The 72,089-nt window shown below is 36.1% G+C and overlaps 1 protein-coding gene across 19 annotated transcripts; it reads left to right on the top strand.

The window, feature by feature from the left end:
- Nucleotides 1–16,272: 16,272 nt before the first annotated feature.
- On the top strand, nucleotides 16,273–68,339 carry LOC136840052 (zinc finger protein OZF-like). Of its 19 annotated transcripts, XR_010853516.1 has the most exons (4): nucleotides 18,297–18,419; nucleotides 53,398–53,463; nucleotides 61,981–62,246; nucleotides 62,720–68,339. XR_010853516.1 is itself a non-coding variant. In XM_067106371.1 (3 exons), the coding sequence occupies exon 3, from the start codon at nucleotides 62,021–62,023 to the stop codon at nucleotides 63,350–63,352; it is 1,332 nt and encodes a 443-aa protein (XP_066962472.1). In that variant the 5' UTR covers nucleotides 16,299–16,423; nucleotides 53,398–53,463; nucleotides 61,981–62,020; the 3' UTR covers nucleotides 63,353–68,339. The 19 variants fall into 19 exon arrangements, 15 of the variants coding, with proteins under 15 accessions (XP_066962475.1, XP_066962477.1, XP_066962472.1 ...); XR_010853518.1 differs by lacking the exons at nucleotides 18,297–18,419; nucleotides 61,981–62,246; nucleotides 62,720–68,339 and adding exons at nucleotides 16,299–16,423; nucleotides 59,822–59,959; XR_010853519.1 differs by lacking the exons at nucleotides 18,297–18,419; nucleotides 61,981–62,246; nucleotides 62,720–68,339 and adding exons at nucleotides 16,299–16,423; nucleotides 56,210–59,278.
- The last annotated feature ends 3,750 nt before the right edge of the window (nucleotides 68,340–72,089 follow it).

Below are 72,089 nucleotides of genomic sequence, written 5' to 3'. Positions count from 1 at the left end.
GACAGTCATTGTAACGAAGGCAATGAGGCGAATAACAATTAAAAACAGAATCTTTTTCACCTCACTTTGACACTTCACCACTTTCTTCTCACGTTGACACTCTAGCACTTTCTTCCTCTCACGGTGACACTTTACCACTTTCTTCTCCCTCAACGTGACCCTCGCTCCCACGGCACCTTCCCAAGAAGAAGCAATAGAGCGTTGCAAATCGCGGGGTCAATAAGTCTCGTAATTCCTTAAGCTTTCTTGGCCGAAATGACCCTTACGAACTTCTGCATTCTCTCTCTCTCTCTCTCCTTCGCTCTCTCGCTGGCTCTAATGAACCTAATTTGGAGTGATGGAATTTTTGTGGCCTGGGTTCCATTGCTGCCGATTTTAAATCGTAATGACGGTGAGGACAATGAAGTTCACATTACGGTGTCGGAGTTCCGAATTTTTGCTTAATATTCGTAACGTTTGACTAATGGCGACTTTATTAAAAAAATAAAAAAAGTTTAAAGGTCTGGTTGCATATATAATGAGCAGTGATGATGATAAAGATAATGATTATTCTGTTGCCTTTATCACTGGAACTTTTATGAAGACTGTAGAGAGAGACGACCGTTGTTAAGAATATGTAAGTGCAGTCTTGAGTCTTCCATTAGTTTGTTTAGTTTAGTTACCCCCTACCAATTACGTAATCGTTTTCTCTTATTCGTATTTTCTTTACATTTTATTAATATTTCTCTACCTGTATTTGTGTTGGAAACCTTTATGAAAAGAGATTTGAAGTAAATTTCTTTACTTGTTTGTGCCATTATGAAGTTTGTGTAATGTATAAGCAAAGAAGTACTTATTTTCCAACTGCATTTTGAATCCACGATCTTCACGAAAATAATAAAGAGAACTTTGATTCAAGATGGCTACCTCTAATTTATGTTCCTGATCATCTCCATTTTAGCCCTGAGATTACCTCAGAATTTACAACCAAAATGACGAATACGGACTGTTTTGAAGTATAAGCTTCTTTTCTTCATGCCTGGGCTATAAAGGCACCAGGCTGCCCGTCCCACTTCAATTAAACACTTCGAAGAAAATGCTACGCAACAGATGGTAACCAAAGAATATTCTTTCCCTCCTAATAGATTCTAAATCGTGCAGAGAGACAGACATTATCAAAAACATGAAACATTGATATTTTTCACTTCTCAACCAATTTACTTTCATTACTTTGTGGGGCTCAAACCTTATGTATATATTTCTCGATTCCTTAACAATTAGTTTGGATACGCTTGTCACTACAAAGCCTAAGATCCAAATGAAGAAATAAATGAAGAAATTCTAATGCCCGTGGCTGGATTCGAACCCACACCCAACATGTCAGAATGAGGTTAACATTAAAACCCTTAAATACTGAAAAATGTATATGTGTTAAGTGAAGTCATAAAAACATCAGCCTACTGAAAAGATGGATTATCGTTTTAAAGTGATATGAAGACGTCAAGGGATTTACACATTACAGGTAATATATATATATATATATATATATATATATATATATATATATATATATACAGGCAGTCCCAGGTTTACACCGTTCTCACACCGCCGTAAGCCGAAAATCGTCGTAACCCGGAAAATCGTCAAGAATCATAAGAAAACCTTACTTTTAATCCTTTGGGTGTCTTAAAAAGGATGTAACAAGTATTTTTATTGTGCTTTTCATCAAAAAACCTCCAAATTTTTACCATTCTGCCACTTTGGAGTCATATTTCTTCTGTTGGATCAGCGTCATAAACCCGGAACATGGGTTGTAACCCGGGAAATGATTTTTGATGAATATATTTGAAGAGCGTTGTAAACTTGGATGTTGTGAGCCAAGACCAGCGTAAACTGGGACTGCCTGTATATGTATATATATATATATATATATATATATATATATATATATATATATATATATATATATATATATTTATATATATATATATATATATATATATATATATATATATATATATATATATATATATATATATATATATATATATATATATATATATATGCTCTCTATCTAAAAGCTATACCCCCATCCTGTACCTCTCTTGAATGTGCGCAAGTTGTACTTACAAAGATCTTGTGCAGTTTTACATGAAAAGTATGAAGTCCTGACAATTAATAATTTCTTATCAAAGCACAATAATTACCATTACTTAAATTGAAATGTACTGACCGAAACCCCACTTATAAAACATCGTTTGCTTTCGCTTATTGGATTTAAAATATGTGTATAGTTTTTGCTTCATAAGTATTTATACTTTCTACGAGCTTATCTCTATGATATATACAGTATAGCATGCATGTTAATATTTATATAACAACATCTCTAACTTCCTCCGAATCTCAACCCTTTGTACAAGCTGGACAATTGTCTGTGTCAACGAAACAAACCATCAACAAAAGAGAGAGAGAGAGAGAGAGAGAGAGAGAGAGAGAGAGAGAGTCTTCCCAAAAACCTAAATCTGGGAACCGAAAAGAAAGCAATTTTCCCTTTGCTGATTGCGTCAACTGACAGGTCTATCAAGGCCACCTCTTCCCCCCACCACACAACATTCCTCGTTACCAAAGGAGCTCGGGACGGGGGGCGCCGCTCCCCCAAGGGCCAGGTGGTCCCTTCTCTAGGTTCCTCCTCCTCCTCCTCCTCGTCCTAAGTGGAAGGTCGTTAGGAGCTAAATGGCTGAACTCGAAGTTGACACATCCACAAAGTAGAGAATTGTTAAGACAGGTCCGAGGGAGGCGCTTGAGATAAACGGATATTTGCTGCTTTTTATTTGTCATTTTTTTTTTTTTTGCGGTAAAACAGAGTTGTTAGCGCGGGGTTATTTTAGATGAAAACAGCATAATAGTTGGTTGTAAGGAGGGGACATAGAGAGACAAGGATTATTAAGCATAAGTATTTCAGAGAGAAAACATTTCCAGTGGTAAGCCACAACTGTGTGTTTGCCCTTTATTTTGGGATATGTATATGTGTATGTATGTATGTATGTATATATATATATATATATATATATATATATATATATATATATATATATATATATATATATATATATATAAGTATGACTGAATGGGCAAGATTCCGCATCTCTTATGGCTAAGTAAATGGTTTTAGTTTGTGACCGCGTGATCCCGGATTTTCCTGGGTTAGCTTTTCGTTTGTTACCCCTTGGCAATTAACCACCTGGTATTCAGTTCTATACATGTTTTTGAATTCTGTATGGCTAAACTTCCATATCACTTGTAGTTAGGTCTATGGTTTTAATCTGAGACTGCTAGATCCCGGTTTATCTTTGTTTATTACCCTTTGACAACTGACCATCTGGTATTCTTGTTCTTTTTGTTTACTTTGTAACCTTCTTTTCATCTGTGTCTCATTTTTGCCCAGATGATGCGTAAATAAACGTGAAAGCGCTTGGTCCTGAACTTCTGCCTGTCATTTTCCTGTGGGATTCGCTTATACACTGAAGTCGCGTGCATCTACTGTGATTTTTTAAGCATATATAGCGAATGTTCATTAAAATGTGTATCATTTCAAAAGGCAGATACTCAAAGCTGATTTATTTAATACGACAAACAAGGGTCACGTAAACCAGATGGAGTCGACTGTCTCTCCGGTTCATATTCTAAAGAAGAAGAACGCTGCTTATCATCTGGCTTAGGAGGAACGTATATCCCTTAATTGCCTGCTATTTGGGAACTTCTTATAAAAAATACTTCTGTGTACTACCGATATAATTTTTGGTCACAGGCAGGTGGAGAAACTGCCTGACTTGTAATTCTCTACATTCCTGCTTTGTTTCATTTATATGAAAGTTTTCTGTCTTTAACGCATTTTTTTTTTTTGCAGTTTTTAACATACATTCACACATACACACACATATTAGTGCGTGTGTTCGCGCTATCCTTTAATCCGTTTTCTGTGCTTTTTGTCCGTTTTTATAGGATTTAAGCAGCGTTTTTAACCCCCATTCCTTTCTCTTTCTCATCGTTCCCTATTTTTAATTTTTTTCACTTCTATCTCTTACATATTAAACACCCAGCCGTCCATTATTAGAATTTCCTCGATTTACCAACGTATAAGTTGCGTCTCTTCATATCTGAAAGTACGGTACAGTGTAAGAGTAAAAAAAAAAAAAAAAAAAAGTTCCTTGAGATTCCTAATCTCCCTTGGAATTTCCTCTCCTAAGGTATAGGATACGCGCAGACAGAACGAGGTGCTGTAAACATCCTATTTCTCAGGATTTCTTATAGTGGTAAAAAGTCCTGCCACTGTTCATCTCACAGGGAACTCCTTTGAGCGGGGAAACAATGGGATGACCCGCCTTTTTTAAAGGAAGGCCGCAAGCTTTAAGTCCTACTTCAAATTTGGGCGTCACCATCCTCCTACCTGTGTGGTCCCCCAAGTCATCTGTGACAACTCATTATTTCAAAGTTTTTTTTTTATTTACTGCTTATGCTGTCTGATTTATAGGTTTAGGCGTTTAGCTGGAAATATGGATTTCATAAAAAAAATATAATTTTTTCTGGATTTTAGTAAAGGTTAGGTCAAAGGCTAGACTTTGACCTTTTATGAGTAGTCAGGGGCTGTAGTGCTTTACCCAATGCCCAAAACCTTGGAGGCCCAATACCCGTTCTCCCTGCGTTAACCATGTGTCGGGTCAAATCACGCCATTTCTCGCTTTTATAAATTCGTCAAATACAAGTTAATTACAGTAATGTATTCCTTATTTGCATGTTATCCCTTTGTTCACTGTATGAATAAAGATATCATATCTAATATTTCCTATAGTATCAGTAATATCCATGATTAAATGAGAAACAGTTATAACAGGTCGAAATTACTTCACGGTAAGTAGTATAGCAGTCATGCCTACTGAGCTATTACTAAAACGCCGAGTACCGACTACCGAAATACTTATTCACCCTCCTTGCGCCACAGCCGCGTAGCATTCTATCTTTGACTCGACAAACAGCAAATAAACTTCCATTACTGAGACGAACGAGATGGGGAAATAACTCCCGAGAAGACTCGACGAACAGAAGAGCCTGGCTTTGCGCGCAAGAGCAAAACGCAAAACACAAATTCGAGGCTGAATACTGACGAGGACCGCTGACGGCAACCAGTAGGAAGCTTGCCAAGGAACTGGTGGCTGGCTGGCTAGGGCTGCTAAGTGCCTGGGTGCAATAACTCCTGATTACTACCCAGCCATGCAGGTCATAACTGTCGTGTAACAGCTGATTAAATGCAGCGGCATTCTGCGGTTATAGGATCTCTCGAGAATGGAGAGAGAGGGGGAGTGGGTGGCGGGGGAAGAGCAGCAAGCTTCAAGTGCTGAGCAGCTGAAGAGATGCCAGCAGCTGGAGAGAGAGAAGTTGGCAGATAGACTTCTTGTTGTCTTCTTCTGCACCGTCATCTTCTTCTTCTTCCTTTGAATGAAAGGATTTGAGGCTTAAAGTTTTGCTTTTACAGAAATATAATGTGGATTTAATTTACTGCAGAGAGAGAGAGAGAGAGAGAGAGAGAGAGAGAGAGAGCACGGGGCTATTCATAAGATTGTTTATACTCGTACCGCCGTGACCTCCTAATCATCTCTTTCCCTCCTGAAACGGTTATATTTGCACATGTAAAAGACAATTTAAAAAATCAAATGGCATTTCCTAGTTTATTTTCGTTTAAAGGGATAGAAGAAGGTTCCTTAATCATTCAGATATATCTATCTATCTATATACAGTATATATATATATATATATATATATATATATATATATATATATATATATATATATATATATATCAAACTTCCAAACATATACTTTTCAGGATCAGTTAGGTTGATGATAAACATACAGTTATCGACAATACCTGGTAATACCTCATACATATAGCCTACTGTATGTTTATCATCAACCTAACTGATCCTTGAAAAGTATAGTTTTGAAAAGAGAAAAAATATACACAAATAAAACTATACATCAAATTTTTTACTGTAACAAAATAAAGCGATTAATATATCGACGCTTGTGGACCGGTGTGAGCTATTTATAGAAACGATCCTATCGCGTAGACCTATATAAATCTTTCGCTGTGGTTTCCTCGTTCAAATTTAAGCTAAATCTTTGTTCTTCGACGCCGATTGTAAGTTCCATTCGCTGAATGAACGCAAAATGCTCTGGGGCCTGTCAATCTCCCAATGTTTTCAGCGGGAATTCGCTCTCTAATCCGATTTGTAAACAAAGAGACTCCGAGCGTCCAATTGAACGCACCCTGCTTCGAGTCCCAATCCAGTTTTTTTGTTTTGTTTTTGGATTAGCGTACCTAGAGTGATGCAGACGACACACAAATCTATCTATCTCTATCTATCTGTCTATCTATCTGCAGAGACACGGAAGCTGCGAGAGGCCTCGAATCTTTGGTCTATGGTCTTTTGTCACACTGTTCTAAACAGGTCTCACGAAGAACGAAGTAATTGGCCATAACATTAAACCCTATTATGTTGAATGTACCAGAAGGTTACGGATCAACTCAAGACGTTAAATATCCTTCGTTTTTCATTATTCAAAGATTTTGGTTCAAATTGCCGTCGGTGAAACTAGACGTTCAGTCCCTAAATGATAACAAAACAACGAAAGAAAGAGAAGTTGTGAGAGATACAACTAATCCATGAAATTTTCAGAGCATTCGTGACATCACCAATTCACTTACGAACATTTTGATCCCCAGGGGCTAGTACTAAACACGGAGAAATAGTGATTCATCTACGCTGTTTCGCCGTGTTTAGTACTAGTCCCTCGGGGATCAAATGCGTTTCGCCGTGTTTAGTACTAGCCCCTCATGGATCAAATGTCCCTAAGGGCATTGGTGGTTTCAAGAATTCCCTGAAAATGCCAGGGATTTCGTGAAACCAGTCTTCGCTGTGTTTGGTATTAGCCCCTGGGGATCAAATGCGTTTCGCGTGTCCAGTAATACAGCCCTTCGGGGATACAATGTCCCTAGGCGCATTGGTGATTTCACGAATTGCCTGAAAATTCCAGGGGTTTCGTGATCTCTTGTTGCACAGTCTTACTGTACCACATGCAAATTAAAGATAGAATGCTCCTTTCCACACAGCAATTCTCCACGGTAGAGACAGGAAATGAAATGAAATCTTTCGAATATCTGAGCCACAATTTCACCCTCCAAAGGGGCTCTCGGGAACACTTTAAATAAAATGTCCCCGAGGAGACCTATTGAAGGGTAGCAATAGCACTGGAGAGCGCATTTCTATCAAGAATTTCTTTCAATTTCCTACTTCGGTTGTATGCATGTATGTACGTATGTGTGTGCGTATGTTTACATGCCACTTAATATTATTTGAGTGTATGTATGTCACTTAATATTTGAAGGGTGCATATAAGTATGTAGGCGTGTATGTGTGTGTGTGTATGTCACTTAATAATATTTGGTGTATATAAGAGTGTCAATTAATATTAGATAAAATTAGTATGTCATTTAATCATATATAACAACAAAACAAATATATATATATATATACATATATATATATATATATATATATATATATATATATATATATATATATATATATATAAGACTCAAAATGAGAGTGTGATAGTTTTGTGTCATTCCAAAACATTTGTATCCATTTGTATCTATCTATCTACCTATCTATCTATCTATCTATCTATCTATCTATATATATATATATATATATATAATATATATATATATATAAGTATATATACATATATATATAAAGTATATATACATACTGTACATACACACACACTTCTGGAATGTTCTTAAGGGCTTGACGCGTCCATTGATGCTGAGACCAAAACTATTTATGGTATTGCTTTGAAACTTAAATACCCAAAGGCCTTCGTAGATGTATCATGGAAAAGAGCCAGGAAAACATTTTATTTAACTAATAACAAACTTGAATTCAGCAAGCATAATATTCTCAAATTACCGTATGATGGAAGGTTTTACAAATTCATAGAATTTTACAGCTTTTTAACATAAATGTTGCTTTCAGTAATTTTAACTTAAAGAGTTTAGTAATCAAAAAAATTCTCCTAGAGATGTTTCTGGCTGCATCTATGAAATTCCTTGTAAAAGTGTGATAAAATATATTATGGACAAACTGGAAAACCACTTTCACAACGAATCAAACAACACCAATATTCTGTGAGAACTGGCCAAATATCGAGTGCATTATTCGTACATAGGAGAGATTTAGATCATCCTATTAACTGGAGTAAAGCAAGATCTTTAGACCCGTGCAACGACACAGCTAAAAGGAATATCATTGAATCTTGCTTTATCAAGTAAAATAATGAGAGTGTTCTACATTTAAGTCAAGGTTTGTTTAAACTTGATGCCTTCATATTTAAAAAAGTTGTTGATAAATATAAAGCAAAATAAGTATACAGTTTTATACACGTTTCTGCAATTTGAATGGGTAAGATTCCGTGTCTCTTATGGTTAAGAATATGGTTTTAGTTTGTGACCGCGTGATCCCGGATTTTCCTGGAATACCCTTTTGCTTATTACCCCTTGGCAATTAACCATCTAGTATTCAATTTTATAAATGTTTTTGTATTTTGTATGGCTAAACTTCCTTATCTCTTGTAGTTAGGTCTATGGTTTTAGTTTGAGACTGCTAGATCCCGGATTATCTTTCTGTTTATTACCCTTTCACAATTGACCATCTGGTATTCCTGTTCTTTTTGCTTGCTTTGTAACCTTCTTTTCATCTGTGTCTCATTTGTGCCCAGACGATGCCTTAATAAACGTGAAAGCGCTTGGTACTGAACGTCTGCCTGTCATTTTCCTGTGGGATTCGCTTAATGTATGTGTGTGTGTGTATGTGTGTGTATGTGTGTGTTTGTGTGTGTGTGTGTAAACAACCTTCCACAGCAAGGCGAAAAGTACACACTTCCAATAATCCTTTGACCATTCAGATGAATTCACCCTTTTCATAAATATGAGTAAAACTGGAGTCACAATAAATAAATAAACAAATAAATAAATAAAAGGGAAGAAAAAGGACAGGAAGGACAAATGGTTCCAGTCATGTCGGGATAAATGCAGAATGGAGTTCCTTCTGCGGATACGCTTTCCACGCGAACTGTTTAAAGAGGTGTTGCCCGTCAGGGGCGGCGCTAGAGTAAATACGGAGAGAGAGAGAGAGAGAGAGAGAGAGAGAGAGAGAGAGAGAAGCATAGTAGGTTGGTAGGCAGACACAGGAGAGGAGTTGCATACAGGAAATGCAATTAAATTGAATCTATCTAGAAATGGAACTGAACTGAGAGAGAGAGAGGTGGGGGGGTCACCTGTGACAGGTAGACAGACAGAAGAGAAAAAAAGAGTTGCATATGGAAATTGAATGCAGTCCGGTCAAGAGAGTGGGTCAGAGAGAGAGAGAGAGAGAGAGAGAGAGAGAAATTCCATACAGGTATTAAACACGTACCTGTTGCCTAAGCACAGACGAAGTACTGGACCAGGAATTCAAGAGCTGGCGACCTTAGTAAGGCTTAATAGATTGTGCCAACCTGAAGTTTTAATTGGAGAGGAAAGCAGCAATTCGTAATTCCCAAAAGGAGAGAGAGAGAGAGAGAGAGAGAGAGAGAGAGAGAGAGAGAGAAGGCATGGTATAGCCAGGCACACACACATCGAATGAAATAATTGCGTACATGAAAATTAAACTTAATCTATCAGGTTGGAACTGAAATGAGAGAGAGAGAGAGAGAGAGAGAGGTCCCAAATTTCTAAGTTCCCTTCGCAATTAAATCTGCTACACGCGAATTTCTATCTATAAAAACCATTATTGAATGAAAATGGCATTATTGGAAAAGCATAGGTCTACCAATTTTAAGGGTTTATCTAGACCAAGCGGGAACTGGTCTGCCTTAGTACCAGTTTATAGAAGTTTTCTGTACAGCCGCTACACCGTACAGTCAAGCCCACCAAATATATCTATCTTTCTGTGGTCTCGGTATAATGCTGTATGAGCCACGACCCATGAAACTTTAACCACGGTCCCTTGGTGGCCTGGCCTATATCGTTGCCAGATGCACGATTATGGCTAATTTTAACCTTAAATAAAATAAAAACTACTGAGGCTAGAGGGCTGCACTTTGGTATTTTTGATGATTGGAGGGTAGCCTCAGTAGTTTTTAAGATCTGAGGGAGGACAGAAAAAAGTGCAGACGGACAGACAAAGCCGGCACAATACTAAAAATATGAAGAGATCCCAATTAGGGGACATCTATTTACATGAGAGATACATAAAAACAAAATACTAACCATAAAATATAAGATACGATCAGAGTTAAAAAGCATTTGACTGAAAAATACGACTACTGAACTCCGATATCCACTTTTTCTTTTGTGCCTTCCAAACTCTAGTGAACTTTCGGACAAAAGATAATTGATTCAATAGACCGAAGTTAAGAACTGATTAAAATATATCGGAAAAGGAGTAAAAAAAAAAAAAATGAGTGAAATCAGGCAGCCAGCGTCGTTAATGAGAAGCTCTGAGAATTTCTTTCATCTGATTTTAGAGGAAATAAGCCGCAGCGTGAGACCTGGAACCACGGTCTTTAGACCGAGTGTCTCTGACCAGCGTAAGGAGAAGAGTTTTATCTTGCCCAGAACGTCTGCAAGTATGTGTAGACCTAGCTGAGGTTATTCCAGCCTTGATTTCTTGTCCTCGTCTCACTTTTCTCTTGTTTTTCCCGTCAGCGATTCAGCAGCTGAAAAGGTTAGGCCTAGGCATCTCCCTAAGTGATTCAGATCCTTGAGTCATGGTTTTGTTACCTCTGTAGGAAAAACGATTACTTTCTCCGCATTTCTTAAGAAGCTACAGTTCCTAGCTCTTAGACTTTTAAAGATACGTTCAATAAAAGTTACATTTTCTCAAGGAAATAAAAAAAAAAAAAAATCGCGACTCGCCAAGTGGTAAAAGTCGAGTTTTCAAGAACAACAACACTCCACTTGACACACGGAAGACAAAGTTTACTGCATGACAAGAGAGGATCCTTTCCACTTCAGGGGCTCCGCCTTCAAAAGAGGAGGTTTCGCATGTTATTTCTGGCTCAAGAAGAAGAAGAAGAAGAAGAAGAAGAAGAAGAAGAAGAAGAAGGCTCCTTACTTTTTTATTCGGGATGAAATCTGGTTACGTACGAAGTCCTGGAAAGTCCGCAAGTCTGTTTTATTTAATAACTACTTCGGTCGAAACTATAATAGGCTAAGGTCCTGAAGTCCAAAAATCTAAAAAAAAAAAATTATACTCATAACTGTATTGCATTCACCACATATAAAAGTTTTATGTAATCATAAACCACAAATTTAACCAAATTCAACCACTGATTAGTTGGTGAAAACGTTAAACGGTTCAAGATCCCTACACACAAACAAATGACACACCGCAACACGAAGCACAAATAAAAAAAAAAAAACCATTAGCACTTGAGGAAATTAACTCTTATCAATACCTTAATATACCTTGCAAATTAAAATCCTATATACTGTTATTCCAACAAGATATTGACATCAAGATCCAAGAACAATGGCCACAGGCAACTCAGAGTATCTTCTCGTGATCTTAAATTCATTTGTATTACGACCGGCAGATGGCAGTGTATTGTCACGTAAAATTTTGTGCTGTTTCCTCTCTCAGTCTGAGTTGGCCTTGTGCCAGCACAGGAACTTGCTTCAGGGCAGGCCGTAACAAAGCACGGAACGATTGTAGGTAAAATGATGGCTTGTCATACGAATAAAATCATTAAGATAAACGACACAAAAATATATATCATGTTTTAGAAAATGAGCGTTGAGAAGGCGCAATGTGGTAGCACATAATAATAATAATAATAATAATAATGTAATAATAATAATATTACAATTATTGCAATATTATTATATTATTATTATTTAGAACCTGTAATTAAGTCCCTGACTTACTGGCTACTGGAAAAAAATATACGCATATCATGAATAATAATAATAATAATATTATTATTATTATTTCAGTATATGAAACCTATTCATTTCGGACAAGCCCACAGGGGCCACTGACTGGAAATTCAAGCTTCCAAAGAATATTATGGTGTTTATTAGGAAGAAGTAAGAGGAAGTGAAGGAAATACAGAAAGAAGAGATCCCACTTAATTAAAAAAAAAAAAATAAGTAGATAAATAGATAAAAATTTATTAAAATACAAGAATAGTATTCGGGTAGCAATGCAATGCATTTTCGCTTGAACTTCTGAAGTCCCAACCGCCCAACATACTCAGTAGGGAGGCTGTTCCACAGCTCAACGGTGTGAGGAATAAACGACCTCCGGAACTGAGAAGTTCGACAGCGACGCATATTTACTGCATCGAGGTCTATTCTGTAGACCTTGTACTGCATATTGGTGCTGCTGTTCAGCCAGTCTGGTAGCTCTCGGCAGCAAAAGGGGGTGAAGCGGAGATGTTTTTTAAACGTTACTGCCAGTAGACGAAGGAAGATTCTGAAATATGTCGTAATTCCACACCTGTACATTCTATATTGATACTCTTGCCCCTTACCACCTGCACGTGTTCAACAGTGATCAGGACTGAGGTACTGTCAATAGTACTGCATGGTTTTGTAGAGAGAGAGAGAGAGAGAGAGAGAGAGAGAGAGAGAGAGAGTACGCGGTGTAAGTTGGTGTTAAAGGAATGAACTCAGCCAAAAAGGGATAACAAGTTGTATTGCATTTCTTTAATGCTCTCTCTCTCTCTCAGTGACAAGGAACGTCATCCACCACGCAATTCATGTACATTTATCTGTCGACTGTTCAGGAGTGAATGTAACAATGTCATAAGCTAGACTGTCGGAAGCCTTCGATGAGATCTGTTACTTACGTTCTTCGTATTTTACTGCTGAATGCTGTGACTGCCATACACACACACACACACACACACACACACATATATATATATATATATATATATATATATATAGATAATATATACGCTGGAGATAATAGAGAGAGAGAGAGAGAGAGCAGAGGAAAGGCGTGAGAACATAGGCCTGTTTCTATAGAGATTTATGGGTCACACTGCATTGGAGACAATATTTATATATACACATATATACATATACGAATATATATATATATATATATATATATATATATATATATATATATATATATAGATATATATATATACATACACGCGAAAATCGAAAGCGCTCTCGTGTTGTTTATTCAACGCATCGTCCGAATTTCAAATGAACTCAGTTTGGATGAACGGTAAGACATAAACAAAAGAGAAGAAGAACACAAGGTGATTAATTGTCGAAGGGTGCACAAAGAAGGAGATAATCCGGGATAATCCGATCATAAGCCGAAACAATATAACATTAAGAACTATGGAACGGGTTGCCAGACAATTTACCGAACAGACCTGAATCTCAATCTCTTTGCTAACATTCATCAGCAACTTTTCATTCTTTATAAAAGCATCAAGCTTAAACAGACCAAGGCTTAAGCTTAAAACACTACCAGAGTTTGATTTGAATTCAGTGACAATCCTTTTATAACTGAGCCTTCGCACGGAACTGTGAACCTCGCTTGGCTTCAGTTAATGTGACGATTTGAATCTCTCATGTGTATAAAACAATGCATTCGATATTTGGCTGTTTGATTCGTTGTGCAGTTGATTTCCCAGTTTGCCCATAATATTTCTTAAATATATTTTTTCCAAAGAATTTCGTATACGCAGCCAGAACAGAAACAATGAAGACTGAAACAAAGGAAGTGCGTTGAAGCGTTATATTCCAGGTAGCGTCTCCACCCACTTTATTGTTTGGAAAGGGGTGAAGAAGAACTGCCCAAGATGAAACAATCTTCCACCCTCCGTGTTTCATTTATATTGTCATTTCCTTTTTTACACGTACATTATGTATCTATATATTATAATATATATATATATATATATATATATATATATATATATATATGTATATATATATATATATATATATATATATATATATGAGTATATTAACCTGGAGCCACTGGGAAGTTCAAAAATGAAACCACAGAGTGGTACTTTCGTAATTCTAACACATCTTTGTGCCCCGAAGATGTGTTAAAAAGCATCATTTGTAATTAACACTCCGTCGTTTCGTTTTGAACTTTCCCAGTGGCTTTATCAGCATAAACAAATCACGTGTTTATTTTGTGATTTCTTAGTGTGTATATATATACAGTATATATATATATACATATGGCGTATGTATAAGCCGAATCCCACAGGAAAATGACAGGCAGAAGTTCAGTACCGGCGCTTTCACGTTTATTAACGCATCGGCGGGGCACGAATGACACAGATATAAAGAAGGTTACAAAAGCAAACAAAAAAGAACAAGAATACCAGATGGTCAGTTGTCAAGGGTAATAAACAGAAAGATAATCCAGGATAATCTGGGATCGAGCTGTCTAAAGTGAACCCAAGACCAAACAAAGAAATACTAAAGTTTAGGCTTACAAAATCCAAAAACATGTATAACCTTGAATACCAGATGGTTAAATTGCCAGAGGGTAAAAAACAAAAGTTAATCCACGGCAAATCCGGGATCACGCGGTCACAAAACTAATCCAAATATATACTTAACCACCAAGGCAAACGGAATCTTACCATTCACATTGCAGAAACATGTATAAAAATGAATATTAATTTTGCATATATTTATCAACAACTTTTTTAATTATGAAGGCATCAAGTTTAAACAAACCAAGACTTAAATTTAGAAACACTTTCATTATTTGACTTAATAAAACAAGATTCGATGATATTCCTTTTAACTGTGTTGCACGGGACTAAGGTTTTGCTTACTCAGTTAATAGGATGATCTAAATCTCTCATATGTACGGAATAATGCATTGATTTGGCCAGTTCTCCCAGATAACATTGGTGTTGTTTGATTGTTGTAAAGTGATTTTCCAGTTTGTCCATAATATATTTTATCACATTTTTTACAAGGAATTTCATACATGTATGTAATATTCGGATTAGGCTTCAATACAGTAGTTCAGGATGGTTCAGATACCAGATTCTCTAATTTACAAAGTACAAGCTTTCGAAGACGTATTTATCACGGTTTCAAGAACAGGATAAACAAAAAGAATGACAGCAAGGGGATCATTCCGAACGAAGGATTAAATTCAACAGCTACGGAGATCAAGAAGACAGGGGGTAGGTGGGAAGGGCGGGAGAGCAACGGGGAGGCCACCCCGACCCCTAGGGATTAGAAATAGAAAACAGCAGATGCTGGCTGGGGCGCATGTATAAATACCCGAGTTTAGCCGCCTAAGTTGCATCGGTGCCTGAAGAGGAAGACCATACGTCTTCGAAAACATGTACTTGTAAATAAGCCAATCTGGGATGTAAACCTTCCCGTCTTATTGAAGCTTAATACGAGTTATATATTTATCGTTGTGATCTCGGTCTAGGTCATTCCGTGAGAGAGCATGTTTGTGTGTGTGTGTGTGTGTGTGTGTGTGTGTGTGTGTGTATATGTACAGTAAGATTTTATCAAAGATGCCTTGCTCACATAATTATGTACCTTGCTTGTACGTTCAGTTCGAGAGAAAAACACCGCCACTCGAAAACAGGCTTCCTTCCCTTTCTCCAGCAGTGATGAATAAAGTTACGTGACAGCCAACAGTCTCTCTCTAACCCGAACACACGCGGGCGTGCGCGCACACGCGACAGCTACCCGTCTTTCTGAAGTATTCTTTCTACACACGCACACTTTCACGCTTGATTCCAAAATGTTTCTGTCATTATCAATTCTTTCCCCAAAACAGTAAGTACAGTTGATGGAGACCAAAATATATTTTTAAAAAATCGTCTACCCTTGTTATTTGCATTCTTTAATGGGATTTGCCATTATTCCACTTATATATGTATTAAATCTCGCTCAAATAGCAACAAAACCAACGAGAAACAATTAATTTATCCTGGGTCTAGTCTGTAAACATGAACGAACTCTTCTGTGGGGTGGGCAGGTGGGGCTGTTCCTTGTCTTCCCTATGGAAGGAGGGGAGGGGGATAGAAAATAAAAGGAATACAAGGTAACAAGGGAAATATAATCTCCCCCTTCCCTTCCCCCCCCACAACACGTTAATCCTCAAACAACGGTTTACTATTTTTTTTTCGTCTCTGTCTCTGCCTCCCTACTGTTTTGACCATACAGTTTCGTCTCGTTAAAGCATGCAATAAAGACAAATCATTAGATACACCAAGGTGGAATTTCCCTGAGTTTTGTTCATCTGTGCTTGTGTTATGTCAGCAAATTATCCTACGTGAAAAAAAGTGACGATCTTCTTTTCAAGCTGATGAGGTAAGTACAAAAAAGTACGGCTTTTCTTTACATTGTAAACGAGGTTATTTCAACGAAATCTATGTAATTAAACCAAGTGAATTTAGTGTCATTTGCCTTTTTGTGATGAAACCATACCGACGGCTATAAACGAAATTTGAGAACAAAAAAGTTATGGTGGTGGTGTTTGAAATGTCAAACTCCACAAAGTTTACCGAACCATTTGTTATATGAGACTATTTTTATTTCCGGTAGGCCTACAAAGGGATCTGTTTAACCTTACTCTTAATTCTAAAACTGCAAAAATCATCTATTTGTTTGTTTCTCTGTTAAGTGTGTATTTTAGGGCTCCTATGAGTGTGCCCTGGGGTAATTGAAAATGAGGCAGTTAAGGTAAGTTAAAAGTTAATAATGTTTTTTTTTTTAATAAAATTTTCCTTTTCTGGAAATTTTAATGAATAGGCTATAGCCAGAAAAAACCTGTAAGCGTACAGTTACAGAAACAGCAGTCCATAAATTATTTTTTAAACAATTTTCTGTTTTTGACATGAAAAAATAACATTGGTATTTGCATATAACGGGAAGTTGAAAAAATGGCCAACTGAAAGTAGCCACAGAAATGGAGTACAATAAGCAGTAACCCACATTCATAATCTAATTTACTTTGTCAAATATATTTATCTATACAATAACCAAACATCATAAACAATGTTGTCTCAAAATGTCTTATAAATAATGCGTTAGCAACCTTTTTTTTTTTCAATTTCGGGCATAGGACTGACAAGGGATAGGCCTAAGCCTTTCATCCCCGTGGATAACTTCACCCAAAGAAGGATTCTCGCATCTGTGTTACCCTTACAAAACTGCGAAATTTGAATGTATGCCACGGTCTGCCTTTCAATGATCCGTACTTGTCTTCTTTTTCCCAAAGTCGATTTATCATGTTATTAAGGAGCTGACCTCTGTAGGAAGCACTGGCCGTGTATGAATAAAAATAAATCCGATGTATCTTGTTTTCATTTCAATGTGAGCCTTAAAATTCCAACAGATTTTTCTTGTTTTCTTTCGAATAGAAAACAAGAAACCTCATTTAATTCAGGTTTCATTCCTTACATAATAGCTTAGCTGGCTTAATACCAGCAACGGGAACAAAAGGTCTGGTGTGGACCTCCGGACTGTACAACCAACCTAGAACAATTAGCATAAAACCCTGTAACATCTTTTTCTAAATGGCGGACGTAGCATTCAACCTGAAAATACGAAGAGGGTAGAAAACATACCTGTTTAAAGGTAGACGACAAAGGACCTTTTGGTGGGCGTGTCTCTAGATGCAGGCATGGTCCCCTGAGTCCTAATTGTGTGAGGTAGGACACGGGGTTACAGGCATGGTACATTTAGTCCTAGCTATGTGAATTAGGACACTGGGTTACTAGTATGGTCTATTGAGTCCTCACCATAGTGACCATAAGGTAACAGCTGAGATCTGATGGTAGAAAAAGAGATATTGTTGAATACATTTGGCAACTGGCTCTTTCTAAGAGAATATATTGATCTTTTTGCTATCTACTTCATTAACACGGTTCCAGAAACCATTGAGTATTAATTTCTATATACATCAAAGCCTAGCTTGCCAACATTGCATGTAGTTTGGGTCAAACAAATGAAAGTATCTTTATGATACGCCCAATTCGCCCGAAGGCTGTAAGATAAAAAAAAACTTTATTCGTTTTTTAAATCTTACAAAATAGTTCCCGATATAAATCGCTTTCAAAATACTGCTATAAACTTGCTGAAAACCACTCTATTGATTTCACCATTCAGAAACCTCATTTAATTCAGGTTTCATTCCTTCCCATGACGTCATGGAGAGTTGCGCATGCCACATATGCCTTGTCTCTCCCACAATGCCGCCACGGGTTACTGTCGTCTGTTGTTGTTGTTGTTATTGTTGACATTTGTCTTCTTCTTGACCTTGCGCGTAGACTTACACCGACGGATAGCGAATCTGTCACGGCCAGTGAGTATAGAATTTTCGATTGTCAGTCGATTGTTGTCAGTGGATTGTTGTCACGTCGCGGAGAACTTAAAAATAAAGTGTTGTCATTGTCGTTAAAGGTGTGGTTAGGCCTACAGAATGGGGTGCTCGGCTTGGCGTATAGGCCTAAACTTCGATTGATCGGTTTTTTTTCGAAGTGGGCCTATGGCTTCTGTTAGACGGTAGTTTCGCGTATAAAGGTGATCGAATTAAATAATTCTTATTAATTTATAGTAAATTTAGCAATGGTTGTAATGGCAGGATCGTCAGGTTTGTCGGCTAGGCCTATGGGGCTAAGGTGTCGTAAATTAGGCCTATGGCTTCTAGGCTATTGGATGGTACATATTATTTCATGTAGAAACGGTATGGAAGAATAATTAGTTATTAATTTTTTTGTAAATTTAGCAGTGGGATAGGTTATAATGGCAGGATCATTAGGTTGTAGGCCTAAGGTGCCCTGAATTAGGCCTATGGCTTCTGTTAGAAGTTACAATTTTGTGTATAAAGGTTATGGAAGAATAATTTGGTAATTATTACTTCTTTTTTTTTAATTTAGCAATGGATGTAGCTTAATGGCAGGATCATTAGGTTAATAGCTAGGCCTATAGGCCTAAGGTGCCGTAAATTAGGCCCATGGCTTCTATTAGTGGTACTATTTCATGTATAAAGGTTATGGAAGAATAATTAATTAGTTATTTATATTTTTTGTAAATTTAGGAGAGGATGTAATGGCAGGGTCATTAAGCTTTATCGTCTAGGCCTATATGCCTAAGGTGCCGTAAATTAGGCCTATGGCATCTAATGGACAGTACTCTTTCATGTACAAAGGTTATGGAAGACTAATTTTTAATTATTAAATTTTTTTTGTAAATTTAGCAGTGGACGTAATGGCAGGCTCATTAGCTTTATCGGGTAGGCCTATAGGCCTAAGGTGCTGTAAATTAGGCCTATGGATTCTAATTGACAGTACTGTTTCATGTATAAGGGTTATTGGGGGAATAATTGTTTGATATAATGTTAAACACTGGATGTACCATAGGCAACTGATATGTTTGAGTCAGTCAGAGAAGAATACTGTAGGCCTAATAACCAATCATTTTCTTGGTGGTGCATCCAAATGGAAGCCTAAGGTGAAGGACTATTCAGAATCTGGCACCAAATGAAACTAGTCCATGAGTAAAGTGGAATCACTCACTGCTTGACTCCTAGGCCTATATGCCTATCTGCCATATGACACCATGAGTTTGTCTTAGGCTTGTGTAGGTATATTAGCAACTATTACCTTTAATTAGGCCTAGGGTGGAAGTCTATAAGCAACTAGCACCTTTACCATAGGCCTAGGCTGTGTAGGTCTGTTAGCAACTACTGTAACTCCTTTACTATAGGTCTCTTAGCTGTTATTGCCTCTACCATAGGCCTGGGTTAGTACCTTTACCATAGACCCAAGCTAAGAAGCTATGAATGAAGCTGACAAAAAAGAGCTCTTAGGCTTAGTATATAATGGAGACGTAGTGAGAAAGTCACTACTCGGTAGTTTAGGATATAGGGTAGGCCTAAGCAAGATGGTCATGAGACATGAAATAAAAATGAATAATACAAGATTCAGAGCATACTAGGCATAATTCATGTAACAAAGAGTAGGGAAATGCATTGTAGGTCCATAGGCCTATTTAGTAAGTAACTGTCGCTTCGAGCCTAATGTGCGAAATAGCATTTATGTAGCACTGATATCCTGTGGGCCTATTAGGATGCATCTTAACCGTGTTCAGTGAAACATAGGTGCCATTTCAACAACCAATAGGCAAAGGTAGTATAGTATGTGTATGAAATTTAATGTTAGTGAATATATATGAGAAGTCCCTAATATTTACGTTATTTCTCTGCCATTTCTTTTTACCTTGTATTCATCACATTGTAATTGTTCCTTGTTCAAAATTTGACTATTTATTGGTTTATGATTGTCCTTTATTCAAAATGTGATTATTTATTTGATCGTAATTGCCCTTTGTTCAAAATATTTGGCTATTTATCTAGTTATAATTGCTCTTGTTCGAAATACATGACCACTTACTTGGTTGTAATTGTCCTTTGTTCAGAATGTGACTATTTATTATTATAAGTTTCCTTTTTTCAAAATGCGACTATTGGGTTATAACTGCTCTGTTTCAGAATGTGATTAACTATTGAGTTATATTTGCTGTGTTCAATATATGGGACTATTTGTAGGTATAATTGCCCTTTGTTCAAAATATGTGACTATTTATTTGGTTATAATTGCCCTTTATTCAAACTGTGACTTTATTGGGTTATAATTGCCGTGTGATTTTGTTTGGTTATAATTGCCCTTTGTTTAAAATATGACTGACTATGGAGTTAAATTGCCCTTTCCTCTGTAATTTGAACCCATCTGTTCATCTATTTCGAAAGACAGATTTTCTATTGCAACCAAATATCTGCTTAAAAATTGGGTTGGCCCAATTATGATAAAATAGGCATAATGAAAAATAGATTCGTACAAATATCACAATGAAATATATAGTAGGAAGATCAAACATTTATCTAATTTGTGTAATTGAAATTTGTAGCAAAATGGAGAAATTTACCGGCTATTGTGTCTGTGATCAACATGGTCTCAACAAGGAATGACTACTGAAGGTTTTGTGTGATAAAATGATTTTGATAGTTGTTGCTGTTGCAAAGAACAGCAATTTTACAGGGGTACATTGCAAAGAACAGCAATTTTACAAGGGTACATTGCAAAGAACAGCAATTTTACAAGAGTACATTGAAAAGAACAGCAGTTTTATAAGGGTACATCCTAACCTAACCTGTTATAGCTTATATAGGGCACTTCATCTTAACCGATGACAACAATCTGGTGAAGTGTCTACACAGTGGAGAATCTGAGTTTAGGAAAGAATATCCTATTTTGAGCGTAGTACATGGTTTGCACAGGGTAGCCAATACTAAATGACAGCAAATATGCCCTTTTGGAATTAGTGGAATTAAGAATATAGTTTTTATTAGTTTGTGTGATTTTGAGGAATTATGATATTTCTGTTGCTAGTATTTGATTAACCCTTTACATCACCATATGTCTATCATTAATGGGGAACTACACGTAGGCTAGGATACATCAGCCTAATTAGATAAGGGGCTGTTAGGTTAGAATGTATCCATATATTTTCCACTGGTCTCCCCATTATTGTTAGATGTAGAGGGATGTTTGTGATGGTTAACAAAGCACATATGAAAAAAATGAATGATGAAATCATTGAAATTGTCTCAGCTACCAGAACTGACCACAAAATCAGAATTTTAGTTCACCCTACATGCAACAGCATTGTTGTTCATGTGCACTTCACTACCAGTGATGCGTTATAAGCTTGAACTTAGAGTAGCTGTTATTAGCAACTCAGCAACTGGGCTAAGCATAGGTTTGTTTAACCCTTAGACCAAGACAATTAACCAAGACCCAATTAAATGTTGACTGGTTAAGCTGCCGTATAGGATAACCTGATAAAACCATAGCCAAAACCACTTAGGCCTCCAGCTGTGATTAATGATACTCTGTCAGACATTCTATTGTATCAGACGTTCTATGAACTAGACTAATTGTATCCTCGATCATGAAGGGTAACTCTCCTAACAGTTTAACTTATCAAATGTCATCATCCTTAACCAGTGCACATGAGTACTGGGTAATTTAACATATCAAATGTTATCATCTTTAACCAATGCACAAAAGTACCGGGTAATTTATTATGTAGTGGAATAACTATTGTAGCTTGATAGGAATGTCACTTGGGTGTCATAAGTTTAAATTACAATACTGTGTGCCAATAATGTTATCTCCAGACAATAATGGAAGAAAAGGCTTACAATGTGGATTGTAATTAAGCAGTGACACAGTTAAGTTATAGATTGTGTGCTGCACATGTATCTGTAAGCACCAAATTTATACCATCATGTTGCCGTACTTCACATGTAAGAGTGAATTATTAATAAACTTTTGTCCTATAAAATGTCCCTTGTTTTACTGCCAGATACTATTCTACCATTTACAGTACTTAAACTACAGTATTATATATAAGAATTCTAGTGTTTACCAAATACTGACTTGTTCTTTGTGAGGTAAATTAAGTGACTTATTGGTAAGAAGATTATTCATATACAGTATGACTTGGATGCGCTTACTAATTACATATATGTAAATTATTTAAGTCTCTGTTAATTGGAGGTGTTATATTGTTATTACTTGAGTATAGAAGTGACATGATTTTTTTATTTATAACATATCTTTGAGCCATCTTTGTTTGATGCAATTCAGAATCAAAACTCTATAAATGACAGTTAAACTGGATGGGTTTAGTAGTAGTCTGAGGTGTCATCTAATAAATATGATTATTGTACATGACAATGATTCTACTAGTTAAGTATTTTTACGTTTGGTGTAACATTTGTAGAGTTTTTATGCATACCAAACTTCATTCAAAAGGATGCATTCATCATATTGGGTCAAGAGTAAACTGCTAGCAGTGAAACATGCTCATCACACATTTGTCACTTTTCAAATATGATTCATCTTCTGGAGCTTCCTTAGAAACAATTCATAATTCCATACCAGTTCTTGAAGGGTTCACACCCTGTAGCCTTTCATTTTTAGCCAATGTTCACTCACCGTACTCCTCTTGCTTCCCTTATGTCAAAGGGCTTGTGGCCATTATTTTACATTGTTTGGTATTGTTTACCTTTGATCTCCCAACAAATGATCATCACAAATAAACTAGCTATTCCAAAACATATTCACTGTCGTATTACTTTCCCCCTCATACATGGACTTATGTTGAACTAAGGAAGCAGTGGTCAGAAACTGAGCTTTCAGAATTATTGTTTTGATAAAATATATGTTAGAAATTCATGAAGTTTTTCTTGACATACAAATTATGGTGGGTTCAGAAGTAGGGTTGCTTGAGATTAAACTTTATACATTTATAGTGGGGAGATATCATTGTCAGTTAGCAATTGTAAATTTCTCTTAGCCTTATAATTCCTTAATCATTGGTAATTATCAGGCCAGTGGCCTGCAGTACTATGCCCTCATAAATTCTTTATCTTAATAATGTCTTCTGTTGAATGTCACATCTGCACAGATCAAATAGTTCCTCAGTTCTAGGAGATTATACTCTTACAGTGTATTTCTTAATGTATTATGTAATGCAGTTACTTTTGTTCTGTACAGCACACTTGAGTGCTACTGATAACAATCATAGTTTCTGTTACCTTAATATTACTTGTAACATATTATACAGTTTTCCCCATAATCTTTCCTACAATTGCCATCTTGCTGTTAATGAAATCTATTCTGGAGGCTGTTGTCATTGTACACAAGGCTGAATGAGCAAGGAAGCATATGATAGCTTCATTTTAAGTATACTGTACACAATGTGTTTCTCACGTAGAAATGTTAGCTTGTAAAGGATCGTAGGTCATTAACCAATTTGTCAAAAAAAGTGTTGGTGGTTTGCCAAATGTCTTATTATTTTGACCATTTGAAACTAAAACATTTCTTGTTCTTGTGGCCATTTTTTACCTAATGTTGGTACTCTGGTGGAACATTTTGGTGTACTATGAAGTACACCAAAATGTTGCAGTAAGGGGATTACAGATAGAGGATTGCACCTGAGCAAAAATTACAGTCTTGTTTATTGTTGGGCAAAACTATTATACTTATGTGTTTTGATGACCATATGCAGTTACATGGTTCTCTTAAATGATGGGTGGTCTGACTCCTCTTAGAGAAGAGAGATTCCAAGGTGTGGACAAACCTGACTGGAGGGAGTCATAACTCATCTCAGTGTCTGATATTACCACCTTCTCCATAGATGAGTAACAGTGAAGTCTTATACTGATTCGATATCATTGATGCCAGGTGGAAAGGGAAGGAATAATGCTTCTCTGTGAGGTATGATGAAACAAAACAAAAAAAAATCCTATTTCCTGACAGCTCATTAACACCAATATCACCATCACCATCCTGAGAGAGTATGCAGTACAAACTCATCCAGCACTGTGGACAGTTGACTGTAGAAAAGCAGTGACCCCTTTGAATGAATGTATGAAGGTCATCAATTCACCGTGAAATTGCGTGCCCAACTGTGACAAGAGTGGAGGGGTATTGTTTCCAGATAAGGGAGTTCATGATCAAATCTGACAACCCTTAAAAGCACTATTTTTTACTTTTGCTTTGGACTTCACAAGTCAACTGTGGACCACTCCCTTGCCTCATCTTGAGTTAAAAATCATCTGCTGAAACTTAGTACTGTAGTAGCCAACTTATGGGTGTAGGATAAAAATGCCTGAAGAAGAGCATGATCTTGAGAAAGGAGGCAGAACGGGCTGTTAGGATCAGCTGATGGTCATCAGCTATAGAATCAGAGGTCATGTTCCCTTTCAACATCAATCCGTGGCTGTCATCAAGAACCAAGTATTAATTCTAAAAGGCACTTTCACTGGGAGATGTGATCATTCAAGTGAGAAATAGATGAGTGTCCTAGCTAAGTCCCAGTTTAAAAGCAAACTGACTCCACTTGTTTAGAGTCAGACACAGTGAAGAAATGTTTAAAAAATCCTTTGTAAAGAAAGCCAGGGATGAGGTGGTGGTGATTCTCAAGTTGAGGCAGCAGACCCTTTAATAGCTGATGCTCTAGACAAGAGTTACCTTGAATGTCCTTTTCCACATACAGAAGACTTGACCCCCATTAACACAGCTAGCAGGAAAGAAGTGAGTGTAGTAAGTGATTACAGAAGCATATAGATTATATGGGCTTTTTGTTGGAAAATTCTCCCGATCGTGATGAAATCAAGTTACTTTTGTTAACAAAAAGGGTCATTTTAGCAGTCTAAGGAATATAGCATATAATTGAGGGAATAAGGAAAAAGAAAGAGTAATGTCATTTGAAAAACACTCGAAAAAGAAGTCACAGATTGTTTGCATAATATTTGCAGCTAAATATTAGATACTATTTAAAAATGAAATCACAAAGTGTCCTTGTTTATCCCCCCTCAGGTTAAGGCTCACATGAGAGGAACTCGCGATATTGGTTTGGATATTTGCTTGGCCATGACTGTCGTCACTCAGAAGGCTGTGATAGTGAGATGAGTAACAAGGTTTTTGGAGAAGAGCAACAGCCTCAGACGAAGGAAAAGTCACCTTCATGTCTTGCATGTCAGAATGCTTTCAAAGAAAGTTTGCTACCATCAGGCAACGCCCAAACAGAAAATAAACCAGTTTCATGTCACGAGTGTGGGAGGAAACCCAAGTGTAAAATTAGCCTTGTTAATGCAGAATATCCTGATTCTGTCAAACCCTATGCTTGTGATACCTGTGGGAAGGCATTCAAACGTAAGGATAACTTAATTGTTCATTTCCGGATTCATACCGGAGAGAGAGATTATGTTTGCAGCATATGTGGGAAGAAGTTTGCTCATAAGAAGACACTGAAGGGGCACTATAAAGTCCACACTGGAGAGAAGAATTTTTCGTGTGAAATATGTGACAGAAAATTTGCTTTTAAGAGCCAAGTGAAGACCCACGTCACAACCCATGAAGCTAAAAGATTATTTTGCGATGAATGTGGACGTTATTTTTCTCGCAGAGTCAATCTCTTGTCACATAAGCGAACCCATGAGAAAGGAACTGCAGTAAGTTTGGTGTGTAATATATGCTGTAAGGAGTTCTCCAAGAGGGCTTATCTGAGAAACCACGCCAAGGTTCACATTGGCGAAAAGTCGTACATGTGTGAATACTGTGGTAAAAAATTTCTCGGAAAGAATCAGCTCACCGTTCACACAACCATTCACACTGGTGAAAGGAGGTTTGAGTGTGGGGACTGCGGCAAAAGGTTTTCAAAAAAGAGCCACTTGCGGGTTCATGCCAGAACTCACACTGGTGAGAGGAACTTTGCCTGTGGCGAGTGTGGGAAGAGATTTAGCATTAAAAGTCACCTGAACGATCACATAAGGATCCATACTAAAGATAAGAACCTTGTTTGTGAAGTTTGTGGGGAGAAATTTACTGAGAAAAGTGCTCAGACTTTACATCATAAAAATCATAAGCACACAAGTGAGGAGGAGAAAGAGCGTAGCAGCAGGATAAAGGTTTGCAAGTCAGAAATGAAAGAGTGTTACATTTGCCAGGGAAAGTTTAGTGATGAAGGCTTATTGCTTAAACATTTAGGTGATCATGAACAGACTAACATTTTGGCTTCCGATCCATTAAAGGAATTAAATTCAGAAATGTCTACGAAAGACATAAATTCTGTAGTTCAAGAAATTCAGAATGCCATCAGTAATATACTTCCTCTTAATTCTAAAGCTCATAGTAGTTGTGTAGTGAAAACAGAAAATCCTGAAAAACTGCAAAATATTGTTAATGAAAATTCATTCACTAGTGATGAAGATTTTAAAGGACATTTAAACAACGGTTCATTATCATTTGGTTCAAGAAATTGTGTCAAGTTGGAGGAAGAAGTTACTGATTTTTATGTGGAGTAGCTCATTCGTTCCAGGTAAATGGTTAGATTTTTTCAAATTTGTACATTAACACTTTCTTATTTTATACTTTTTGTTTTCCCTAGCAACTTTTATTGTTGGTCATGCTGTAATTTAACTCAGAAATATTATTTCCTTAAGAGCCTGGAATTAGTCACTTAATGTTTGTGATAGGGGTGGGGGGACGTAAGGGAAAGCACTGTGCTTTATATTAAAACAAACGAGATAAGGCTTACCCGGTTGTGCAGGGAAGTTGCATGTCTTACCCAGTTGTGCAGGAAGTTGCATGTTTGGGGAAATTGTAGCAATTTATATTGATATTCCGCAGTGCTGTCACATAGATTTTTTCGTTCATTATTTAGGTGGAAAGCTGTATCTTAATTACGTTAGGATTATAGTCTGTCTGGTTTGTAGCGATGAAAGCCGGTAGACTACAGTACTAGACTTTTTAAAAAATGGCTCAAAATTATGCTAAGGTTAGAGTGATAAACATGAGATGAGAATGTTCAGCAAGGAAGTTGCAGTCTGAGAGTAGCATTTTACATTCTTTCTTTTAAAGGAAAATTTGCTTTATCAAAAATTTCCTTTAGGAATGCTTTGGTAATTTTCCACTCTTTTTGTGGTGGTGAATTATGCAGCTAATTTCATGACAGTACAAGCAGTCCCCGGTTAACGGTGGGAGTTCCGTTCCCAGCTGAGCGACGATAACCAATGTAAAAGTTAAGGCTTTTGATGTATTCTTGTAGGGTCAAATTGTAAATTATTACAATAATTTGCATTTATCCTAGATATACGAACCTGAAACCTTTTAAAAAAATCCTAGCTCTGATCAACCCTGCATTCCTTCTTGTTGCTTAAAGTCATCATTTGTCTACCACTTGATAATGAGTTATCAATTTTTAATGACCATACCAATTTTTGCTAAAGGTATATCAATGCACTAAAGGACATCAGGTTTGTATATTCAGGAAAAATGGAAATTATTATGAAAATAATTTGCAACATTAATATTAGTAGGCCAGTATTGATGAATTTTTATTGGTGCTAGGCGTTATTTTAAATTTATTATTGATCTCTATTATAATCATTAATTTGAGGTGGGAAGGTCTTTTCTGAGCTGGATGCCCAACTAGGTTATAAAAGTGTACTGTACACTGCCCATTGGTTTTCCATTTGTGTACAGTGTTCAGTATTTTTAATGATATGGATGAAAAGTAAACTGTTAGTTACAGATTTGTAAAAATCCAGTGAAGTCACATGCTTGTTTATCCTTCCTCAGGTTAAAACTCACTAGAAAGGACAGTTATAACGATGAATGACAGAGTTTTTGGAGAAGCAGAGCAACCCCAGACTCAGGAAAGCTCATTTTCCTGTTCAACATGTTTGAATGGGCATAAAGAATGTTCACTACCACCTGGCAATGGCCAAATAGAGAACAAAGCCTTTTCATGCCCCGAGTGTGGGAGGAAACCCCCACGTCAAATTAGCCTTGTTAAAAGAAAACGTCGTGGGTTAGAAAAAAATCACCTCGTGTGATGCCTGTGTGACCAAAAGATTCGGTCAAGAAAATTTAGTTGTTCATTTCAAGGTTCATAGAGGAGAGAAAGATTACGTTTGCGGTGTATGTGGGAAAAGGTTTGCTCAAAAGCATACACTGAAATTCCACAACAGAATTCACTCCGGAGAGAAAAATTATGAATGTGGATTATGTGAAAGAAAATTTGCTTATAAGAGGACTTTAACTGCACACATTAAAATTCATGACATTGAAAGCAGTGATCTTACATGTAGTGATTGTGGGGAGGTGTTTTCCCTCAGGGCCAGTCTCGCCACCCACAGGCGAGTTCATGCAAGACATGGAAGTGTTTCAGAAAAATTAAAGACATATTTGAAATCTGCGACGCACTATGCGGATGGAGGTTTCTTTTGCGATATATGCAACAAGAAATTTACTTTGAAATCATCACTTAGGAACCATGCTGGTATTCATACGGGAGAAAAGAGATTTGTTTGTGAATACTGTGGCAAGAGGTTTCGTGAAAAGACTCACCTTAACACTCACACAACAATACACACCGGTGAGAAAAAACATGCATGCGATGATTGCGGCAAACGGTTTTCAACAAAAAGTCATTTGCGTGTTCATGCTAGGTCTCACACTGGTGAGAAGAATTTTGCTTGTGGAGAGTGTGGGAAAAGATATTTTATTAAAAGCCACTTGAACGATCACATAAGGAAACACACTGGACAAAAATACACTTGTGATGTTTGTGGGCATCAATTTAATGATATAAGGTATCTAAAATTGCACCGCAAAAAGCACATGGAAGCAGAAGAGAGGAAACCAAATAAGAAAAAAGTAGATGACAGGAAAATAGTCTGTATGGCAGAAATGAAAGAGAGTGATATTTGCAAGGAAGAGTTAAATGATGAAACCTTATTGATTGCACATTGTGGGGGTCATGAAAAAACCAGTATTTCTGCATTTAGTGCTTTAAAGAGATCGAAATCAGCATTGCCTCTGAGAGATGGAAGCCCTGTCGTTCTTGATGCTCAAAATGTCACTAATGATACTCCTCATCTTACTAATGTCTGTGAAACTAATAGCAGTGCTGCTGTGAAAACAGAGAACACTGAGGCTCTGAGTAGCAGTGTTGAGGAGGTAGAAAATGAAGCTCTTAGTAGTTCTCTTGTAAAAGAAAACCTTGAAACTGTCGTTGTGAAAACAGAAAGCCCTCCTGAAATAGTGCAAGACATCATAGCTGGAAGTGCATTTACTACTGATACCTGTTTTAAAGAACAGGTAAATCATGTTGAAAAAAGTTTGTTACCTTTGCTTTCAAGCAATATAATAAAGTTGAAGGAAGAAGCTGCTGAATTTTCTCTGGAATAGTTTGCTTTGATTTCAGGTAAATGTTTAGATTTTTTGTGATATTTGTTACATTGTTATCTACCTACTGTATTTGATGTGCCTCTTTAGGCTTTTGCTAAATGCCAAGTCAAGAGAACCTGTAATGGATATCATTATTCATAAATACTTCAAAGACTCAGTCTCATAGAACTAGTATATACAGTAGTGTACTTAATCCCTTTGTACATGCACCTTCCTCATTACTTCTGTTATTCTTCGATTGATTTTGTGTCCCATCTCTTTGTTTTAAAGATTCTCTTAACCAAGCTTTGTGAATCTTTTGGCTGTATGCTGATGAAAACAGCATCATCTGCTTATTCACAAGTCTGTCAAGTTTCTGCCATTACTCCAATCTAAATCTTTTCAATCCCCAACCCTTTTTCATTACAAAATCCATGAGAAGTGCAAACAAAAAAGGTGAAATGACATTATTTTGGAGCACGTTTTTTTACAAATTTACCATGCTGCAAAATGCTAAGAACCATTGTCAATGGGTAATTGTATTACAACTGAAGTGGCAGTGTGTGGTGTTCATCAACCTGGAAGTAGACTGAGATGTCAAATATTTTCAAGAACTGGACATGTTGGGAGAAGAAATGAGAATCGTCAGTCAGAAATGTAGTGGACGGAAGTAGTGGGACGAATCATTTGCAGTGTCCCTTTGGCCCCTTGCTGCAACCCCTTTCATTCCTTTTACTGTACCTCCATTCATAATCTTTTTCTTCCATCTTGCTATCCATCCTCTCCGAAAAATTTATTCATAGTGCAACCGAGAGGTTTTCCTCCTGTTACACCTTTCAGTTTCAGCACTGAATGACCTCATAGGTCCCAGCACTTGACCTTGAGCTTAAATTCTATATTCTATTCTATTTTGGACAAATCAGGTAGGCCCAGGAAAGTATTAAGAAAGGGAACAGACCAGGACCTAGACCAGATGGAAGTTTGGGCAGTGATTGCACAAGGCAGAGGAGAATGGAGGAAACTCATATTGCGTCTTAACCCCTGAACGGGAAAGCTGACATAATAATTATGAATAACTGAACCATTAGTGTTTGTGTTTTCTCCATTTATGTACTGTATTTTGTACTTTTTGATGGCATTGTGGTCATTACGGTATCTGCCTAAGCATAGCAAGAATTGTAATGGTGATCTACTGTATATAATTCGTGTTGACGTGTGACTGACTGGAGTAATTGTTCTTGAGAAGATTACTTGTGAATAATATAATTAATAAGTTTGCATGATACTGTGATTGGTTGGAGACTTGTTATTGTATTAAGGTTCATAATTAAGCAGGTTACTCAAGTATCTTAATATATTTCAAAACAAAAAAATTAGCATTCTTCTGATGAATACCTTGTACAGTACATCATTCATTACCTCTGTTGTGCAATTATAATTTTAGGTGAAGCATTAGAGAAGTATTAGTTTAATAATACATGATTTGTTTTTCACATAATTCACTTTATTTTATGACCTTGATGTTGTATAGGAATTAGTATTAGCAGGGTTCACTGCCAGATTGCCTATCTTAGGCTAAGCCTTAAAACGTTTCATTGGACATTTGTTAGTACCAGAAACTGTAAACATATAAACAGTCATGTGCCTGTAATGTGAGAATATATTGTAAATACTTATTCCAACTTCAGCACTGCATCCAATGCAGTGCAAAGTAAAGATTGCAGTTGAATTTGATTAAATATCAGGCCAGAACAGGGTCAGTTAGCATGTATCCAACTAAACTGAACACTTCCTGAGCATCTAAGTGTTATTTGATTCATTAGGCTTGATGTCTTATTTAGACCAAGGCTGTGGTGTTGTCTGCATGTACTGTGATCGTCTTGTTGCAGACTTCTTTTGCAAAATAATTGAGAAGAAAACCATCCATATGTGTACTGTTATCTTTTCTCGAAAACTCCTTGATAAGAAAATAAACTTCTTTCCCAAGGGTTTGAGCAGGATTAAAAATTTAAGAGTACAGGACAGCATAGCTGGACTACAAACTTCTTATGTTTTCATTCTATACACCCAGTCAGTGAAGAAATGTAGCTCCTTTATTCCTTAATTGTTTTTAAAATGAAACAGAAAAACATCTAGACAGCATCACACACTTTTATATTGAGTGTGAAGTCAGTTTTATAAGTGGGTAAGCAATTTGGTATGCAATGAAGACTGGGAAATGTTTAAGCAACATTTTCTACTATTCCCACTTGGGAAACCTCCACAAGATGAGGTCACCAGTTTTCTGGTGACAGCCTTAGGCTTGTGCCATCAATAGAAAAGAAAGATCGTAAACAGCCAACCAAATGTTCCAGACTGTTCATCTTGGATTGTGTTCCTACAGAAGAATCGTTCAAGAGCTTCATATTCTGGCAAGGGAAATGTCTTTGTGAAAATAGTAGGTATCAGACCAGAATTATACTCACATGGTCACAGCAAGAAAATTGGGCTATCTTTACTTGTACCTTTTAAACATGGGAAATCTGCTACTAAAGTTGAAATACTGGTAGCTTGTGGTATTAATCACAATGTTAAATTTTACACCGGGAATGTCAATCAGGTACATTGCCACATTCTCAAGTAAGCTGGCAGGTAATAAGCTCGTCAAATAGCTATGAGCAGTCAAATGATTCGAGTCAGGCAGGATATTATGGATAACGAGGATCCATGTATTAGCAGCAGAATGGCAGAGAACACAGGTATGCCGTGCTAATTACTTTCAAGATGCAAAGATATTTTTAAGCAAAATTATATATTCATTGTATAATAACCACAGTGTGGACATCTAGCATTAGCAAATGATGTGATGAGACCAAGAAGGTGTATTGCAGAAAGTAGAAAACTCCTGGGTATGATGATGGTCAGTGGAGGGCTTGTCAGGTGTCTGTCCATCCTGTATGTAGTACAGTGTATGTTCTCTAACAAATCTGGTAATGCAGGATTCTACTGGATTGGTTTTCGCATATTAAGTAGATTTTAATTTGGGATGTCAACCTTGATCTTAGAATATACAGTTCTCCTCAGTTTGGCAATTGGTTTTTCATCTTCAGCATTGTTATTGAAATTGGTGGAATAATCAGTGTAAAATGAAAGATTCAAAAATACAATGAAATCACAAGCTTGTTTATCTTTCCTCAGGTTAAAGCTCACATGGGAGGAAGTCTTGGTTATGATTAGAAACTTTGGTTGGCCTTGACTGTCGTCACTCAGAAAGAGAGATGAATGCTAAAGAGTGTAGCGAAGAGCAGAAGCCTGAGGTAAAGGAAAAACCGCTTTCTACCTGTCGGAAATCTCGTAGACGTGGGAGGAAACCCTCACGTAGAATTAGTCCTGTTAAATCAGAATGTCATGATGGTGAAAAACCTTTTGCATGTGATACCTGTGGCAAGGCATTCAGACAGAAGGGAAATTTAGTTGTTCATTTTCGAATTCACACTGGAGAGAAGAATTATGCTTGCGGTGTTTGTGGGAGAAAGTTTGCCTATAAAAGTGCAGTGAAAATTCACAATAGGATCCACACTGGGGAGAAAAATTATACTTGTGGAATATGTGAAAGGAAATTTGCCCATAAATGGAATCTCACCGCCCATATCAGAACCCATGAACCTAAGGAAAGAAGCTACCCTTGTAGTATATGTGGGGAGGTGTTTCTCATTCGAGGCGATCGTAAGAGCCACATGCGAACTCACTATAAACTCGCAGCGGATGGAAGTTTCTTATGTAATGTGTGCAATAAAAAATTTAAAACCAGAGGAGGTCTTAGAAGCCATGTTGGAATTCATATTGGAGAAAAACAGTTTGTGTGTGAATATTGTGGTAAGAAATTTCGTCTCAAGAACCATCTCCTCACTCACACAACTCTCCACACTGGTGAAAGAAGATTCTCGTGTGAGGAGTGTGGCAAGCGCTTTTCACAGAAAAGTCACTTGCGTGTTCATGCAAGAACCCACACTGGTGAGAAAAATTTTGTTTGTGGTGAGTGTGGCAAAAGGTTCAATATAAAAAGCCACTTGAACTATCACATAAGGTTACACACTGGAGAAAAAAATTACATGTGTGAAGTATGTGGAAAGCAGTTTTATCAGAAGAGTGCTTTAACTTGGCACAACAAACATCACACGCACAAGCCCGAGGACGAAAAGAAAGTGAGAGAACAGAAGGAGAAGGCCTCTAAAGCAAAAGTTAGTGAGTGTGACATTTGTCAAGAAAAGTTTCCAAGTGCAGTGTTGCTGAATGCCCATCGTGAGCTTCATACTGAAAAGACCAACAGTTTCACATCAAAGGAGTTGAAATCTAAATTGTCAGTTGATGACCTAAATTCTGTAGTTGAGGAAATTCAAACTGTCATCAGTAACTTTGAAGGTGATTGCACCAGTGTTGTGAAGGCTGAACCTATTCTTGAAGAAGTCCAGGATTTATATTAAAGTTTATCTACTATTGATTAAAATTTAAAAAACTGTTGGTGTTGAATAAGTTAAAATTCACTTAGGTCAGGTAATTCCATAAAGTTGGAGGAAAATAATCTCTAGTTTTTGTGAACTAGCATGCATTCATCCAAGGTAAATGGCAGTTTGAGATGATGTTAATCTTGATACGTACTGGTAACCTCTACTTATTGATATTTTAATTTTGTTCAAGGTTATATGGTTCAGTTATTTGCTTGAGAAATATTAATTCCATGAGACTGGAATTTTTCAGAACTTTCAGTATGCCTTGTTTATGGATGATAAGACATATTCTGCCATGTATTTATTAAATTTTGAGGAACATGCAGTGAATTACTGTATTCCTACTTGACATATGACATAGAGACAGCAATCACTTTAGTACTCTTTTGTATGTGTATGCACGTATATATGTTAGCAATGTAAATAATTATGTTTTTCTGTGATGACTGGGATCTTTGAATTACATATTTTGCCAAATCTAGGTGTTTAGACGAAGTTGCCCAGTACAGTACTATGTTTTCCCCATAATTTTTCATATTATGGCTTCTGCCACTGAAATTAGATGGATGTTGGGCCTCCATTTCTTTTTGTCGTTCTGTTTCTTTTGTTAATGTATTAAAGGCTTTCAGTAAAATTTTACAGAAAGGGGTGCCTTGGGGCTAGGCACATAATTAAATTGTAAAGCAGATCTGTTTATGTAAGTGACCGGATTTGTTTTGTATTTATGATGTAAAATCTAGATAAATATATGCTTATCTGATTTAGTATTGTTTTTCAAAACCTTAAATATCTGCTATCAAGTATGGTTGTGATTTTTTACAAGCTTTTGTTGGGATAAAGCCAGGGAAGTTTGTCATAGTGGTGGTAGCTCAAGTGTAAGCTGTATTGAGTGCAGTCTCGGTATGTTAGGCTTTTTACTTTGAGATTAACATTGAGTTAGTATACAGTTGGTATTTTTGTGCGTAGTTTTTGTATGAACAATGGCCCTCATGTGCCCAGGTTGAACCAACACTGAAATAATGTTGATAGGTAGTCTCACACATCTTAGAATTTCCACATGAAAGAAAGCAGAGACAGATAACATCTGTTGGATCTTGGAAACCCGACGGTTATGCTATGATTAGGATGTAGGTTGAAGAGGAGTAAAGAAAGAATATCTTGAGTTCATTTGATGGCATCTGCTTTGAATCCTTTAAAATTTTCCTCTCCTGGTTGCAGTGTTGTAGTTGACTCTGGGAAGTGATTTTAATCATTTAATGGTCAGGGTTTCCATTGGTTTTGTTTTTGAGTTATTTTTTTACTACCTTATTGTGTGTGTGTGTATTATTATTATTATTATTATTATTACTATTATTATTATTATTATTATTATTATTATTATTCAGAAGGTGAATCCTATTCATATGGTACAAGCCCACAGGTGGCACTGACTTAAGTTCAAGTCTCCAAAGAATATGATGTTCATTTGAATGTAGTAACAGTAGGAAATAGTAATACAGAAAGAGGAGGTCAGGTATTAGAAAAGAACTGACAAGTTAATAAATAAACAGATAAAACTGACAGTAAATTATAAAATACAAAGAGAACTGCTTTAGGTAGTAATGCATTGCATCTTTGCTTAAGCTTTTGAAGTTTCTGTTTCACAAAATCCCCTCAGGAGACTGTCCCACAGAAATGAGAAAGGACCTCTGGAACTGAAATTTGACAGAGACACATATACTGCATATTGGTGCTGCTGTTCAGCAAATCTGGTTGCTTTTGGCAGGAAAGAGAATTGGAGATCGATTGTAGATGTGAAAGATCTCTGTTAAAATACAACTTATGAAATATTGACTCACGAAATCATCTATCGACGGAGACTGTTCCCCAGTGCAACTGTATGAGGAATAAAGGACCTCTGGAACTGAGAAATTTGACAGCGAGACACATATACTGCATATTGGTGCTGCTGTTCAGCAAATCTGGTTGCTTTTGGCAGGAAGAGAGAATTGGAGATCGATTGTGAATGTGAAAGATCTCTGTTAAAATACAACTTATGAAATATTGACTCACGAAATCATCTGTCGACGGTCTCGGCTGTAACTGCTCTCAATTTTAGATCATCCTCACAGTTATCCATTTGTTCAGTGACAACATTGTCTCTCATCCTTGGACAACTCATACTTCGAAGAGAGATAAGGAGACGCATGAACCTTAAGTAAAACAGTAGTAAAGGATAGCTGGTCCGTGACTTATGCAGGGTGGGGTTGGGTGGGAGGAATGGGGGTTCCAAGATTGCACATAAAAGTCAAAACTGCATAGATTCCAGTAACTTATTTCAAATGGTATAATACAGTATCTTGTACACGGGGCACACTTCAAAACCTCTCTAGATAACTTATACCTGTAATGCCTAAAATAATGTAAAGTAAATGCAACTGTTGTTGAATATTGTTTAAAACCTACATACACAGTGCCCATTGGGAGGAACAACTTAAAAATAATAGGTGGCTTCTGTTTAAAGACCAGAAAGAAAAACCATAAACAGAATTATTGCGTATGTACTACAGAATGTAAGGAATAGAGAAGAATATCTCTCTCTCTCTCTGGTATGTTTTGCTTTTCGTATTTTGACCACGTTTTAGCTGACTGGTATCAGAGAAGAATTATTTATGAAGTTCAGTGCCGGAACACCTATACTGTAGTATGCTAGACCTGAAAACTGTATCTGATGTTAAACCTCGTAAACTTCTGAACTGGGTCAGCTAACAAGTAGTATCCAGTAAAATGTGAGACCTCAGTAGCATTTTCTAATTATCAAATGAATATCCTACCCTTGGCTAGTAGTAGTATTGCCCACCACATCATTACCATCATCATAAAAAGATTTATGTCAACTTCTTTAATGGAGTCAGATGTGATATGGGTTCTCTCCATTCTTCTCTGCTATGTCCTGTTTCTGTCTGAACTCCCATGAGGTTTAGGTCTTCATCTATGTCCTTTCTCCAGGATTTTGTGGCCTCCCTACAGGGTTTCCTCTTGCTGCTTCCATAGCTACTGCTTTCCTGACCTATTTGTGAATTGTTTTAGCTCTGATTACAGGTTTATTTTGTCTACTGAAAGATTCTTTCATCTATTAAAAGAGTGTCATCTATTCTGTTCCTCATCCCTTCTGAACACATTTCCAAATTGTTTCCCATATATTAAAGCATGTTTCCCATAATCATCTTGGTAAAAACAAAAAATAACAAATGAAACTTCTATAGACACAGGCAAAAGTGAAAATTGCGTGCACAATTGAACTGGTATACTTATACTTAGGCTATACACCCAGTCAGAGTAAACTGTAGCACTATTTTATTCCTTCATTATTTAAAAGTTAACATATACAGTACATAACATGTATCACTCCTTTTCATCCTTTTTCATTGTCAGGCCAGTATTTTAAGTGGTAATGCACATTTTTATGCATTATTCATAATCCTACTTGGAAAGTTTTTAGCTACAGTTTCTACTATTCTTGCTCTAGTATACTTAAGGAGAAGGCCACCTATTGTCTAATGTTAGTCCTAGAAAAGTAAGCTAATGTATGCACAGAATTCAGGGTCAAGCACTTCCAACACTCTCAGACTATTCATCAATAATGATGTTCCCCTCAGAAGAATCGGCAAGACATGAGCAATGTATTTTAAAGGTCATTTTGCAAGAATTTTTGGGTCATCTGTACTTGTGCTTTTTAGGTATAAGTTTTACTCTAGATAGTTATAAGTGTTGCAGGAGGTAACAGTCAAATTTGGTTGGATTTTGCTTGATGGATGCCAGTCACGAACAAGGGCGAATTCTCAAATGAGCCAGTAGGTAGTCAAAGACAATTATCATTTTTTAGCACTAGCAAGGGCTGATAACATACAGAAACATACAGAAATATTTGGTAAAAAATTATGGTAATAACCACTCCAGTAACCTTGGAGGCCCATTATATCTATGGTAGATTGACACATGGGTGCAGATACAGTAAGAATTTTGAGTGTCCTACACATCACTAGGTAAAAAGTAGACAAATACCCACTTCACTGGCTAAGGTGATAATATTTAATTTTTAGTAACCCTCATCCTAAAAGCAGTGCGAAATGGACCCTTGTCTTTACTGCTCACCCTGACTGTTAGCAGTCACTTCCAGATCCTGTTATTCACACACTGCTAAACTGCCCCATTCCTGCCTGTTTTAGCCAGGTTATAGTTTGAAGTTTACTACTATAAACAGTTCCATATTTCTTTCCCTGACAATTTTAGGTTCCACTGCATTTATTGTCAGTGTTTTTGACGCTGACAGACCTTGAGCTAGGTTTCAGTCTGTAAGTCCATCTAGGTCGTTGAATACATTACATTTTCTCTCGTTTTGGTATCTGTTGTGTCATGTTCAGTTGTTGATAAAATTGTTGGTATAATGTAGATTAATGTAAAAGAAGTGCCATCTTTTTTCCGATAATGTTTGGTTCCACAGCATTGATTTTCAAAGATTTTGAAGCTGACAAACCTTGAGCTTTGGTTTAATCTGGAGATGCATCTAGGTCTCCAAATACATTTTACATTATCTTGTTTGGCATTTGCTGTGTCAAATTCTATTGTTAGTGAAATTGGTGGTGTAATATTGAAGATGAAAGTTTGCAAAAGTACACTGAAATCACAAGCTTGTTTGTCCTTCCTCAGGTTTTGATTAGGAAAGTTGGTTGGCTATGACTGTTGTGACTTAGCCAGTGAGATGAATGGTAAAGCGTACGGAGAAGAAGAGGAGCCCCAAGCAAAGAGACAATCGTTTCCTGCCTGTCAAAAATCTTGCAGGGATGGGAGGAAACCCTCAAGTAAAATTAGTCCTGTTAAACCAGAATATCGTGTTAAAGAAAAACCTTACATGTGTGATACCTGTGGCAAGACATTCACACAGAAAATAAATTTAGTCGTTCATTTTCGAATTCATACTGGGGAGAAAAATTATGTTTGTGATATTTGTGGGAACAAATTTCGTACCACAGGTGCACTGAACAGTCATAATAAAGTCCACACTGGAGAGAAAAATCATACTTGTGGAATATGTGGAAAGAAATTTGCTCATAAAAGCAATCTCAATGTCCATATCAAAAACCATGAACCAAAGGAGAGAAAATATCCTTGTAGAGTATGTGGGGAAGTGTTTCTCAGTGTAATTGATAGTAGGAACCACTCGCGAACCCACCCCAAAGCCCGAACTAGTAAAACAGACAGAAAATTTGTTTGTAATATATGCAGTAAAAAATTTAAAGACAGAGTAGGTCTTAGAAACCATGTTGAAGTTCATATTGGAGAAAAAAGATTTGTGTGTGAATATTGCGGTAAAAAATTCCGTCAGAGGGGCCATCTCCTTATCCACACAACTCTTCACACTGGCGAAAGAAGATTTTCATGTGAGGAGTGTGGCAAGCGCTTTTCACAGAAAAGCCACTTGCGTGTTCACGCAAGAACTCATACAGGCGAGAGAAATTTTGTTTGTGGGGAGTGTGGCAGAGGGTTCAATATAAAAAGTCATTTGAACTATCACATACGGTTACACACTGGAGAAAAGAATTTTGTTTGTGAAGTATGTGGAAAGCGGTTTTATCAGAAGAGTGCCTTGACATGGCACAATAAACATCACACTCACAAGCCTGAGGATGAAAAGAAAGTGAGAGAGCTGAAGGAGAAGGCCTCTAAAGCAAAAGATAATGAGTGTGACATTTGTCAAGAAAAGTTCCCAAGTGGGGCCTTAATGAATATCCATCGTGAGATTCATGATGAAAAGACCAACAGTTGCACATCCATCACATCAAAGAAGTTGAATTCAGAAATGACAGTTGAAGATCCAAATTGTGTAGCTGAGGAAATTCAAACAGTCATCAGTAACATTGAAGGTGATTGCACCAGTGTTGTGAAGACTGAAGATAATATTGAAGAAGTCCAAGATATATATTAAAACTTGATATGTACAACTTTTAAAAAACTGTATATATTGAAACTTGATAAATACATGTTTTAAAAAACTGTTAGTTGGTGCTGAACACAAGTTAATATTCAGTATTGTCCAGTAATTCTAAAGTTGGGGGAAAATAATCTGTAATTTTTGTGAACTACAATACGTTCATTGAAAGTACATTGTGACATATTTTTGAGATGTTGTTGATATGTATTGTAACCTGTAATTTTTAATATTTTAATTTTGTTTATGATTAAATATTACAGTACTTTGATTGGGAAATATTAATTCCACAGAGAGTGTAATTTTTTAGAACTTTCAACGTGCCTTTTTTATGGCTGACAAGACATAGGTAGCCATGTATGTATTGAATGAGAAACATGCCCAGTACAGTAGTAGATTATGCTTAGTTGAAATATGACACAGAAACAGAAATCACTTACGTACTTTTTTGTATACAGTACTGCATATTGTAGGAATGTAAATAGAGTATTTGCTTTTCAGTAATGATTGGCAACTTTTTTTTATTTTTGCCAAATCCAGGCTTTCAGACAAAGAAGTTGTACAGTGCTGTGATTCCCTCTCCCCTATTTTTGGTTACAGCCTTAGTAAAAAAAAAAATTTGATGGAAGTTATGCTTCAAATTGTCTTGGTTTTTCTATTTGTTTTTTTTGTGTATTAAAAGCTTACAGTAAAATTTCAGGGGCAGGGGAGTCTTACGCCAGGGAACAGTTCATTAGATTGTAATGCACATCTGTACTAACGTCTGTGTGCAGATCCTTTTTTTTTTATTATGTAATCCAGATAAATACATGTTGGTTAGATGTAGCACTGTTTTTCAAAACCTTTATTATATGCTACCGGGTAATAATATGTTTACAAGATTTTGTTAGGGTATAGTCTGGGGACAATTAATGTGACATTGGCTGAAGTATAAGCACTCTTGAGGGCCATCTAGGCATGTTAATCTTTTCATTTTGAGGGATAATGTTGAGTCACTATGCAGTTGGCATTTTTGTGTATAATTTTTGCATGATTAATTGCTTGTACCTGGGTTGAGTAAGTTTTGTAGTAATGTTACTTGAAAGGTAGTCTCAGCCATGTTACAGTGTCCACATGGTATAATAAAGATAAGTACTGTATGCCAAAAGTGCAAACTTTTTCTCTTTCAATGTTAGGTTCAACTGCATTGATTTTCAAAGATTTTGAAGTTGAAAGATCTTGAGCTTGGGTTTAATCTTGAAGTCCACCTACGCCTGAAAATACAGTTTACATTTCCTTGTTTTGTATCTGCTATGTCATGTTCTATTGTTAGTAAAACTGGTTGTGTAATGTTAAAGATGAAAGTTTGCAAAAGTACATAGAAATCACAAGCTTGTTTATCCTTCCTCAGGTTAAAGCTCACATGGAAAGAAGTCTTGGTTGGGATTAGGAAAATTGGTTGGCTGTGACTGTTGTGACTCAGAAAGTGAGATGAATGCTAAAGCGTATGGAGAAGAAGACGAGCCTCTGGCAGAGGGAAAATCATTCTCTACCTGGCAAAACTCTTGCAAGGATGGGAGGAAACCCTCGAGTAAAATTAGTCCTGTTGAACCAAAATATCAAGTTAATGAAAAAGCTTACACATGTAATACTTGTGGCAAGGAATTTCAGCGCAAGGATAACTTAATTGTTCATTTTCGTGTTCATACTGGGGAGAAAAATTATGTTTGCGGTGCTTGTGGGAAAAAGTTTGCTTATAAAAGTGCACTGAAAGATCATCATAGAATCCACACTGGAGAAAAAAATTTTGTTTGTGGAATATGTGAAAAGAAATTTGCTTATAAATGCAATCTCATTTCCCATATCAAAACCCATGAAGCTAAATTTCCATGTGAAATATGTGGGAAAGAGTATCGATATAAAACTACTCTTGGGCGCCACGTGAAAAATCATGACAAAATTGAAACTATTAAGATCAGTGAAAATTTAATATGTAATAAATGTAACAAAAAGTTTGCCAAGAAAGATTACCTTAGGAGACATGCCAGCATTCATGCTGTAGAAAAACGATTTGTCTGTGAATATTGTGGTAAGAAATTTTGCAATAGAAGTAATCTCTCTGTTCATACAACTCTTCATACAGGCGAAAGAAAATTTTCGTGTGAGGAGTGTGGCAAACGCTTTTCACAGAAAAGCCACTTGCGTGTTCACACGAGAACCCACACGGGCGAGAAAAATTATATTTGTGGGGAGTGTGGCAAAGGGTTCAATATAAAAAGTCACTTGAACTATCACATACGGTTACACACTGGAGAAAAGAATTATGCTTGTGAAGTATGTGGAAAGCGATTTTATCAGAAGAGTGGCTTGACGTGGCATAATAAACATCACACGCATAAGCCTGAGGATGAAAAGAAAGTGAGAGAGCAGAAGGAAAAGGCCTCTAAAGCTAAAGATAATGAGAGTGACATTTGTCAAGAAAAGTTCCCAAGTGGGGCCTTACTGAATACCCATCGTGAGAGTCACGATGAAAAGACCAACAGTTTCACAGCCATCACATCAAAGGAGTTGAATTCAGAAATGTTAGCTGAATACTCAAATTTTGTAGCTGAGGAAATTCAGACTGTCATCAATAACATTGGAGGTGATTGTACGAGTGTTTTGAAGACTGAAGATGATGTTGAAGATGTCTAGGATATATATTAAAACTTACCTATCAGTGATACAAGTTTTGAAATACTATTAGTTGGTATTGGAAACAAGTTAATATTCGGTGAGGTCAAGTAATTCCATAAAGTTGGAGGAAAATGATCTGTAATTTTTGTGAACTAGCATGCATTCATTCAAGGTAAAAAAGAGGTTTTGATGTAGGGAAAACCTATTTTTGGTAGTCGCTGTTGAGTCCGCAAGGAGTTACCATGGAAGGTAACTCCTTGAGGACGAAACAGCGACTACGCTATAAAAAATGTGACATTTTTGAGATGTTATTGATATATTCTGTAACCTGTATTTTTGAATATTTTAATTTTATTTATGGCTGTATAGTACAGTACTTCGATTGAGAAATATTAATTCCATGAAGAAATTGTTATTTTTCAGAACTTTCAATATGCCTTTTTTTCATGGCTGACAGAACATAGGTAGCCATGTATGTATAGTATTAATTTTTGAGAAATATGTCCAGTACTAGTTGATTATGCTTAGTTGACGTATGACATCGAAAGAGAAATCACTCACGTACTTTTTTTATGTATAATAGAAATGTAAATAGTTTTGTTTTTCATTGATAATTGGGCACTTGAATTTCATTTTTGCCAAATGCAGGCTTTTAGAGAAAGTTGTACAGTGCTATGATTCCTTCTCCTCTATATTTTGTTGAGGCCTTAGCCATTTAAATTGAATGGCAGCTGTGCTTCCACTTGTTTCGGTTTTTCTGTTTATTTATGCCATAAAAGCTTTCAGTAAAATTTCAGGGAAAGGGTTGTCTTGAAATGCAGATCTGTAAATGTATTCTTTCTTTTATGATGTAATCCAGATAAATATATGTTTATTTGACGCAGCATTGTTTTTCAAAACCTTAAATATATTCTACCTGGTAATGATAACTTACAAGATTTTGTTGCAGTAAAGTCTGGGAGCAGTTGATGTGACAGTGGCAATAGCTGAAGTGAAAGTACTCATGAGTGCCATCTACGTGCTTAAATCTTTTTATTTTGAGGAATAACATTGAAAAGGCATGCAGCTGGTACTTTTATTTATAATTTTTGCATGAATAATACTCGGCTTGTACCTGGGTTGAGCAGGCATTGTAGTAATGTTACTTGATAGGTAGTCTGAAACATCTTACATTTATTTAATCCTATTAAGGTAATGTTGATATTAGGCACAGATGGATCCAGTAGCTTACTGTAAATCTACTACATTATAGGTACAGGATATGTAAGGGGCTTGGGGTGCCTGATAATGGCAGATGTCTGGTAAGAGCTTTCAGGACTAGTGGAGGATACTCAGTCTGACACTGAACCCTCATCTTAAGTGCAGTGTGAAGTAGACTCTTGTCTATATTGCTCACCATAACTTTCTCCATCTATTTCTATTCCTAGCAGTCCTACCTAACCCATATCCCTCCTCACCACATCCATCCATCTGTTAGTATTCAATTCCAGACTGTCATTCACTCACTGCTAAACTGCCCCTATTCCTGCCTTTTTAACCAGGTTGCAGTATATGAAGTTTATTACTGTAAATAGTTCCATCTTTTTTGCTGACTGTTAGGTTCCACTGCATTGATTTTCAAAGGTCTCAAAGGTGACCAACCTTGAGCTAGGGTTGAAATCCATAAGTCCACCGAGGTTTACATATTCCCTTGTTTGGTATCATGTTCAGTTGTTGATAAAATTGTTGGTATAATAAAGATAAGAGCAAAAAAAAAGTGCAAAAGCAGCCTTACTCAGCACGTTAAAATTGTGCACACAAGCCTGAGGACATAAAGACAGAGGAGAATTATACTGAGGAGACCTAGGGGAGACCTGTGACATTTGTCGAGAAAGCTTCCCAGGGCCATGAAAAGACCAACAGTTTCACATGTGCCACATCAAAGAGGCTGAATTCAGAAATGACAGTAGAAGATCTTAATCCTCTAGTTCAAGAAATTCAAACTGTCATTATTAGCTTTGAAGCTGATTGTTTCATCGTTGAGAAAACTAAAAATGTTTCTGAAGTCCAGAATTACCCTCCTGATATGAAGTGAGTTTCAGAGAACATTAACCCTTTCAGATGCTAGGACTTGCTTTGCAAGTCGTGTTTGTCCCAGGGCCAGAGCTATGATTGGCAATATTTTTCTTTGTCATCTGTGAATTTAGTATTCAAGCTGTGATACTAATTCGGGGGTTGTCTTAGATCAGAATTTTGGTATTTTACTGTGATAAGCTTAAAGAAAGCAAAAGTCCAGAATTATGAACTGAAATAAACGAAAATGGCAAGTCAAAGGTCATAAGTGGTTCTAGGGTTGGATTTTGTATGACCCATCACTGAGTTGTAAGTGATTCAAAAATTTAGGAGAGTGAACGAAAGTACTTTTAGGTGTGTTAATGTAATTCCACAAATTTGAAGGCAAATTTCTTAAATGCTGTCTGACCTTGCATTTATTCTTCCCAGGCAAATTTACATATAAGTTGAAGTTAGAATAGTACTGCAGTTGATAAGTGACCTGTAGTTTGTCATGAAGTTTTGTCATCACTGAATATTTTATTTTACTCTTTAGCAAATCAAGGTGTTTGGGTAAAAAGATTTCACAGCACTGTGATTTTCACACTTCAAGCTTTTACCTTCCCAACAAAGTTGAATAGAAGTTATATTTTCACTTATGTTATTTTTTTTTAGTTTATAAGATCTCAAAAAGTTAGTAACAGGCTTCAGTAAAATTTTGGGAAAATACATGACGTGAGTCAAGGACCAGTTGAGCAGATTTTGTGCTGGATTCAGATTTATGTGCTGATCCAGATTTTTTATGATGCACTGAAGATAAGTATTTTAAAATGTATTAGTGTTGAAAATCTTTCTATTTATGTTCCAGCAGTTTATTTTGTGGAGCCACTTAACAGTTTGTATTTATTTCAGTACAGTATATAATTTTTGCATGTACGATGGTCAGCACGTACTCAGGCAGTTCAGGCCTTTCAATAATAGCACTTTGATAGGTAGTCTCTCCTTTCTTAGTGCCCACATAAAGGAAAGAAGTTGGGACAGCAAACAGTGCCTTTTGGGAGGAGTGATGCTGATGTAAAGCAGTAGCTTTTATCTGTGGAATACAGAGTTCAGTGTCAAACCATAGTCATATACAGTAATGCATAATATTTACATGGCTTTGAAGGAAAGGTGATTTAATTAGATAACTTTCTGACTGGTAGGGCAGTAAAAAGTGTTGTACCTAAGTAATTTATTAATGTGGAAGTAATAAATCATTTGAGCTTCTGAGGAAGTATGGTTATTAGAAAGCCTAAAGCATTCCTTCATAGTAACCTTGAGAAGTAGTGTGATACATACAGTACTGTGCAGTGTCTGTGGTTTGTGCAAAAGTAAGGTACTGGGTTATGGGTGAAAGGGCTGTAGTTGACAATGGTAGCTGCAGTTTTAATCTGTCTGGTTATAAGGCTGTAGAGTTTACATAAATAATGTGACATTTTGAATAAGAAGGCAGCTGGGGAGGCAGCGATTGTTCTAATTACTGTGTATATATTGAGCTATTCCTCTCATCCCCTCAATAAATAAACAACTAACAGTATTATATTACTGGGTAGCAGGACAAATGTATAATTTGTATGAGAATGGTCTACTTTTGGAAGTGTTCCCCAAAAAACAAAGTACTTCAGAGGACATGTGATAGCTATGGGATTAACCAAAACAAACAAAGCATCTTTGCATCACTCTTCACTTGCAGAGATGGCTCCCATCCTCTAAAATGCTTAGTAGTGCCAGCTGACTACTGGCCATATAATAAATGCATTCATAAGATTCACTGTGATCAGGTCGGGGCTGTTATCCAAATGGATGACTACTCTTCTCCCCCCCCTCCCATTGTCCTTTGGTAGCAGTGGGCCAGGTGTTTTGGATTCATTCCATCTCCCCATTCTGCTTTTGCATTATACATGATGGGTAAGTCCTGCTCTATCCTGTCATTTCTAAGATGCCACATGGCAATATGTGGTTCATGGCTTTAGCTGTCCCCTGATGGGTTTGAAGTGGAAGACATTTATGGTACTCAGAGTACTGTATTCAAAATACAGAACTTTCCTGATAGTCTCAGGTTGCCTATTCTTTGTTCTTGATTAGCAATGATCCTTCCCACTAAATTGAGGTTGGAGTTAAGTTATAATATATTAAATGGTTATGTAAGAAAGCATAAATAACATTTTGAAAGCAATATAAATTTTCTTTTGCAAACCAATTACATTTAATATGATTTCTTGCCTCCCAACCCAAAATTTTTTCTTGCAGCTTACGGATCAGGTGATACAAAGTGTTTGGGATGATTTAAAAGTATGATAATGGCTAAATCATGAAGTACTGTACTAATGGGTTTGAATTGAAAAAAATATTGTACTGTGTATGAAAGATCATATTTTTCACATTTTATCTGTACAAGGCTAAAGTTACTAATAAAAATAGATCTGACTTTGAAATTAGTGAATATTTGGCTTCTTAGTAAGCTAATGTGGTTTTACTAAATGGTTATATGCATGGTATTTGAGAAAAAGTAGACGACATTGTACCAGTGGCAGATTGCTATTCAAGTTACCAGTCCTGCTGTGTAGCTTTACTCTGTTATATCTGGTTAGTAGTACAGTAATTAACTGCAGGTGGAATTCATTTAATACTGTATGTTATTACACTGGAGGCTATAATTTTGTTTTCTGGTGAATTATGAGGGATTTGTAATGATTATTGCAGTGCTTTAACTCTAAGCAGTAGAAATAACTGAAATGGTTTTTGGGAAACTGCACAGATGCACTAGATATGAGGAACAGCCATTTGATATCTTACTTCTTGTAAATTTTGATGTTGTAACATTTCTTATGTTATTTTGAAAAGATGGATTGTAAAATGAAAATACATTATAAATTTAAAATAATAATTTCCGTATCACTCTTAATTAAAGCTTTGTGTTTAATGCATTGATTTATTGTTTGACACATATGTTGAAGCACTGTGCTGAGAATTGTTGAGTTGATGTATTAGAGAATTAAGAGCTGTCATGGTTGTTCCTTGCCCTTAAGTTTGTGTTTTTTTTTTTTTTTTTTTTGAGATTTACTCTATAATAATCAGCTTCTATCGAGTCTCATTTCCATCAGATCATTGGTGGCTAGAATTTTTCATGATCAAGCAGTGCTTCATTTTGCTATGTTTTCCACAATTTTTTGTCAATATTAGAAAGATTTGGATGGCATGATCACTACAGTATTGTATTAAGTTATGAAATAAAGATACTAGAAAATACAAGAGACTTGTATGTGATCTATGATTTGTAATGAGAAAAGTAGTGTACTGTAGCTGATATCTTACAAAAGTGACATTTGTTTGTCCTCCCCCAGGTAAAAAGCCCTAATAGAGAGGACCTTATACTTGATGGGATACGGTCACCCCAAGAAAAAATAGGGTCAAGGATATGGATGGTAAAGAGCAACTCCGATCACCCGAGAGTGTCTATTCTTGTGCCACCTGTCAAGCAACATCTGAGGAAGTTTCAGGAGCACTTCTGTCGAAAGGCATTTCCTCATGCAAAGAATGTGGAAGGAACCTGCCGAGTAGTGTTACTGGCATTCAGATGAAATCAGTAGATGATGACTGTGTTTGTAAAATATGCAATAAGACATTCACCAAGAAATATAATCTAGATGTGCATTATAGGATTCATACAGGAGAGAAAAACTACCCTTGTAGTGTATGTGGGAAGAAGTTTCGTTACAAGAGCTCAGTAACATCTCATTATAAAATTCACACAGGAGAGAAAAATCATGAGTGTGCCTTTTGCAAGAAACGATTCACATACAAAAGTGACCTTACTGGGCATGTTAAAATCCATGATAAAAACAGAAAGCAGGATGTTATTTGTGAAAAATGTGGAAAAGGGTTTTACGACAATGCAGGTCGGAGAAACCACATTCTTCGTAATACTTGCAGGCCGGGACAGCACCTCAACACATCTGAAAATACTAGCTTAAATAAAAGGATATATCTGGGAGAAAAATACAAGAAATATATAATGCCTGCACCCTCTGGAGAGAGAGGAGTTATCTGTCAACTATGTGGCAAAAAATACACTGCAGACCCAGCTCTGAGAAATCATATTAGATTCCACCTAAGAGAAAATGTCTTTGCATGTAAATATTGTGGCAAGGAATTTTCTGAAAAAAGTCGCCTCCTTGTTCACACATACAGCCATACTGGCGAGAGAAAATTTGCTTGTGGTGAGTGTGGGAAAAGGTTTTCTTGTAAGAGTGAGCTTGTTTGTCATACTAGAAGTCATACTGGCGAGAAAAGATTTTATTGTGGAGAATGTGGTAAAGGCTTTGGCATTAAGGGTGAGCTTAGGAGGCACATGATACAACATACGGGAGAAGAGAGGTACAAGTTTTTATGTGAAATTTGTGGGAAAACATATCTTGATAAATACAGGTTTTATAAGCACAAGAAAGATATCCACAAGATTCTAGTGGAAAAGCGTGAAAGATTAAAGAGAATCTATGAAATGGATTTGTGCAAAACTGAAGTTGAGGATTGTGGTTTTGGTCATGGAAAGTCTTCAAAAGACAACTCATCCACTGAGCCACACAAAGATTATGAAACTCAGGCCATTGTTGAAACAAGTGGCAGTACCGTAAAAGCTGAAGAGGCGTCATTCAACGATCAAATATCAGAGGGTTGCTCAATGAAAAGTGTTGTTGGCGACGAGGTGGTTCATGATAATCTGCTGGGCACTAGTAAGTACTCCATAAAGAATGAAGATATGGAGACAGAACCAGAGGATATGAAAAATGAAGTATATATTGTGAAGACAGAAGAGGAAGGATACGTATAGTTGTGTATTGAGACATTTTTTATAAAGAAGTTTAAGCCACTGTAATAAAAAGTTTTCTGTTAAAGGTTTTATCCTGTTTTGACTGTACAAAATCTCTTGTTAGTTGCTGGTTAACTACACATGAGTTGTGTTTATTACATTTATAGAAAATATGTATAATAGTCTTATTAGAACTTATTATTTTGGCACTGCATTTTAAAAGTCAGTCTGATCCAAGAAATAACAAAATTGGCAAGTGCTTATGATTCCATGTGGGTGAGGGTTGCTCTTAGAGATGGACAGGTGCTTACATTCTTTCTTCCCCCTCAGTGATTTATGCATCTCTTGATTAATAGGATTTACTAATTTCCTTCTTTCCATACTTATTTTATGTGTTGTATATTGTCGTCCTTGTATAACTGGTCTGGGAATTCGTTGCACAGAATTTGGTGTCAGCATGTATCTTGTGAGTTGGTGATAGCATCTTGTTTCACTGACTTTTGTTGTTTTGTTTTGCACTTTTCATTGCAAAGGCGTATGGTACAGGCATCCCTTTTGTTTTTCATTACAAAGGCCTATGGTACAAGCATCCCTTTTGTTTTTCATTACAAAGGTCTATGGTACAAGCATCTCTGTTTTCATATTTCATTACAAAGGCCTATGGTACAAGCAGCCCTTTTGCTTTTGATTTTTATTCAAAGGCCTACGGTACAAGCAGTCCAGTGTTCTTATTCATGAATGCTGTACAGTAGACCTCATACCAGAGAGTAAAGTGTAAAGTACTTGGAAGAAGGGAAGGGAGTTGGGATTATAGTACATACTGTACCTCTAAATGAGGCATGTTCCTCACCCTGATGGGACTGTAACTTTAATTTGTGTAAATTCTTAGTTTGTTTCTAGAAGTACAGGCAGTCCCAGTTTATGGCATGAGTTACTTCCGTGGAGGCGCGTTGTAATCCAAAAATCACCGTAATCTGAAGCATCATAATTATAATGGGAATAAATAGCACTTACAGCGTCGTTAAAGGCGCCATAAGCACTGTAAGTCCAGGTAACGGCATCGTAAATCCACTTACGGCACCAAAAATCCGGGCTAACGTTGCTGTGAGGCAAGCGCCGTAAGTCTGGAACGACGTAACCCAAGCCTGATGTAACCTGGGGACTGTTTGTATTAGCTGTCACATTTGTAACTTGTTGAATTATTTTCTACAAAATTTTTGTATAAATTGTTTAATTTCTCTCTCTCTCACATACTGTATATCAGGTCGTGTAGGTAGTGTAAGGAGAGGATTGTGTAATGTTGTACATTAGGATTGTGAGTTAATTTAGTTATGTCTTTGTGTAAATGTCTGAGGTTATTTTGAAATCATCTGAAAATATCTGTTGCCATATACTTTTCCAGATCTTAAATCACCTGCCATATGTAAAGTGCATACAGTACATATATATAAGTAAATTACACACCCAGTTAAACACTCATAAAGAGGACCCAATTAACAACTCACTGTTGATTCTTAAATACTGTACAGGCAAAATACTGATTGTGAACAAAGTAAAATTGAGTTACAGGAAATATGTTTATTACTACAGTATGCTCTTAACTGGTGATTATGGCTACTGTGGTAGTTATAAGACTTTTGCATCCAGTGCTTTTGATCCTTGCTCATTCTTAAAGGTTTATTTTTCCTATAAATGTTCACTGATTTCTTGTCTGTGTTGACCAAATGGTGTACTGGATTTATTTTTTCATGTGTAGTTAGTGGTATGCCAAAAACTGCCTATTGTAGTGCTCAGAATTATTCTGATACAGTAATAATAAATGTCAAGCTATAAGGTAAGAGGGGCTGTTACCCTAGACATGTCATCTTTGTAATGTTATGATGCTGGATCATGTACCTGATAACTTGCCAGACTACTTTTGCTATTTTGCTATAAGTAAAGTAAACCCCCCGTATTCGCGGTCTCACGATTTGCGAACTCACCTATTCGCGGATTTCTCTATGGAACACACATACACATTATTCGCTGAAAATTCGCCCGTTTGCGGTATTTTTCACTGAGAAATATTCACTAATTACTGTATTTTCATATCATTTTCATGACGAAATGCACTTTTTGTGATAAGACTATTAAAATACTTGGGTATAAGCATTTTTAGAGGGTTGTTTTTGTGTTTGAACTATCAAAATAGGCAGTTCTAAGTGTTTTTAGATGGGTTTTAAATATTCGTGGATTTTAGCTGTTCGGTGGGGGGGGGGGGGTTGTGGTACGCATCACCCACGAGTATGAGGGGTATACTGTAGTTTTGTTTTATTTTCAAGAGATTTCTTCTTTATAAACTGCTAAAATATAATCAGTATAGTAAACTGAAGTTTAACTTGATGTATTCAGCTGATGATATTTATCTTTTTCCACAAAGATGACCTTTTCATGTACAAAAAATATCTGGTAAATAAATGTGGTAATAAAAATATTTTTGTTTAACCTGTAAAAAAATATGATTGTCTCTGTAACTGAAATAATTACAGTATATCATGTTGCATATATGGATTACAAACTTACTTTCACTTATGTTTAAATTCCTTGTTATAGGTTCACAGAGAGTGATTTAGTTCTAGTATTATTTCATGATATGATTACCATACTTGGCAATTTTCCATTACTTTGGAGGAAGCAGGTGTAATGAACATAGTACAAACGTATTTTTTTAACAAACCATTACAGGTATCTTTATGTTGTGTGTTTTCATGCCAGTGTAACAACGTTCAAAATGAACTGAACAATGTACATCACTAATGCCAGATACTATTACATAATGAGGAATGCATGAATTATGCTAACCACCATTGCAGCTCAAAATACACTGATTGCATGAATTTACTCAAATGTACTGGCAAATGATAAAATGTAATAAAGTGTAATTCTCCAATTGCAAAGACAAGTTTGAGCTTAATTCATTCAGAAACCATGATGTAGCTCTGGTGGTGGTGGAATGCCTTTCCCTACCCAAAGAGGGATATTCCATTAAACAAGAAACATCACTCACATCTTTAAAGGAAATTTGCTAACAAGTTCTTCCACATGTTTGAGTTGATATTTCCCATTCTGGCTTGGCTCAGTTTCAAGGAAAAATCCATTAAATCAAAAAGAAAAAAAAGATTCCTTACATCAGATGTCCCTTAAATCTGATTGTTTTCAAACAGTGGTTTACAGTACATAAGTTAGATATATGCAATCTTGCTGAATTTGCCTGGTATTTGTTTTTGAATGGTTGCACTACACTTTTAAGATATATAATATATAACTAAACTTTTTTTTTTCAATTAAGTACTGATATATCTGTCCTAGTTGTAAACATGAAATACTTTATATACACTACTGTATACTCCACTATTTTTGTCAATGTTTATCATTATATTTTCTGGTAAAATAGATTTACAATTTTGGTGTAGATTTACTGAGATTGTTTGTACATATTATCAAACACATAGTTCCACAGGCAGACTCTTTGAGCTTTAGCTAAGACAATTTCACTTTCTTTCCAGAATTTGCAGTTGACAAAAGTTGGAGCCAGTGTGTAGAAAGAAGATTACCCTAAAGGGAGGCAAAAGGTATGCTATCACAATCCTTTAAATTAATTACCTTATTTTCTACAAGAATGGATAGTTTACTCATATTATTGACATGTTTCTTATAATAAACTCAGCAATAAAGTTAGTACTGGTGTTATTAGAATTGTTACGGCACTGAAACACAGTAATCCCTCAATTATTGGGACTGATAGATCCAAGGGGTTATGGATATTTGGGAAGTGCAAACAGCATATTTTAGCCAGTGCCAGCAACCCTAAAAATCCCAGCCTACCCTTGGCTAACCTATGCAAAGATACACGGAGGAAAATAAAACTTACAAAACCCATAGAAAAGAGGACATTATAACACTGCAGTTTAAAATACAGTAAGTGTAAAGAAAGCACCTTTTAAAGGCAAGACCCAAAAATACAGCACTAAAGATCTTTGTCATGATAGCTTACATTTCCAGACGGGTCAAACAGCGAAGATGCTTTGGTAGGAATATTGCTATAAATGAGGAGAGGCAGACAGAAATACATCTCACAAAACAATGGTGGAGGAAGGTGGACTAATTAGGAAGGCAAATTTAGAACGTGAGGAGAGAACTGCATCCGAACGAAAATAAAATCCAAAAGTACCTTTTACACATGAAGAGTAGAAAGCCAGTTGAGATACTCAAATAGGACCTTCAAAAGATAAAGATAATGGAAAGATAATGCTTCTAGACTCTCTAGATCGATTCATTTATTAATCTAGTGAATGGCCATGAAAACTGTAGCTACCTGGCCATGAAAACTGTAGCTGCCTTAGAAAAAATTATTATCTTATGAATTTATCTCATTGCTGAATGCAATTTATAGTGGTTGATCTCCTAACTAATATTTTTTTCCTGACCTTATCTTTGTAGTTTTAATGCTGGCCAAATTGAACAACTTATTTACTCTTTAACATTTTTCATAGATGACTGAGCTTGTCTTTAGCTTGCACAATTTCTCATAGGTTTGTTTCCTTACACCCTACGATATCAAGATTGTCCACGACCGCTTGATCTCTAGGGGTAAGACCTACGGTAATTTTACCACATGGCAGGTCGCCATTAGCATAAACAAAAAAGGCATAACGGACAAACCTGAGCTCCAGCGGAGCATAAGGCACATTAGTTTGCATTGTGCTAAAGTTTAGACTGTGTTTCAACCACATTCTAAGTCACATGTCTAATATCCCTTTCCTTCCACCAACTCCCCTTGCCATTAATAAGCCATTCAGCATATATTTTGTACTGAGTGAGTTTGCCTGGCTAAGCAGAAGTATTTTCCCTCCATAATATGCAGTTTTATTCACACTTGCAGTTTTGTGAGATTAGCTGCATGTCCCCCTTGACACAAAAATTGCAGGTAATGGTTTAGTACTAGTAATGGAAAACTGTTGCATATACCAAAAAAAAAAAAACCTTTGTTTGATTTGATTAGAGTTCCTTTATTTCGTTCAGAAGTCACTGTCTCACTTGTGTGTACTGTACAGTATTGTCCACTTTACATTCGGAAATTAATTTCGACATGTTGAAAAATGTAGTTCTTAACATCCCAAAAATTCTGTGCTGTATTGATAGAATTTATTTTTGAAAGCACTCTTGGTATTGGCAACTGGAGATAAAAAATCCTTTATATTTTTTATCTTGTTTTAAAGTTGACTATATTTAATTGTATGTGGCCCCTTCAGTCACCATTCTTAAAGAGAACAGTTCTAATATGCTAAATTCCCAAATATAGTTTAATAAGATTCTCTTTTCTTGTTACTATGAGAGATAGGATTACATATGATAATAATCTAGAAATTTTTAAAATTTTAGGATATACTGTACTGTAAATGTCTGAAGAGCATTTTTTAAAGTTATATTTTCAGTAAAGATCCCCCTTTTATATATGATATGGAGAGTTAAACAAGTTAGTGAGCTTGATTTTTAGTGTCATCATTGCTCCTTTGTGGGAGGGAATGGAAATTTTAAAAATAAAGATTCCTACAGGAGTTATCCTTCTCCACTCTTGCAAAAAAGTGTCATCAGCCACCCTAATTTATTGCTGAGTGTGGTAATAAGGTAGAGATGATCAAGGAAGTATGGAATTTTACATGTTCAGTGGGAAGTTGTGAACCCTTTGGGCTAAGCTATGTTGGCTGTACTACTACAGACTAGAAGACATTTACGGTACCACAAAAATCAAGGTGACTATCTTCCAGCTTTTTACGAGAGGGTTACACTTGAGAGATTAAGGTAAAACTTAGAAAAGGGATTGAAATGTCTACAGTGAACAGAGATATAACTGTCTTACTGTATATGAAGCTGTCTCATTATCCCAGCAAAAGCCAACATTTTATCTTCAACAAATATGGGTAGCAGAAACCACCAAAAAAAAAAAAAAAAAAGAACAAGGAGACAATGTTAAATGTGTACGAAAAAGGGGTAAATAATAATAGATACTGGAAACATTCATTTGTGGCATGTGCCTGTTAGTCAAGGATGGGAAAAGAGGGTGTTTGTGAAAGACAGAAACATGCCTAGTCAGTTTCACTAAGGCCTGTTTTCCAATCAGTAATCATGGTCTAGATTTGGTGTTACTTTTATCCATTGTACTTGATGACAATGGTAGAGTGAACTAGTGAAACAATTCTGTGAGTTTGTAAAGTATTAAGTGATTTTATAGATAATGTGCTTAGTGACAGGTATTTGTCCTTCCTCAGGTGAAAGAGAAGTCATAAGTTAAAAAGGGGTAACTTTGAAATGTTCCAGGTACATTGGCAAGACAAAATCAACAAGCAGACAACCATTTGAGTGAATTGAAGAGCAAAGGTGGAGATAAAGAAGGGCTTCCCCTCTTAGTGATGGATTTATCGTCTTGTGCCTCGTGTGGGAAAATATCCAAAAATGTTTTTAACCTTCCCAGGACTGAAAACCTTACTAGTTCATGCCAAGAATGCGGAGAGAAACCTCCAAATAAAGAAAGTATTTGTCAGACAAATGCAGAACTAACAAGTACTATGAGTCCTGAAATTCTAAAGGAATCCCCAAGCAAAGTATGCACAGTTCAAGGTAAAGGAAAGTCCCCATGCACAGTAAATGTAGCGAAGACTGACTCATCAGATCAAAATAAACGTTTCGCATGTGATACATGTGGTAAAAAGTTTAAAGTTAAGGGACAACTCATCATGCATTTTGTAGTTCATACTGGGGAAAAGAATTATGAATGTCGTATTTGTAAAAAAAGGTATGCCTACAAAAGTTCCTTGACTGATCATGTCAAGGTCCATTGTGCAAGCACAGTACAAAAATTTCCATGTGATGGGTGCCAGAAAATATTCTTGCATAAGACACATCTTTTGAAACATAAACGTCGATCCTGCAGTGGTAATAAGCAAATAAGAAAAAAGGTGAAGAAGGGAGAAGAAACTTATTATAATCACGGAGTGCCTTTGCCATCTGGTGAAAAAGGTTACTTGTGCCTAATTTGCGGAAAGCAGTATGTTAATAGATATAACTTAAGGGATCACATCAGAGTTCATACAAGAGAAAGTGTTTATAAATGTGAGTATTGTGGCAAAGAATTCCAGAGAAAAAGTCATCTTACTATTCATACAACTATACATACTGGTGACAAGAAGTACCTTTGCAGTGTGTGTGGGAAACAGTTTTCTCAGAAGAGTCACCTTCGTGCTCACATGAGGAGTCACACAGGTGAGAAAAAATTTGCCTGCGGAGAGTGCGGCAAATCATTTGGTATTAAAGCTGAGGTTCGGAGACACATGATAAAGCATACAGGAGATGATAGAGACAGATATTTATGCGAGATCTGTGGGAAACAGGTGGTTGATAAATATTTTTTTATTAAACATCAGGACTCCCACAAAAAAGGAAGGAAACGTAGGAAAAAAGGTGGCAAAAACATTTCTGGAAATGAACGTGTGAAATGTGACATTTGTGAGATATTCACCGAAAGAAAATTGTTTGCTGAACATTACAAACATCACCAAAAGCAAGATACTCTTGAGCCTTGTTCTTTATTAATAGTAAAGCCAAAAACTGAAATTTTATCTGATGAACTGATTGCTGAAGGTAAAGAATTGACACCTTTTAATGGCTCGACAGGTAGTACAGACTGCATGAAGAATGAAGTCCATTATAATGAAGGTAAAGAAGACTCATTTCTTGACACCTCTTATCATATTAAGGAGGAAGAGGATGAAATGATTTAATATTTTTTTTCAGATTTAAAAAAAAATGGAGTGATAAAGTACCGACCAAAGAAGTTGCAGTATTGACACTGCAATATGCAGAAGGTGGTAGTATTTATCTTTGCATGCTAAAGTTAAATAGAAGAGAAGGAAAAGCAGTATACATTACAGTGATGTTTGTAGTTTCATCAAGAAAGTATAGACTGAACAAGGCAGTAACTTAAGGCTTATGTAACAGTGAAATTTGTGTTGTTGGTAGAAATAAACAATCAAGTGTCTCAAAGAGGGCAACATCTTTATTTTGCTTTATTCAACATTGGTGGGTAATTTTCCACTCAGTACACTGTTTTGTCTAAGGCCAACTATGCTTTCATGATGGCCAGTCTCTAATAATGACTGAAAACAAAAGAGGTAAAGTAATTCGACCATCTTTATCAGCAACTGTGAATGATGTAAAGTACTGTACATATTCTGTAGCACCTTTAACACTTATGTTATTAAGTACTGTACATGTACTGTATGATTCTTTTGTTGAACTGTTTAACTAAATCAAGTAAAGAGTTTAAGTCACTTCTAACAAGTTTGTATTGGTATCCATTGTCAAGATTGTTTTGGAGATTACTAGTTAAATGTAAAAGTATACCACAAGTACTTTACTATTTCTTGTAAACATTTTGGCTGTCAGGATGTATGTATTGTACATGTGTTCTAGATACAGTACTTAAAAAAGATCAGCTTTTGGCAACCTTAGAGCGTTGGAGGCATGGATATATAATTATTAATTGCTCAGTTCAGCTATTTATACAGTCTTTTTGTTTGTGGAACAGACTGTTTAGCATTAATTCCAATCATATGGGAAAGTATGTCTTAAAATAAAAAAATTATAAAATGATCTTAGTTAAAGAGAGAGTGCCTTGACTCTTCAACAGACAGGAATTTTTTTTGTGTCCCTATAACACAAAAGTAGGCAGAATATCACTAGAACACTGCCTAGCTCCAAAAACCACTGTGCAGTATCTCGTTATATCCCTAGATTAGGCTAATGGTCCTCAGTCATCTCAAAAGAGAGGTAAAATAGACATACAGTGGCAGATTGAGAGAAGGAAGATTTCAGCTTTGCTAACTAGAAATGAGAATGAGTTATTTCTGTTAATTTGTTTTTCAGAGTACAGGTATTTTAATTCTTTGGGAAATCTGAAAACTGTTTGCTTCATGGTAACTTTCAAAAAAGTTCTCTTAGCTTGAATGGCAGTGATTAAACAATGTCACCATGTGTATAATCAGTATCTTAATCATGATATGCCTATGTGCATGAATCATCACAACAATTGAAGAGTCACACAGATTTTTAAATTTTTCATGGGATGGAAAAGACTGACATTTGTGACAGAGTCCAATTCAATATCTTGAGACAAAGGGCAGCATTAATTTCAGGTATCTTCATAACATTGCAGTCATATTTTATTGTATTTCATTTAGCACAAAATTTTTAGCCACGCAGTGTGTGCAGCTATGGTACTGAAGTAATGTACATATTGATTTACTGAGGTCTTCATTGTTATCACATGGTGGTAAGAAGTTTGAAAACTCACTGACATTAGACTTTCATATGATAAAAACCTCTTCTAGAACTAGGTTCAGTACTTAACCTGCAATACAGTAAATGTGGGAGACATAAATTTTTACAATTCCTTTGTGCAGACCTAATCAGAACAAATGCACCTGAGATAAGCCACTCAGTGTTTGTCTTTAAATGACAAATTTTATTACCAGTGTCTTAACAAAATAGATAAGTCCATTAATACTGGACTGGGCTTCACAAGGATTAAAGACTGTTCAGGAAGTGGCAACGAAGTTAGTTTATCTCATTTGGCTGAAACCTCTTTAAAGTTGCTTTTACGATTTTATTTTCATCCTTGAATGGAACCATGAGAATTTTTTCAGAGCAATCTGGACTTACATCCAATCTTAACTTAGTAGTCACTTGAGGGACTTGTGAGCAGTCGTGAGGGTAAAATAAAGGAGCTAGCTGTCTAAATAGTCTTTGGAAAGTGGGAATAAATTAGTCAAATGTTTGTGTGTGTGAGATTTTTAGTAATACAGTACAGGCTACTTGATAAGTGTATCATAGCTAATATGTTTAGTTATACTGTAGTTGTTTGTCCTTCCTCAGGTAAAAACGAAAGCATAAATTAAAGATGGACCACTTTCCAATGCTGAGGACACGTTCCACAACATGATCTACTTCTAGATGTCCATTTAAGCAGATTGTAGGTCGGAAGTAGAAGATTAAGGAAAAGTCTCCCCAGTTAGTGATGGATTCTTTGTCTTGTGGCTCATGTGAAAGAATATCTGCAGATCTTTCAGACTCCCCAGAGACGCTGAACATTGCTAGTTTATGCCAGGAATGTGGAAGGAAACCTCCGAGCAAAGTGAGCATTGTTCACACAAAAGAGAAATTTCTGCATGAAGTGAGCCTTGTTCAAGGTGATGAGAAATTCCCAAGGAAATTTGATGTGGTTCAAAGTAAGGATAAGTCATCAAGTACAGCAAGCTTAGCTCAGACTGAATCATTAGACAATGATAAACGTTTTGCATGTGATACATGCGGTAAGAAATTCAGTGAAAAATACAACCTTGTTGTACATTTTAGGATTCATACTGGGGAAAAAGACTATGCTTGTAACGTATGTGGAAAGAAGTTTCGCCATAAAAACACACTGAAATGTCACTTACGAGTCCACACAGGGGAGAAAAATTATGAATGTCACATTTGCAAAAAGAAATTCACTTATAAAAGTGGCCTAAGAGATCATTTGAGTCTCCATACTGCAAGTACTGGACAAAAATTTCCTTGTGAGATATGCCAAAAGGTATTCATAACTAAGAGATATCTTGTCAGACACAAACGTCGTAATGCATGCAGTGTTGAAGACAGATTAAGCAACTGTAGAAAGAAGGTTGATTGGAAAGAAACATTTGCTAAGTGTGTAATGCCTGTGCCCTCTGGAAGAAAAGGGTACATTATGTCTGATTTGTGGCAAGCAATATCTTCAGAGAAGTTGTATGAGAAATCACATACGGTTTCATACCAGAGAAAATGTGTATAAATGTGAGTATTGTGGCAAAGAGTTCCAGGAAAAAAAGTATCTCAGAATTCATACCACTATTCATACTGGTGACAGGCAACACCTCTGTACTGTTTGTGGGAAAAGGTATTCTCAGAACAGTCACCTTCGGGCTCATATGAGAAATCACACAGGTGAGAAAAAATTTCTCTGTGGAGAATGTGGTGAATCATTTGGTCTAAAAGCTGAGTTGAGGAGACACATGTTAAAGCATACAGGAGATGATGGAGATATATGCTTGTGTGAGATATGTGGAAAACAGTATGTTGATAAGTACTCGTTTGCTAGACACAAGAAAAGTCACAAAGTTGAACGGAAATGCTCGAGAAGTGAGGGAGGCTGTAATAAGGTTTTAGAAAATGACCTCGTGAAATGTGATATTTGTGAGACATTTACCGAAAAAAGATTGCTAGCTGAGCATCACAAACATCACTCAAAACAAGAACTTAAGCCCTGTACTTTGAGAATTGTAAAATCAGAAATTATATCAGGAGACTTGATTCCGAATGATAAAGGATTAACTTTTAATAATTTGACAGATAGTACTGATTATATTAAGACTGAAGCCCAGTACAGTGATGATGAGAATTTGATTTTTGAAAATTCATACCAAGTTAAAGTGGAAGAGGAGGATGAGCTAGGCTAATATTTCCATCCGTGCCATTTCGAAAATTAAGTGATGCTCACTGCATCATCAAAGATGATGCAATGAGCAGAAATGACATGTACTGACATCTGTTTCTCTGCATTTTCCTCTGTATGGATTACAACCATAATCTGGCTCTCTCTCTCAGTGTTACATAGTAAATAAGTGGTCTGCCATTTACAGTACATAGTCTTTAGGTGTGTCCATTTAGCTAATAACTGGACCCTATTATGAAATACCTTTGTATTTTTTGGGGGGAATATGTAGTACATTTTCATTATCCAATATATCAGTTATTTTAGCATAGACAAAATCTGAATCATGAATAGGGGTCTTTATATAGTACTTATTATAAGGTATAAGAAATACTGTACTGTATTAGTTTCCTAAGTGGCCTGGTGGTATATTGTACTGTACACCAATATGGTTCATTTCCTATCATGAAGTATAGTTCATTTGTTATGCCTTATGATGATTACTTTCAGGATGCTGTAATGTGATAAAGCTAATGTAAAGTATCCGAGAAACAGTGAAATGATAGTATTTATCCTTCCTCAGGTTAAATCTTGGTGTAGTGGAACTCAAATGCAGTTGTAAGATGAGTGATACAGACTTTGAAGAAAAAGCAGCTCTTCAGACAAAGAGGGACAGCATTTCATGCTCTGTGTGCCAAAAACTGTCGAGTGAAGATCATATGGAATCTGTTGATGTTTTAGACTCTATGGACTCAGCATGTGAGGAGTGTGGGAGGAAGCCTATGAGTAAAATTACCGTCACTCAACCCAAGTCACGTGATGTGGAGAAATTCATATGTGACACGTGTGGTAAGCATTTTACTAGGAAAGATAACTTGGTCATTCATTTTAAAGTCCATACAGGAGAAAAAGATTATGCATGTGAAGTTTGTGGGAAGAAGTTTGCTCATAAATCAACTTTAACAGTTCATTACAGACTCCATACTGGTGAAAAGAATTATGGATGTGAAATATGTGGTAGGAAATTTACACACAAAAGTAATCTCACTTCTCATATCAAAACACATGCAAATAATAAACATGAGCATAATGGACATTATGTTTGTGAAGACTGCGGACAAGTTTTTCATCATCATATTGGTCTTTACGGCCACAGGAGACTCCATGGGAAAGGAAAAAGGAGCTATGTGAAAGTAGATGTTGATAAATATATCGAGACCCAATCCCATTCTGAAGGAGTGATTTTCATGTGTACTCTCTGCAATAAGACATTTGTAAAACAATTGGTTATAAGGAGGCATTTACGATACATACATTTTCAGGGTAGGCGCTATGTGTGTGAATACTGTGGCAAGACATTTAAAGAGAATCAGCACCTCATCATTCATACCACAATTCACACGGGTGATCGGAAATTTGCTTGTGGGGACTGCGGTCAAAGGTTTTCCCAGAAGAGCCACCTGCGTGTGCATGCTAAACTTCACACAGGTGAAAAGGATTTTGTCTGTGAAGAATGTGGCAAAAGATTTACCACCAAAAGTGAAAAGAGGTATCATGTAATGACACATACCGGGGAAAAGAATTTTGCCTGTGAAGACTGTGGGAGGCGGTTCACGAAGAAAAGCTCCCTTGGCTGGCATTACAAAACTCATACACACAGAAATACCAGGCAAGTTCGGAGTAATGTCCACAGTGAAATGACTGGTGAAACTGAATTCCTGAGTTGTAATTTATGCCAAGAAAAGTTCACCGATCCGATTGCATTACTTGATCATAGTGCGTGCCATGAAGCAAAGGACCTGAATGTTCCCAGTTCTTTTATGGAAAGTAGCTTGGGTGATGTTATTAAAAATACCATAACAGAAGCTCAGAAAATTGAAAACGTCATTAATGAAATGCTCCCATCAACAGCTTTGACTGATGAAACTTGTTTTGTAAAAATAGAAGAGTTGTGAAGAGGCTACATATGGAGGCAATGATGTTAATTCTAGTAATGAAGTGTATATCAGAGGGTCACGAGAGAGAAAAGGAAGATGGAAAGAGTGATGATTTTACATCCAAACAGATTTACTGCAGTAGGAGAAAATAGATAGTACAGGTAAACCTGTAATAAGATGAATTAAGACATTATGTATGCTGTTGATAAAAATGATTGTTATGACCATTCAGCCTGGTTCTTGTATGTGTACACATAATGAATGAATAACCCTTGACATCATTTCAGTAGGTAGCCACAGGGATATGATACTGCTTGCCGTCTTTCTATGTAAAAAAGTGACCTCTTTCCTCAATGATTTCAAAGTCCAATATTTTCACTACATATGTTCTGTAATCATGAAAAACTAAATGGGAACCCTTCATTTTTATTTTATGATAATCTTACAATTCCAGCAAGCCCTTTCTTCATTAACAAGCGTATTTTTTTCCTGCTTAATAGTGACCAACAGATTTGTGCAATGACCACTTTCTTGCCAGTTTACTCACGGAAGTTTTAAAAACACTAGATACAATCACCTTTTGTAGAGTACTATCTATTGCTTGATCGGAGAAATTCCTCATCCCCCATAATTACGGATTAGTTCTCAGTAACCTACAGTTTTAATAAAATAACTGATTTGTGATATTTAAGGAGATAGAGGATTGGTTTGGTGATCAAAATTACCTTTTTCTCCCTAGGAACAAGTTGTTCAATTGTAGGGGTACTGATTACAACACGTGGTTCATTTGAAAACTTTAAATTTACTAAACCATAAGCTTAATGAAGAAACCAGAAAATGTTTGTTTTATATAGAATCTCTAGTGAAGTCTGTTATCTATGTACGCCAACTTTAAATGAAAATTGTAACATTCTCTCTACAAACAGTGCAACAAGAAAGGACAATTGCATTTGTTGTAATACGTTTATTTCATGAAATTGTGTCATTTTATTTTTCATGAATGCAATGTTGTATACAATGTTTTCATATGAAACTTACTAAATTTTTAATGACCAATAACATTCTAATTCAGTATCAAGAAGCATGATACTTGGGACATGTTTTCAGAGCCCAGGGTTAAAGATGTTAATTTGTAATTGCCTTCAGATATCAATTATGGGGTTTCTTGAGCCTCAGCTTACAAAAGCAATTCATCGAAATTTGACCAGAAATCTATATTTTAGTTCTGTGTAAGACCAATTAATGTACTGTATAGTATTTTGTAAATGGTGTTTACAGTCAAATTCTTCATTTCTTCATGTTTTTCTTTTCAAGATAACGACAGAGGGATGTTACAGTATTGGCTGTCTTTTCAGGGTTTCAAGTGGCTCTTTTTTTATTTTTTTTTCTCCAAGTTGTCATTTCTTCTGGTATGAAAGACATGTCGCTCATATTTGTGTGCTTTGATAATTTTTAGTATTTTCAGTAAATCATTTTCATATAAGTGAGTTGAAAAGCTAGTTTTGTAAGAGAATGACCATCAATGCAATTTTTTTTAAACTGATACTGTAGTTTTCCATGCATTAATTTTTTATTTCATTATGTTATGGCTATGTTAGAGAGACTCCCAGTAGCAATTTTGTATACGCTGCTCTTTACTGCCTTTTACAAAATTAAATATTTTTCATTAGAAAAAGTTGGGGGATGATTTCTGATGGGAATCATTATTCTTCTTAAATACTTTTACAGTACTGGGTATAGAACAGTTTTTGCAATGAGTACATGTGAAACATACAAATCTGCTGAACCACAAGTATAAGGAAGAAAATGAGTCTGACAACATTGCCAAAACTAAATTGTTTCCAAAACTTGGCATTTGCTGTTGCTTGAAGTTTGGACATTCATAAAATGTGTTTAATTGTTAACGTTCACCTGCATTCTCTGCATACAGGAATTGTATCGTGTGGGTTATTCATTGAATATCAACAACAAACATGTGACCAATTTGAAGGTGTGAAAGAATTACTTCAAAATGGCATGCCTTGTTTTGAAGAAGGCCATAATTTAATGATGGGTTTGATCTTTTTTAAATTCATTGTTATGAGATGGAGTTTTCCTTAAAATATGACATTTTTTTAAACAATGGGGCTGTACATATGTTAAATAGTCACGGATAACAATGGTTGTTTTTAATCTGGTCACAGAAATTGCCACTTCGGCCATTTTATTAGCATCTTCATTTCATTTCATACTGTCATGGGTCGGGATGCAGCATATTTCAGCGTTTATACTATGTACAGTAGTTTGTGTAGTGAGCCTCATTTGTTGTTTGTGGAAATTTTTATGACAGTGATGTTGAAAGGATTCTGTAGCACTTTTCTAGTTGTTGAGTGCCAACATCAAAGACGGTACTCATATGAGGGGCAGCTTCTTCCCTCTCATCCTTACTGTTATTACCTTTTCTTAGGCTTGTTACCTCATGAGCCACTATGATTGGTTCTGTAATTGTTTCATCTGCTTCAGAGGTTTTAAAGTAAGCTTTTTGTATTTGCGTTAAGAGGTCTTACCTAATGGCTTTTCATCTATAGTACTTCCATTATTTGTACAGTAAGGTACAGTACTTAATTTTGGTAGTTTCTTCATTACAGAGAGAAGTTTTTCAGAAAAAACCAAGTTTTCAGAGCTAAGAATTTCTCCCATTTGGCTTTGATTCATTAGACAAGAGGTCTTGCAATTTAATGGAACAAACAATAAGTGAGCTTTGAGATAGTATTATTTAATCTCACTTTTACTCTCATAATGATTTTTAATATTGCAGTGGGTATTTCAGCCTACTTGAGAAAGTGAAAATTCAGTCTGTCAGATACTATGTCCACATCAATCATACCAAGACTATAATGAGTATGTTCTCAGTATCTATATTATTCAGCATCACTTCTGGTGAGATTTCATTTATGGCAAACTGTAGAGGGGACATTCAAGTTACTGTTTAGTCTTCCTAAGAAAAATCTCGTCTTACAGAAATGGATTCCATTGAACTACTAAAAATTTGAGAGCATATCTTTCATAAAAGGATCCTGAAAGCCATCAAAAGTATCATGAATTTCTTAGAGAAGGGACTTCTTTATATCTGAGGAATTTTATTTAACAGCCAGACATCGTACAAACAGGAAATTTGTATGCATAGCTGATGATTCTTTTTCTTCCCTCATTTTTTGGGCTTTTAATTTTTGTGATGAGTAATTATTACACCTCTTGAAAGCAATAGCACAGGGGCTGACACTCATTTAACAGTTTTATTCACTATCAATGATGTCCTGTAAATGGAAGACATCAAACTTGTTTTCATCTAGTACAAGACAATGAAGAGTGAAACAGTCTTCAAGAAGATATTCTAAAGCTGAATGGGGTCTGGACTCCCCAACTTCCTTTGTTATGACTTTTGTGATGCCATAAAGTTTCCCACCAAGAACCAAGAGTGAATTCCATAACTGTCAGTTTAGGAAAATAATGTGATGTTTTTCTAGTCTGGCTGTGTTTCCAATTTTACCTATATGTACTTATAGATTGATTGAGAATTATGTAAATAAATTAAGGCTAGACTTTGTTTCCAGTGGAAACTTTGCAAAGCTTGCTCTTTGCCTATCTACTTATTGAGGAAGTTGGTAGTGATATGAGTGGAGTCATACAATTTTACAGTGGTCTGCCATTTTAGAAAGTCTCCTGTCTTTTAATTTGTACTTGTATCTTGGGAACTTTAATGAAATTCCATAACTGGATTTTTGTCTTTAACTGCTGATGAGTATTAAACAGATAGATAGGTGAAATCACTTATGACAGCATTCTTCTTATGCTCAGAGATGTATTATCTTATTTCTGTTTTTCAGCCCTGTTTCTCTTGGAAATATTGTATGGACAAATACAAAAGTTTAAAGAAAAGTTTGGATGGCTCTTTTCGTGCTACTCTGACTCTGTGACGTGTGAACCACTGTAATGTAAATGGTTGGGAAGAAAGCCCCCAGGACCTTAGTTTTTGGAGACAGAAGGTTACAGAGGGCTTTGGTGTTGCTGAGGAGAGGTGGAGGTGATGTGAGGAGGTGAGATGCATTAGACACTGTAAGTTGCACACACCATGACCAGTAATGCTCGACATTACTGCTGTTGTTGTAACAGGATGAAAACTAATTTATTTACATATTTAAGACATAAATTGTGAAGAATCAACCTTTACTGCTAAGCCTTTTTAAATGGCTCATTCTCTTGCAGTGTAGTTTCCAAAGTTTACTGGTTAATGTAGAAGGGTCGTTTTAAAAGAATTAAACAGTATTTGGTACTATTAATGTACAGCAATTTAAATGTAACAAAAATTCAAGCAAAATGAACTGTTTTCTAATGTTCTTGTTGGTTGTTACAGTTGTGTTACAAATTGTGTTATAATGCATTTGAATGCATTTGTATTTTGCCCTAGAAGTATGTAGTTATCACATACTGCATTTCATAAGGCATCTCTCTTCCTATTTTGTAAATACAGTAGTCCACTGCTGGTGTATCTTGGATCTTATACAGTATCAGTAAAGTCTACCCATAGCTGCCAGCACAAGATTAATCAGAGAAGTAGTGAGACAAACACTTAAATTCTTAGGTGTCTCAGTAAAAATACAGCTGTCGTCTGGAGGTCCAGTACCTTTTACTGGAAGGCAATACCATTGCTAACAGATCACCAGCACTAATGGAAAAACGTAACACTTCTTTTTTATTGTTAGATACCGAGAAACATTAAATGACTGTTCCTTCCTTCAATACCTCTTATGTAAAACAATATTTCCTTTGTGTTTTCACTGAATACAGTATTGATTTTCTTTACTTTCTGTGCAGAAAAAAGGATAATTTAATTCCTGAGATGATATACAGTACTGTATAACATTTTAACTCAAAGAACGTTTTCCTATAGTGTAGAGTTGAAGATGTTAACTAATTTCTCTGTTGTTCCTACTCTTGTATGGTATTAATAAAAAATTTAAAGGCATATATTTTTTTTTTTTTTACCCTTCAATATGTATTCAGTAATTATGCCTGAACTTTTTTTGAGATAATGAAGAGGTGGATGACAGAATTCAAAGATTCATGGCAGGAATGATTGTATTACAAATAAAACTGGGGAAAGGTGTGGTGCATAACAGCTAGAAAATAGACCGAGATGGTCTGGACATGTGAAGAAAATGTGTGAAGAACAACTAATCAGATAGCAGTACATAATAAATACATTTGAAAGTAGCAAGGCAAATATCAGCAAGGAGACTGAGAATCATGAAAGGAGGTCATAGAAGAAGGCTTAGACTATATGAGATTTCAGGCAGAAATAGAAAAAAAAATTGTGCATAAAACACAGGAGAGGTGACAAAAAGACTTTCTTTTCCTTCTAAATGTGTGAATGGAAAATTTGAAAAAATATGAATGATTTTTTTGTGATGTAATGAAATGATTATTGAATTTTCTTTCCTATTGTATTGTGTGAGGTTGATGATGTAATAAATGAATGAATTTTCTTTCCTATTGTATTGTGAATACAATAAGAATGTGGGGGAGGGGGAGGGGTTGACAAATTATGAAAAGATTCATTCTAAATGTAAAGGTCAAAACATAAACAAATATATTGCATTATGTCAAGAATCCAATCTGAGGGGGAATCAATTACAGAAGAATTGAGGATACAGAGATCATCGATATTATACAGTTTTCTTCAGTTCAGAGACCGAGATGGGCAAAACAAGCCCAGTCCTTCTCGGAAACTTCTTTAATGATATTATCCCCTTAAGGGAGATCGGATCCTCCCCTTGCAAAGAGGCAGATTAAATGACCCTTAAAACACTGAACAGATAGTTTGAAACACAAGTATCCAGAGAATTAAACTCACTGCAGTTGAATGTGATTTAAAATGGTAAAACTGGTTGACACTCATGTTTACAAAATTGTTAATACAGCACCTTTATGTTTTATATGCTTCTGTGGAGTGCCAGAAAAAAAAATCTTAATTCGGAATAAACTGAGTTTCTTAGGGTGTTAATAGTAATTAAAAAAATTCCATTTTAAAGTAAGGTCATGGAATGGACTAGAGACTCGGTAGAAAGCATTCCTCCATGAAGTCATACCATGCAAGCATCAAGAGCTAATTTAAGAGAGTTCCCCCAATAAATTATCGTTCTCTCTTAACAAGCCTTAGTTTTCTTGTTAAAGGACGGACAACTGCATTGTAAATTGGTAAAATCATCTTCAGTCCCACCAAATAATAATTTGTCACTGGCACAAAATGCCCATGAAGGGGGGTGGAATATGAAACGATAAAACAGACTAGCAAAAACAATTGAAAGGATTAAATTTCAATAACAGTAATGAGCAAAGAGCGGAAAACAACATACTCGAGGGAAAAAAAAAGCCAGAGAGAGAGAGATAAGAGGGGTTCAAATAAAAGAACCAGCGCGCATGGAAGAAGAAGAAAAATGAAAGGAGAAGAGAGAGTCGTGAAAATGAAGAGTAATTTAAAGAATATAGAAAAAGGATAGATAGATAGAAAGATAGATTGGATAAACAGACATTTGTTTTGGAGCTAGAGAAGTGAAGTGAAAATTCATTAATATTTACAAAGCTAAACACCAAAAAATGAATAAATACATAAAAAAAGATTAAACGGCGACAAAAATAAATGTGATAAGTCGATGTTAGTTTGAAACTGATAAAGGAACATGAAGCTAAAATGAAGGAGAATCATGACAAAGATTAAAAAACTAAGGGAAAGAGAAATGAAATGGAGAGGACAACAAGAGAATGGGAAAAACAAAAGAAAAGGAAGAAAATAATCAGAAAAGAGTTATTTAGACATGTAATGACGAGGAGATAAAAAAGAAAGATATATGATGCTAAAAAGTACACAGAGAAAGATTTCCTTGATATGAGGTCCTTAGGATAATAATATATATATATATATATATATATATATATATATATATATATATATACATATATATATATATATATATATATATATATATATATATATATATATATATATATATATATATATATATATATATATATATATATATATATATATATATATATATATATATATATATATATATATATATATATGTATATATATATAAATATGTGTGTGTGTGTGTGTGTGTGTGTGCAAGATCAGCGACTCCCTCGCCTTCTCTCTTTCTCTCCCTTTTCTTTCATCCGAAGAAGAGCCTCTCAGGATTTTTATTGCTTCTCGGAATAAACTTGCCTGGAACAACTGGATTCCAGGAAACAAAACAGAATAGTTTTGGGGGCATTTTCCATAAACTGGATCACAGCCACTTAGCCCGAATTGGGAAGGGGGGTGGGGGGGGGGGTAGGGGGTGGCAGAATTTAGACCCTCGAAGCTGAGTCCTCTGGCGATACCATTGTTGCGCGCGAACGGCCGTTCTCAATTTTGATTAGATTTGAATGTTGGTACCCCTTTCCTCTCACCCCCTCCCTCTCTCTCTCTCTCCTTCCCCCTGGGTCCCTGTCTGGGCTGGGGGAAGGCCCCCAAGGAAGTGAAGGTCAATTATGGGCTTTTTATGGGTCAAGATGACCCACATATTTGCCAGTGTTCTCAGGATAAGCGTTGTAAAGAAACCGTTACTCGGGTGCATGTGTCTCTTAGCCGGGAGGAAATGGGGCGTTTGCTTAGAGCACAAAGTGAAGAGAAGATGGCCTCTTGCCTTCTTTTTTTTTCCTGTTTTCCATTAAGTTGTTTTGTCTCTTATCTTTCTTTTCTTTAAGTAAAGACCTAATATATTAATAGTAATTACAAGGCTTTCTCTGACGTAATACATTAATAGTAATTACAAGACAAAGTCAATAGACTCAATAGCAATCAACAGAAATTAGCGAATTCTTTTTCGTTTTTGTCTTTTGTCTTTCTCTTTTTCCCTTTTGTCTTTTTGTCTCTATCTTTATTTTCTTTAAGTAAGTACGTAATATATTAATATTAACTGCATGGAAAAGTCAATGAGTTAATGGCAATCAATGGAATTGGCATTTTTTATATTTTTCTTTTCATCTTTCCTTTTGTCTTTTTTTAAAGATTCTTGTCTCTCTTTTCCTTGACAAATGACGCAATACATTAACATGATTACATGAAAAAGTCAATGATTCAAAGCAATCAGCAGAATCAGCTTGTATTTAACACCAGTTACATTTGGCATAGGCAATAGCAATCAACAGAACCAGCTCGTGCTTGACAGCAATAAAATTTGGCATTAGGAATAGCAATCAATAGAACCAACTCGTATTTAACAGCAATAAAATTTGACATTAGCAACAGCAATCAATATAATCAGCTCATACTTAACAGCAATAACATTTGTCATAAGCAACAGCAATCAATATAATCAGCTCATACTTAACGGCAATAACACTTGTCATAAGCAACAGCAATCAAAACAATCAGCTCGTACTTAACGGCAATAAAACTTGGCATTAGCAGTAGCAATCAACAGAACGAGCTCGTATCTAACAGCAATAAAATTCGGCACTAGCAATGGCGATCTTATTTTGTTCCCAAGGAGTTCAGGGGAGAGTAACTTAACATGAAGAGCCTTGCAGTATGAGCGCAACATCGCCGATAAACTGGGTCAGTTCATATTTAACCGGAATAAAGTCTGGCATTGGCAATAAGCGCTCGGAATCAATGGTGCAATAACAGTAAGTTGCATTGTTGCAATGGAGCCGAATTTAGAAAGTT

Source organism: Macrobrachium rosenbergii, chromosome 7 (genome assembly GCF_040412425.1).
Source record: "Macrobrachium rosenbergii isolate ZJJX-2024 chromosome 7, ASM4041242v1, whole genome shotgun sequence".
NCBI classification, from domain to species: Eukaryota; Metazoa; Arthropoda; class Malacostraca; order Decapoda; family Palaemonidae; genus Macrobrachium; species Macrobrachium rosenbergii.
Note: the sequence above shows the minus strand (reverse complement) of the source record. Positions and strands in the feature narration are given on the sequence as shown.

Bases quoted from the DNA above. Each gene is read 5' to 3' on its own strand.
- LOC136840052 (XM_067106368.1), top strand. From the start codon at position 48,461: ATGGATGGTAAAGAGCAACTCCGATCACCCGAGAGTGTCTATTCTTGT.